We start from the raw sequence: 60,948 nt of genomic DNA, 5'->3' as shown, positions 1-60,948 counted from the left end.
ATTATTTACAAAATCGATGTGATTTGACTTTGTGTTTAGACATGTATTGTCGCTGTCATTTCTGAATAAAATGTAACGCACTGTTCAAACTCTTGTTAGTTGAGAGGATGAATGCCCAGGAATGCAATTTAACTAGTATTCAATTTGTCTGATGTGAGGTGTATAACAGAACCTTCTCAATCGTCTCTCTTTTAATGCAAGAAAGTGTGATTTGGTTTTTAGGGGTAATGTACAGTCCTACCAGAAATTAAATGTCCACCGTTTTTTGGAAAATATCACAGAGATGAAATAAGATATTTGAATGCGGTTTTCAGCAGAGTATGGTATATTTAGTGGGTCATATATCTGTTGTATTTGGATGCACCTAATTCCATCCCTTCATTATGTAACAAACATTTCAAAAAAGGTTCAAAAATCATTTTTTCTATTTTATGTGCCTTTTCAAAAATGCAAATGAGCCCATGAACTGTGCTTTATGACCGACCATCATTTTTTGGCACTTGCAATTCCATAGGGTGTGTTCGATGATCATGACAAATGCACATTTTTGCTTAGGATTTTTATGTTATTTTTTTATCTCTACCATAACCTTTGATAAAGACCCCCAATCCTTCATGTAAGAGCTGAGTTGGCCATAACGACCCTGACTAACTGCATTGCTGACTATGAGAGGTGTTCTCAAAGGTCACCAGCTGTCTGAAAAAAACAATCACATGTAGCGAGCTAAAACTAATCTTCAAAATGAAAAAAATTAGCAGGAATTTTCTAGTAACGAAAGCAAAAAAAACCCGTTGTTGCATCATAGTTCACCCATAGGTTGTGAAAAAGAACGAAAATAAAATGAAATAAAAAAGTGACTTTTTGGACATTTTTTAAATTACCAGGACAGGATTACCTGGGTCCAAATACAACAGATACATGACCAACTAGATATACCATTCTCTACTGAAAACCGCATTTAATTATCTCATTCTATCGCTGTGATATTTAAAAAAAACCTGGGGACATTTACTTTCTGGAAGGACCGTACATCATTGATTATACCTCTGTAAATATGATCGGACCTATAACACCAGTAAGGTGAATCTCACTCATTTAGTAGTACCGGCAATGACAAGAGATGGCCGATTCGCAAAGGAGACCATCGGCGATTACTGTTACAACATACAATAAGAAAACCACACGAGTGGCCGATCCGGGTATCCAGATTGCACGAGATGATTTCCTACGGCCGGAAAGCGCCAGACTGCAGGAGTTATGAGTCCGGCATGCACAAACTTAACTTAACACATTGGATTCATCTTCATATCTTCTTCTTTCGTCTTCTAGGCGTTCGATTTTCTAAATATGGCTATACTACACAACCAGGCCTATGTCTCTTATAAACCTGGCTGTAGTCTCTTGTTCCTCCCCTGATCCCCAGAGCTTAGTCTCCAATGATGCAGCGTATGGCCATGTGGCCAATCTCTCGGTGTCCCAGATGAGAGCGGGAAGTTCTTGAGTACATGCTTGGGTGTCTGATCAGATGTGTCGCACTGGCACTTTCCGGACTCCGCCATGTTCATCCTTTTGAGGTGGGCTTTTAGTCTGCAATGGCCAGTCCTAAGACGAAAGATAGTGGCCGCCTCTTTTCTGTCCATGTCTTGGAGAGTGTTGCATCAAAGGTCCCCTCTTGGATTCAATAACAGCACTTTACCGCTAAATCGTGCAATGGTGAAAAGATAAAATCTAAATACAATAGATGCGACTGAAATGGATATATATTTGCAGGTCATGACTCTATCGTGGGTTCGTCAGAAACTGATCTGAATTCAATCTCAGGATTCAGTTGCTTATAGCGTAGAACTGACCCGGTTGTGGATGACAATTTCAGACATCAATCGTACCACAGCAGGGCAGATTACCTTTGAAAAGTCGAGATCAAAGTATTTGCTGAATCATCAAGTCATGCGCAAGTTTCTGAATTGTCATCATGATCAACTAGGCGCTGTTGAAGCTTTGAGTATTAGAATAATGTTGAGGTGTAGTCAACGATCCTTGGCGACATTCAGCTTGATAAGCTTATCACAATATAATGCGTCTTAGTGTGAAGAATGTTCAGGGACAATATTTTCTTTTGTCGGGACAGACGCAAGCTAATCCTGGTTTTCTGGTTTTCAGCATACTGAACTTCCAGTGGTATTGCCTCCGTCTGTAAAGCTTAGCAGTGTTAATACATTGAGGGTCAATATAGGTTTGCAGTGCATGTACATGCGCCCCTTTTCGTCGTAATCGTTGATTGCCTTAGTATAGGAAGCTGCAACTGTTGAATTACACTACTCGCCACCAAACATAATGTCCAAAAGGCGCCCATGTTACTCATCTCTGGCCCTACAGTCCTGTTTAACATTTAGCATCACTCAAACTCGTTGTTTGGAATTTTGAATACTTCTCTGAAAAATTGAAAGAGACATTGTAATGACACGTCGGTACATCTGAACAGTTCGAAGGCCATGTTGGTTCTCATCTACTCCGATAGGTGTAGTAATATTAACCTCGGCATTCACAGTGATTGTCGTAAAATGTGTCACTCTCCGTTTCTTATCAAGCCTCATTTCACTTTATCATACTGTCGGCAGGCGATGTCGTCAATTCATGGCATGTAATACATTAAAAACACTATCAAAGACTACTATCAACTAGCATATGATCTCATTCATTTTCTGGCAATCATTCCTCGCGTATCTGCTGCCAACGTGTTACAATAGATAAGGGTTCTTTCACATGCCTTCCAATCAGGTGCCGCCATTAAGATCAGTCAGTTACACACAATCCATTACTCCCTGATACAATGTATACCCTGACCTCCTGATTTGGGTTGATTTGAATTTTGATAAGCATATTTTAATACAGTAGAACCCCCCTGTAAGGACACTGCTGTGACTGTTGATCATATGCTGTCCTCAACAGAGAGGTGTCCTTAATAGAGAAGGGTGAGGTGTCCTCGATAGGGAGGTGTCCGCGAACCAAGGTGCCACTGTAATTCCAATTGTTTGACGTTGATTCCGATTATTCAGATAAAACCTGAACTGATTTCGACGTATCATTACAAAAATGACAGACTTTCTTACCTTCGCTATTGCTTGAGGTGCGCGTGCTCCGATCTGAGGATTTGCGTCCACATTTCTTCGCCCATGCGGCCGTCGCCTTCTTCTTCAGCAGGCAAAAGAACACGAATACGAACACCCCTTGCAGTGTGTTGAACACAATGAACAGATAGCTGAACACAATGGCCACCTCATTTACATTTAACAAACCAAATGTCCATGTTAGACCCAACAGACTGACCAAGCTGGCTGCACCACACAACTGTGTGCGTATTGACTTGTTTTCCTTGGCCTTGTTGGATCGAATGATGAATTCTCTCTGTCTATATGCTTTATAAATGACTATCCCGAAAACAATGAAATTAAATACAAGCATGAGACAGATCGGTGCAACGAAAGCCGCAAATAGAGGTATATGCCGTAACCAACACCTGAAAAAGACTAATTGAAATCAACCATTGTTGTAAATTAAAGATGGTTTGAATGGCAATGTCGGTGATTTGAACGACAGAAGCAATAATGTTTGACATCTCACATGAAATTTGTTCATCAAATCCAGATATTCTGTGACATGTTGAAGAGAAAGTGAATGTAAAGACCGAGCAAACAATTACTGTCACAGAATGTTCTATAATCTGTAAAGATTGACCACGTACACATCATTCTAAAAGTAGTTTTTCTATATATGGTTAAAAACTTTACATTATTCTATTTGATAGAACCTTACGAATCTTAAATCTTAAAAAGACATCGTTATGCGATTTCTGTATACAGGATTTTTAAACGTAGATTCGATATTTCACTTCAAACGAGAACCGCCTTTATACGATTAAATGATGGGTCCTAGACCGATGATTGCCAGAGTTATATAAGTAGTTAGGTAGTCGTTACTGGCTAATTAGTCTCCGCCACGCCCGATAGGGGCACGGCGGAGAGTTTTGTGATAGTAGGCAAATTCTCCCCCAACCGGAGCCTAGGTAAAACATTGTATATCTCTGTACACTGTGTATGCATTACGGCCGGTCTGGAGTCGCGGTTCCGGTCAGTGATCTAGACGAAGTTTTAGCGATTGTAGGCATGAAATAAAAAAAATAATTCCGCAGACTTTATTTGTATATTTTGTAGATGTGCAGTACGGGGTTTAGTAATTTTTCTTGCGCGATTTTTTTGGGTTTTTCCACAAAGCACAAGCAGTTTTACGACTTCTAACGTATTTTGGTCGACGCCATTTTGTGTGCATCGTGTATCGGTTTATTCTTCGTTTTTCTGAAATGTAGCCACCACCCCATCACCTCCCTCACATAAGAGCCCTGAAATCATCCAACATTCCCCTCTAGCCACTCCCAAACCCCCATCCATGGCGGAGACTACAGAGTCTGCACACATACTCAGCGCCATTTCTAGTTAATGAATCATCATGCAAGACCAGGTCAAATCGGAATTCGACATTGGTCTTATGCAATTTTATTGCAGACCGAATATTAATAACTTACATTCCTTCATGTCCTTGGATACCATAATTGTCTAGACTGATCCCAAGAGTAATGACAACTGGAATGACTGGAAAACCTGTAACAAAAAAGTTTAAAAACTGACTACACTATTGGTGGAGAGAACGGTTTTCCACAAACTACCTGGATTCTACAAATTTACTTTAAACACGATTTCACCGTACAACCATCAACCATCAGTGCGCTCAGTTTAGGAGCGCACAGTTGCCAACGTATTGTATATGAACTGTACGTGCATTTGTGCACATGACATGTAGAGTGTGCAACAAATTCAGCTACTACTTCGGCTAAACCGTCACAATTTTATTCCGAAAATCTCCGAAAATGATAATGATATTAGATAAGATTTTTTTGCGGCGGGAGGGAGGGGGCAGATTATTTGTTGTTGCATATTGAAGACTCGTTATTTCGCTTTTCATTTTTACCGATTTCGTAAATAACCCCATTAAGTTGCAAATTACGCGAAGAAATCCTGAAAAGATAAAGTGGCACTGGTAGCATTCGACGTAGGTTGACGACAGAAGTCAGTGTGTTATTAGGTCTTAATCCAAATGATTTAGCAAACACGCCCTGATTCATCATTAAAAACATGCTGTGCCGTATTAATCTTTCATAATTCTGATCTTAACATGAAATTGAATTTGGAAACTTACCCCATCCAAAAACGGCAAACTTTTGGATCAGTTTTGTCCAATGTCGCCTGTAATCCACGGTAACCACCATGCACATGAAGAACGCCTCCACGGTCATCCAACAAAAGCTCGCCAGTATGAAATAATGTAGGAACATGGCAAAAACCTGCAAGATGGATCAATGTCGCCATAAGCATGTCACGTAACTTATCCGGATCATGACCTTTGTTGATCTACACAACGTTGCCATACACCTATCAATTGCCAATGCATGATACACCCTGTGAAATGCATCTGTGGCGTATAACGGCGTATTCCCCGCCCCAGACCCTCTATTGATCATCATCACATTGTACAATAATAATCACTCGTCGTGACCATACCCCATATGCTTAAAGCCTAGTTCATACTCCGACGCACGACCGCCGGCGACCGACGCACGATCAAATTCTCGACGCCGACGTCGTGGTGTTGATTCATACTTTCGCGTGCGACGGCGATGGCCATCGGCGTCCGGACGCGCGTTCGGTCGGCGTGCGATATTAAAGAGTTCAACAAATTTGAACTCTCTGCGTCCGATCGAGGCGTCGTACCTTTCTGGTCATGGGACCAAGGACTCATGTTTATGCATATTTTCAAAGGCGCCTAGTTCAAACTGGAAAGACAGGGAATGGGAATTGATTACGTCGTTTTACGCTTGAGCTTCCTCACATAACGAAGTTAAAATGTCGGACGCAGAAGAGCTACTAATATGTGAAGTAAAACGTTACAAATGTCTTTATGACATTTCCAGATCCGACAACAAGGACAGCCTGAAGAAGGAAAATGCGTGGCAGGCAATTGGAGCAGCTCTTGGCAAAGACAGTGAATATCTCCCTCACATACATATCTCGTCGGTGGCGTTTCCTTCGCATCCTGTAGAGGACAGCCATTGCCTGGACATTTAAAATAAGCAGTGCGTCCTCCTCCTCCATTTTGACGTGGCAGAATGGTATAATCGCGTGAGCATTCATAGTCACGCGATACGACGCCTACAAAATCGTGCGATGGCATAGGCGACCGACGCAGGACGCTGCGTTCGACGCCGGCGATGGTCGTGCGTCGGAGTATGAATCCACCTTCAGGCTAGTTGACTGGGCAACATATAAATCGACAGTTACAGCCGTAAAATAGCTCATACAACTCTAGAGGTAAACGTCAAGTTTAAAACCTCCACATGTGTTGCAGAATCGGTTTGAATCAAAATGTTTCATGATCGCGGGATGAATGCTCTCCCTCCCGAAAAAGGCATGTTTCACAGGCTCCCGATGTTTCTTTTTCTGGAGAATGAGCTATGTTGGATGTCATTTCGACAAAGCCGTGCTGTAGTTTTTTGTTTGTAGCTCCGGCGAAACACGAGCTAAATTGATAATGCACATCAAACCAGCACCAATATACATGTATATGCTTTTTGTATTTATCATGATGCTATTATCAACTGCGAGCCCGAATGGATTGGCTAAATGTATGGTTGGTATTGAATTCGGGTCGAATGCACTGCCTTAAACAGGGAGTACAGACATACATTGTATGGCAGACAACCACTGACTCGTTTCTATCCACCGGAAGGGTCGGGAACCGTCATGTTATGCTGATAGAATTGAAAGAGTCACAAGGAGAGTTCTTACCTTACAGAGGACGCCATCACTCGCATAGTGTGAACTACAGATGAACAATAGATTCACGGCAATCATTGAAAAACATAGATTCATCAGAATCTTGGGTGGGTATTTTTGAAGCAGCTCTCTGAAAAAAAGCGATATCTCCATGACAATAATTGGTTGAAACGCACGTTATTTTTGTATCGAGCCTTACTATTTTTTTAAAAGAGAAAACTGTATATGGGATCGAAGGACCATCTCTGCATCCCACAAATAGACGTTAAACCATTTTCTATTACAGGTTAACTGTTTAAACCTTCTCCCCAACCCCACTCGAGCCAAATTTTTTGAGGGCAGGATAGAAGTCCTCACAGAGGGCATAAACCAATTTACTATTTGACAGGTCATATGACCATGATAATTTGAGGGTGTGGGGGTCTGGAATTTTGTATGGTCATTTTTGTATGAATTCCACCAGCCCGCTTCGTGTCACGGCTTCGCAGGTAAATTGGATCCTAAAACTTCCGCCAGTGAGCACGTATGTATATATTCAATCCAGCCCAAGGTTTATGAGAATTCGTGGAAAAAACTCCTGTAATACGATAACAAAACAACGACATTGTAATTACACAGACAGCAGTCCCACATGACAGTGAGACTACACACTGATTTCCTGTAGTACTTATTGTGTGCGATCAGGCGCGGTTCAAAGGGGTTGGGGGCGCTCCTGACGCAACCCCCCCCCCCCACACACACACACACCCCTTAATTATTCATGAAAAATATTTGAATCGGCCATGAAAATTGAAATTTTGGAAAACACCAAGGAAGTTTGGATGGGAAATGCAGTGCAAGTCCCTTCTCCTCCGGCTCGTGAGTCCGCCCCTGGTGATCGTTGTCGAATAGTCGAATCATCATGCAAAAACTATGAACTGTGTAGACGCTATTTAGCCGGTTGAAGGGCGCCTGTACAAAAGGCCTATTTTACGTGTAGTTGGCCTATGTGAAAGAGACGAACCGAAACCGGCTAAATAGCGTCTACACAGTATGTTAAATCATGTCTAATCATGTCTGTAGAAAAACTGAACAACTTACTTTTTGAAAAGGAAGTGAGTCAATACTGTGAACAGAAGGGCCAACAAAGACAATGCACATCCTACGTATGTCAGTATACTCTGTATCAACTTGTGTGTTGGGTCAAGCCTACCCACATTGCCAGTAAGATCCTGAAACCAAATCGTGTGTGAATTAAATTACTTTAACATATATTACTAATGACTAGTCCATATGATCCTTATCAATTCTTGCTGTAGCTGCATTCTAAATAGTACCATTTGACTTTAGGAGGTGCATTTTACAAATTAAGCCAGTCACACCTCAGGTCTAAGATCCAGATTTTTCCGACGCCTTTTAATTAGTGACTGACCATTAATTAGGAGTCAGTAATATTCTTTATCCGAATAATATTGTAATGTTTGCAATAACATTGTTGTAATTTGCAATTTAGATCATTTCCACACAAAGGAAAGTAAAGAAAATACTAATTTAAGTTTAAAAAATCATTAAAGCGCATGCCTATTTGAAAGCAGTTCCTACCACGAGCAAGGCGAAACTCGTCAGGTGATCACATTTGCACGAGACTCCCTTACTGCGGACTGTGACTACACGGCAGCCTGCACCAGACCATTCCGCACTGGCGAAGTCCCAAAACACGCACTGGGGATTCGAATGATCCTGTTCATGAAAGAAAGGCCAAACTCGTACCGACATGGTTGGACTGTACGCATTGGTATACGATACAATCTGATTAGTAAATTTAAGTCATACCGATCCATAAAAATGACAAATTATCGTGGCGAAAATGACATTCAATTTAACTTGACATGATATAAAACACTTGCCTTTGACTACGTTGAGAGTTTAAAAGCGCAAAGCCATTGATTGTGTTTGTTATTGAACAATTTTACGGGGTCGGAAATTCTCTCACAGGCAGTAAACACGGCCCCGCATCCTGTCATATTCTGACATGTCTCACGAAAACGCTAATAAAACAATTTAGAATCATTGGAACTTATTCAAATTCAAATTCACTTCAATTCATTCATATTTTTTAACAAATCACAGGTGCATGTGGATCATAATTCTCCTGTTTTAGAAGCAGTATAACGGCACTTCTTCCTGATAACCTGAGATTTACTTTAATTAGTGGAAGTCAGATGAAAACGTTCGATATCGACAACCTACGTATATATCGAAGTCACATGAAAGCGTTCGAAATCGGCAACGTATAAAGTGTTTTCATAGTCATATAGTTGCTAGTGAATCGGGGCTGAGGCTAAAACTGAAGTCATGGTTTTGCCGTCAACTCATCATTTTTTACATCTTTGTTACAGTTCTAGCTCCTACCTTTCCACTGATGTAATCGAGGTTAAAAACGATCGGCGAGGTGAGATTCTTAATCACCCGATCCCCGATATTTGCAACGATAACACGGCTGTTTGTTGAGGTCTCCTGTTGTGCAGCGCGATCTATGATCTGGGGTGTGAGAATAGTCAATTTAAATAGAATGAAATATAGAGGCAATTGATAAACGCCACCCGTCATAGTAAACTCACAAAGGCACATACCTTTTGTGAAATCTGAGTATTATTTCCTGGTGTCAGAAATTATGGCTTCTCTTCTCTGTCTTCTCGAAATGCGCCTGGTTTTGCTTTGATGGGACATAAATTATCAATGAAGCGATACGTTTGTTCGTGTAATTAACAAGAGCAAACTGAGTACAATTCGTTGAAATTTGTTTTTACGACCCTATCCGCCATTTCTATTTCATCAGTTCTGATTGTTTTAGCACTTTTCGTAAAACGAGATTAGTTGCAAAATGGCTCTCACATGATCTACACAATTTACTGTAATTGAAGATTTTGACATATGTTTGACAGCTTCATGAAACGGTCAAACAGTACTGGTATAAACTTATTACCAATGGGCTGAACATAAGTTAGCGGCGGACACAGGCGTCATGTTCACCGACCAGCTGATGTTCGAGCTGTCGTTCATTCTAAGTGCTTTTAAATTGACTTCACACACGCGAATGATGGACATGGCAGTCGACTAGCAATTTCACACAGTACTGCGACAGTTTTACAAATCGAAAATAACTTTGGAGTTGATTAGATCCAAAAGCTACTGAAAGCTAAATCAGGAATGAGTGTGTCTTTTGGCCGATGTTTGAAAACAACGGAACAAATCTCTACAAAGTGCTTTATTTTGAAATAAATTATTTTCAATTTTGGATCCAAAAAGATCATTTGAATTTCCGTGACCACCATGGTTACAAAACACAGGCTTTGAATATATATCAATGTACATTGATATGTAGTGCATAGATTGTTTAATGAAATCTTCAGGTGATTCTCTTCTCGGGTATATCTTCAAATGTGCAAAGCGTTATCTTAAAATATCCATTCAAAACAAAATCGGCCACTGCGCCCAGGTATGGCACGCCAAAGCGGAATAAATGCAAGACTTGAAAATATAATGAAACATTTTGAAGTATATTGCAACCCTTGAAAAAACATGACAACATTTCAAAAATTATATCTTCAAATGTGCAAAGCTTTTTCTTAAAATATTCATTCAAAACAAAATCAAGCCACTGCGCCGAGGTATGGCTCGCATCAAGACATTTGAAAATATAATGGAGCATTTTCTAAAAATGTAGGTCAACTTGTTTTCAAAAATATGTGGCAACCCTTGAAAAATACATGGCAACATTGAAAAAAATCTCGCAAAATTTATTTCCTTTTTTCTCGATTAGACAGAGGCGCCGCTATCGGGAAAACTGGGCAAGTGAGTGTTCAAAAGTCATATCAGTGTGGGTTAGTTCAATACCAGGCAATGGGAAATGTTCCAAATGTATATCCAATGCTATAGAACAGGGTTTATTGATGGTGATAATTAGATGTTTTACATATGACAAAATCAAAAACAGTTGGATCTTGGATTTTTTTTAAATTCACAGGATCTAGGACATACATTTTGGCCAAATTTTTGGCTGCAGCCGACCGCATCCAAATGACGTTACTCCCTGGAAAGAAACAACAGGCTTCAATTCCAACTATGGAAATCGCCTAGAAATAAAATGTCTAAGTCTTTTGGGCCGCTGTGAAAAACACTGCTGTGTCAATTCCTTCGAAGATTTTTTGTTTGTTTTTGTTTAGGGACTCGACACAAAATCAGGGCTAGAGGTTTGCCTACTAACGATAAAACATCTTTATTGGAGCAACAACTTTGACATTTCGGAACATTATAAAATTACTAATCAGGAGAGGGCATGTTATCATTCTAATGCTGACCATTTGCCAAAATACCTCTTACCCAGACCGATCAACTTACCCGGAAAAGAGTGGCCCCTTGGTAAAGAGCGAAAGTCATCTTTTCGTTTTGGAACTGCAGGGCTAGCTCCTGCGGAATGGTCAGAAAGGTGTTCACCTCCGTTCTGTTGATGACACCTCCAACCTGAATGGACACCTATCGAAAGAACCTTGTTTTTATTATTTACATCATTAACCAATTACGTACAGTCGCGTGTTTTTTTGGCACAAACACAACAAAGAAAATAATGTACTGGATCCACTCGCCAATAAGATCCCAAGCCCGACAATACCCGATTTCTACTACCGCCTCGATGGGTCGAGCCTAAACAACCGGGCATAAAAGTAAGCCTTTCGCTCCCATAAAAGGGGTGGGACATCTTTTCTTCGTTTCTTCCAATTGGTCTTTAATTGTAATATGAAAAGTTCCGCTGCAGAGTCATGACTATTCATGACGATTACGTTGTTAACTCATGAATAGATATCCCACCCCTTTTATGGCTGCGAAAGGCCTACTATTGTGTTCGGTTGTTTAAACTCTACCCATCGAGGCGGTGGTACAAATCGGGAAATGCTGGGCTTGGGATCTTATTGGTGAGTGGATCCAGTATGTTGGTTTGCGGTGATATTGAACACGATCACAGCGTACACACACAGAAGATTTCTTGATAGACCACCGAGTATTGTCAGTAAATGTAGCTTACCAATTAGTTGTAATTTTAATTGTACGAATAAGGTTCTATAAAAGGTTTAGCAAGAACGAAGTGGTATAGTATTCATCAGGAATATTTTGCTCCAATAAAATTAATCTGTCATCGTTCGTCGATAAACGATAAGCACTGTGTGGGCTAGTGTACATAGGCTGCTAAGTACCCATTATCATGACTTTTTTCTCAGCATTGAGACATTTTGTGGGTTTAATGTTTAGGTGATATGGCTACATAGCATTCCGCCGGCCCTGCTTAATATGAGGTTTTTGTATGTTCGTTTTTTTTATTCTAGGTAATCCACAAAATCAAACCTGGCTGCTGTTTCATTAATTTTTTTATGTATCTCACCAGAAGAAATTCTGTTAAAGGGACAACTTGGGCAAGAGATATGTTGGTTTTTCATACAAAAAATGTCTTCCAGCATGCCCGTGACTTCTCTAAACAGGATAGTGAAAAAATCAATGAACTGCAATAAACAATGCACTAGGATGGGGTGTAACCTTAGGTCTGCCTGAGATTTACAAGTCATGTCCAAAACGGCCTCACAACAACACCAGTTAAAATCATTATCAGTTATCAGCATCAGATATACAGCAAGTGACAGTGCATGATGTCAAGCAGGGGTATTATCCTCCTGGCCAGGTAAATCCATCGGCCTTAAACCTCGGCGAACAACTCATCCCATAGCACGAGTGAATAAAAAAAATTCTTGGACATTGTACTCATTGCAGCTGCGGCAATATGAGAAACATTTGTTTTTTATAAAGAAGACGGGTTTTTAAAATATCATACTTTGTCGGTTGTGAGGTGGTCATCCATTTCCGATTGGTGAAGAACCATGGAGATATCTCCACGGGTCGCTTGGCTGGAATTAACCACTGCAAAGGCAAGCTTGGGGTTGACGAATGTCTTTATCCCGGACCCGAATAACTCCAGCGATTTCGATATGGTTTCAACTTGCCTAACCAATCTGAAGAGAGAAAAACAACGCACTGATCGTGTTGTTGCACTCGAAAAGAAGTTCGAGGTCGCCTGACTTGGTGGGAAAATTTAACCAGCGAAACAAAAACGCAATACGTTACCAAAAGTTACAAGCAAATGGACAATGGTGAACGTTTTCGATAGGTGACTAGTATCGATCATTATCAGTGATAGTGAATACATTGTACTATATGACGTTAAACCATCATTGTTTACTGGTTGGTGGGGTGGTATCAATTCATCTGGCAAATCAATTTCCCCTTTTGTTATCCGCTGGTGGCTGCACAAGTCGAAAATCTCGATTGAAGATCTAAAATCTTACTCAATTCCTGAGACGGTAAAATGTACAATATACTCTATAAACGAATTTTGTAAGATTCCGAATTAAAGATCGTTAACCAGAAATGTTAAGTAATCGTAAAACTGTCGGAAATCATACGGAACTGAGATTTTAAGAATCCTATGACAATTCCATCGGGATTTCCGATATGGGTAGATACCCACGTTGGCGAGATAATCAGCATCCATATCCCTTTCATGATAATGCAGTTTCGAAAATTTAATCATCAAAATTCAGAAGAAATCCTTGTTTTTCAAGTTAATATTTATTCCCTACGCGGTGCATTACCTTGTAACTGCGCTTCCAACTTCTTCAGATTTTGCCAAGGTGGCAGCACTGGTATTCATTATGTTGCCGATTGTTTCTGCAAGGTTAACGACTGTTTTGTTCTGGGTGATGTCGCTCCCGAATGCCATTTTGGAGGAAAGTACGTTGTCTATGATGTCAGCGTTCAATGAAACGTCCTCAAACGATGATGTTTTGTTTGAATTCTCGGCTAACCTTTCTGTCACTGTGATGACGTTATCTGAACACAGGAAAATGTGTGGAATTCTAACGCTAATGGCGTCACAAGCGACAACAATGAATTTGGAAGGTACTTTTGAGATCAAAAGAAGTCTGGACCGCATGAGATTGCACGAGATCAGTTTTTGTGTCGAAATGTTTCTATCGCATTTTGGCAGATCACCTTCCCAAAGCCCTGCGATATTTGATGCATGCACTGTTGCATTTCTTCTTCATAACACAAACCTGAACGCTATGAAGGGCTCTTATCAGTAATTTGTCAACGATTATCATTGACTGATTCACTTTCCCGTAATTTTTGGAAGGATTAATATTGCATTGGAAGGTCCACATGGTCCAGTCGGGTTTGAAAATTGCGTAGCATGATTAGTGAGGGTGACTGGGGCAGCCAACATTTTGGTTACATAATGATCTTTAGTGATGATATTGGTCCTTTAAAAGAAAGGAAGGCGATGATAATAGAAGATGCATTTGGTAGTTTAAAAAATGGTTCAAGATCGGAAGGCTTTCTTACCTTGGCTTATCATTGTCACGTTGGCCAAATCTTCTAATTTAAGTGGTGTGCCCGTGGATTGACATGCATCAAGATTCGGCGTTCCCCAGACTACACGCGAAGTGACCGGATCGATTAAACTAAAATGAAATGAGTTTCATTGGGTACAATAAAATGGAGTTTGTCGCATGGATAGCGCGCTTTAGGCTTCTCTATGGTCACCGCCAGAGAATAAACCTTCTCATACATTTCCTGTCTATACCTCAAACGCTGTAGGCCAAACCCAACATTTAGGTCAAATCCGTACGGACGAGGGACCATCTCGAAGGTTTACCGTGGTTATGCATTTGAAGAATCTTAATACCAATAATAACTAGGCCTATATGGGGTTACTGTGTCAGGCACGGACGACACCGGTGGATGCTATTGGCCTCAACAGAGCTCCATCCCATGCGACTGCATGTAGGCCTACTATTTATGCGGGCGAAGCGTCCAGACCACAGCCCGACCTGCGCCCCTGCCGCGCTGACGGTTAGTGCTAAATCGTCAATGAAGACCATAAAGACTGTTTGGATCAGGTTTCTCTTCGTCTCTTCGACGTTACCGTCCAACGGACAATGTAGGATCTGGTACCAAAGAAGTAACTTTTCTCCAAACGCATCTAATGGACACAAAATCAAGAACTTTAGCTCACTGCCTATCCGGTGCAGACCAGAACCCGTGAGATCAAGGCAGGTGGAGATTGAGGCGGGGGGGTGGAGGAGCGTCTCCTAGAGGGTTGTGCGTCGTAACATCCCCCTCCCCCATCCGCCCCTGAAAACCCAAACAAGACCATGAAAGCGAAACGTCAAACTCAATGCCGTATAAACTGTTACATTTACGAAGGGACTTTACCGGCCAATACTCTGTTCTGTTCTACTGGTCGGATTTCTTCGAACTTAGATTTTTATTAATCCTTGCCACAAAACCCAACAGGATTTTAGGGATTTCAGCATCCTAAAGTCAGAATTACCAAAATATTCATCTGCGGAATCCAATGGTCATTTGGAGGGTATCCTGGATAGGCAGTATTTTATTTCTGGATATCCGTAGGCGTTTGAAACATGGCTGGCCGATCGTTCAAAACATGGCGGACGGGCGTTAGTGTATTCTAACTTGGCCGTTAGGGGTTTTATACATGCATGTCAGCTTTAATGCCGACATTGGGAAATGAAAAGGCTGGTAGTCGCAGCAAGCTCACAGTTTATCCTTTCCTGTATTACCATTGCTCTATGATAGGAGCCTGGCCTACAATAGGCATACATAGCCCGTATGACCCCCCCCCCCCCCCCCCGATTGTTTTATAGGCCTACCACTGACATACATGCAAGACTGGATGTAGAAAATTTTTGTGTGCCAGACGAAAATGTTTTCCGACACTGAGCTCAAAGTTTGTATACGTACTACAGGAACACATGATAATCGGTAGGTGTTGATAACTTGAGATTGGTTTCTAAATACCTTCATGATCAAGAGTAAATTCAAACTAATTAAACGTTTTGTAGTCTTATTTGTCTTCAGCAAATTCAGCAATGCCAGGCAATATTCTTATTTATTCATATTTGTTGATGTGTGATTCTACCACCGTTTCCTGAGACGACAATTAAATGTGCTTTATTGTAATGATTATCACCTACCATTCTCTTGACCCCACCCCGACGAAGGGGGTCATCGGTTTGCACGCCACATTTGCGGTTTGCCACAAATGCCTCTCGGGCCAAGTGAAGTTTCCCTTCAGAGTACTCATAAATGTCTCGGGACATTTTTCTGGAAAAAAATCACGACGCAGTGTATAAGTTGCCTAAAAATATAATTGGTGGTGATCAGCCGTAGTTGTTAAGGTCGATCTATACCCATGCTTGGCGCAAAACTGCCCAACTTCAACTCGTGATAATTTATTGATAACAATGATTCCCAAAAAATTTTGGTACGGTACGTTACGTATGAAGCATCTAAGTGAACTTTCACCATAGATAACTAGATCGTATTTCTGGATTACCCAGACAAATGACTTTTTTGGGAAGGTAAAAAAATCGCTTTGATCAATTTTATGTCAACATGCTATGTCGCATCGAAGCATACTCTGTTGGAAAGGACGCAGCCATTCATAGCGCATGTCCGTATAACCGCCGATTATTTGAAAACATTCTTATTATGCATATAATTAACTAAGTATAGCCTTCACTCCAAATACATTGTAATTTCTCTATTTCTGAAATTTCGCGGAAATCTACTTGTAAAACCCAAAATCCGCGGTTATACGAACAAGCTCCAGTTGGTTAACAGCACATTTCCATTATCAAAATTGAAAAATATTTCATAAAAGTGGAGAAAAACTGCTTGACAATTTGAAACTTCATCATTCACGTCGGTTTGTTTACTATTTACAATACAAGCCCACTCGAGTGCGTTTCGAAATGTTATGCGCAAATCAGCGGACCATTGAAAACCAAGGCCTATAATTGCTGTTACATTTCAGGGCTGTGGATAGGCATCAATAAAGGTTCCTCGAGCGCTGATCATGACTCTGCCCTAAATCGGCGAACAGAGTCTAGGCAATTATGATTCATTATGTTGCACTCCAATGGGAAGCTTGGAATGTGCTTGCCTTGGGGAAAACCCCTCAACTACAGATCGACCTTAAAGAAATTGACACTACTACCGAGGTATTTGTTGTGTGTCACCAAAACCGCGAGGGTTGAGCTAAAATTTAGACCAAAACCGAGGTGGATCATGCACACACTTAAAATATGGCTGACCGTCACAGATCAACGCGATGTTCTAAAAATTTCTGAAACATTCCCGATTTTCGGCGAACTGGTGGGAAGATTACTGCCGTGTATCATGTTAAATTATAGTATTCTCATTATGCACAACAGTTGAAGTTTAAATAAAATCTTTTGAGATGACTTTGTAATCTTGCAAATGTGGTAACCGTGATAGCATCAGCTGGTACGCCTTCTTGCATTTTACGTGTGTTGCGAGGATGGGAATGTGTTAGTAAGTCGATAGGGTGGCTATAGAGGTTCTTCACTGACGTCACATGATGACGTTGCTAATTGTTTTGCACTGCCATATTTGCCGTCACACGTGGTCACGACGTATTAGAAATGCATTGGCAGGTGGCCGTCAAAACGTCACGCCGTGACGTCACGTGAAGAACCTCTATTAAGCTCTTATTTCCAAGTGCCAGTGGCTCATCTGGATTTTGGAACTTGGCTGCCCGATGTTATAAATGCAACGCTACCTGGTATCTCGCAGGTGTAATTCACATACAAGTACTTGTAGGTGCTGAAGCAAGGCTCTCCAAATATCGAATTCGATGCAGAAATGCTGCACTCAGGCTTCCCATGACACTTCTTCTTCACAATAGTCAGGCTGATCGCCTCGGAAGAGCAGTTTGTATTGCTTATCCGTTCGAAAGGTCTTCCTCTGGAGCATATCGTGGAATTAGTTCGCCCGTAGTTAGCGTAGTTTATGTTGATGGGTCTGTCAGCTCGACACGTCAAGGTGCCGGAGGTTCCCTCGCATGCTAGCATACGCCTCGCCCCTTGAAAAATAAAGCAATATGGGAGTGTGTCAGATAACTCATACAGTAATATCATCATAATGTTCCGCAGCCATGCGACCATGAAGTGACACTGAACTATTGACGACGCGGCACAATATAATTATATGGTCCTATCGTCAAAAAGGCGGAAGCGTTTTGACCATTCCTGTCCAGTCATTTCGATAATCCATCAACATTCCCTTTGGTCGGCCGTTACAGTCTCCAGATACCCATCATTTCAAACATCATCGAAAAAATTACCAGAACTGAAATGAAACGGCCAGGGGCCATTGTGCTCACCGTATACATCTTTTAGTAGGCAGGATCATGCTTAATTTAGAGGTGAATATGGTGAACACAATCAGGCATGAAGACTTTTTTTAGATGTGTATTGATGTCAAGTAATAAGACAGGGCAGTATATATAAGTTTATGAGCCAACCAATAATTGTCTATGACATCAACAAGATCAATATCGTGTGATTGCTAAGAGTCCCTGCAATAAAAAATTCATCGAAAAAAAGTCATTAATAAGCGAGATATTGCATGTCCTCCTTTTTCAGTTTTGACTCCCTGGTGGCCAAATCAAGAATCAGATCAGGCCAAAATTCGGTGTCAGAGATTATCTGATGTAGGGGGTTACATGTACCAAATTTCAAGTTCATAGCTTCAGCAGTTAAGAAACGTGCCATAGTTACACTCTAATGGCCAATTTACGCCATTTGACCTCTGTGACCTAGAAAAGGAGGTCAAATCCAAAAATCGTAGGACATGTGGTGTATCCTTGCTAGAAGTCCCTGCCATAAAAATTTTATCGAAAACAATTCACTCAAATAAGCAAGATATTGCACTTCTTCCTTTTTCCATTATGGCCCCCTGGTGGCCGAATAAAGAATCAGATCAGGCCAAAATTCGGCATCAAAGGTTATCTGATGTAGGGGGTTATATGCACCAAGTTTCAAGTTCATAGCTTTACTGGTTAAGAAACGTGCCATAGTTTACACTCTAACGGCCAATTTACGCCATATGACCTCTGTGACCTTGAAAAGTAGGTCAAATTGAAAACCCGTAAGACATGTGATGTATTCTTCCTAAGAGTACCTACCATAAAAATTTTATCGAAAACAAGTCACTTATAAGCGAGATATCACACTTTTTAGATATCCACTTTTGGCCCCCTGGTGGCAAAGTTGAGAATCAGATCAAACTGAAATTCAGCACCAGAGGCTATGTGATATAGGGGGTTATATGTACCAAGTTTCAAGTTCATAGCTTTAGTGGTTAAGAAACGTGCCATAGTTTACACTCTAACGGCCAATTTACGCCATATGACCTCTGTGACCTTGAAAAGTATGTCAAATTGAAAACCCGTAAGACATGTGATGTATTCTTCCTAAGAGTACCTACCATAAAAATTTTATCGAAAACAAGTCATTTATAAGCGAGATATCACACTTTTTAGATATCCACTTTTGGCCCCCTGGTGGCAAAGTGGAGAATCAGATCAAACCAAAATTCAGCACCAGAGGCTATGTGATATAGGGGGTTATATGTACCAAGTTTCAAGTTCATAGCTTTAGTGGTTAAGAAACGTGCAATAGTTTACACTCTAATGGCCAATTTACGCCATATGACCTCTGTGACCTTGAAAACAAGGTCAAATTAAAAACCCGTATAATATAAAATGTATATTTGCTATGAGTACCTACAACAAAAGTTTTATCGAAAACAAGTCACTAATAAGCGAGATATCACACTTTTTAGATATCGACATTTGGCCCCCTGGTGGCCAAACAGAGAATCAGATCGGACCGAAAATCAGTGTCAGAGGTCAGCTGACCTAGGGCATTCTGTGTACAAAGTTTCAAGTTCATAGCCCTAGCAGTTAAGAAACGTGCCACTGTTAGGATACGACGACGACGACGACGACGACGACGACGACGACGACGGACACAGCGCTATCGTATAGACTCCCCTTACGGTGAGCCAAAAACGAATGTTGGTTGGTTCAGAAGACCTAAAACCAATGTCACCCTCTGTCAGCGCCGGTGTAAAAGTAAAAAGTGTCCCCCCTGGAAAAAGTGTCCGGCCCTATTGTATTCTGCAATATGGTCCCATAGAGACCCTGACAGTCAATAGCTCAGAGATTGAAGCGCATAATAGAAGCCTTTGTTCCCGGACATTTTATCCTAGGACATTTTAAACTTCTACACCGGTCGTATCATCAATAACGACCCTAATAGCATTCATTGGCGATGATACAAAACAATGTTGAGACATGCCTTTGATTTGTTACATCACTCCGTTTAACCTTACGGAACCGGCTGTTATAAAACGCGGATTCCGCGGAAATCCGCGGAAAAATCTAACTTGGCTACAGGGTGGCTACCTGAACCGCAGGTGAGAGTTTTTCATATTAGTAGTGTGCATTGTTGTGCGCATGAAGTACTCCTGGTGACAAGGTCTTTGGGAATCCCCGTTATATGGTGCGCTGTAAGCGCCGTAAATCACAAGCACCTTGTAGTTTGAAATAAACTTATACTCTAGACGGGCCGCGAAGTAAGTTTTTTTGTGATTGCTTAAAATAGACTCCAATGTGCAGTCGCATATGGTTGGTTAGGTTCGGTTGGTTAGGTTGATTGTCCTAAAAAAATTTCGTAGACCAGAATTCAGTTCATCATCGACTTATATTTGAAGGAGGCATATACCGTAACGTACATCAATCCGGGCAACAGTCACACTTGAAAGCAGCCTCGTAATGTGTTCCGTTATAGGGAAGGAACCACGGTGGTGTCGAAGATAACATGCAAAGTTTATCAACACCAAGAAAAAAAGCAAGAGGAAAGAGTCGGGCAGAGACCTGTATTCATCCACGACCGGAAGTGTGGCACAGTCACATAGAGCTTATCAAAATGTCAAGTTGTGGTAAATACATGGCTGGGATGGACCAAAGTGGAATTAAATCTCAATCTGTGGTTGATTCTTAATCTACAGAGTCAGGCCATCACAGAAATATGCTTTTTGATAATATATTTAAGAAAATGTGGTCTCACTGGTCAGTTTAGAACTTGTACTTTGACAGGGCCATATCAATGCGCCAGTGACGTTTTGATGGATATGGTGTACGGAAATCTTTTTTTCTCAGGCAATCGGTATTGGAATTTTTTTAAACTTTATTATGCTATTGGCAAATGGTTCTTCTTGACACGTATAAAATTTTGTGCAGATTGATTGGTCCAATGAGTACTTTTTTCACCAAAACCTATGCACAACAATGTACACGTAATGTACACATGTTTTAATAGAGGACTCTGGCCTACTAGGGCAGAGACCTGTATTCATCCACGACCGGAAGTGTGGCACAGTCACATAGAGCTTATCAAAATGTCAAGTTGTGGTAAATACATGGCTGGGATGGACCAAAGTGGAATTAATTCTCAATCTGTGGTTGATTCTTAATCTACAGAGTCAGGCCATCACAGAAATATGCTTTTTGATAATATATTTAAGAAAATGTGGTCTCACTGGTCAGTTTAGAACTTGTACTTTGACAGGGCCATATCAATGCGCCAGTGACGTTTTGATGGATATGGTGTACGGAAATCTTTTTTTCTCAGGCAATCGGTATTGGAATTTTTTTAAACTTTATTATGCTATTGGCAAATGGTTCTTCTTGACACGTATAAAATTTTGTGCAGATTGATTGGTCCAATGAGTACTTTTTTCACCAAAACCTATGCACAACAATGTACACGTAATGTACACATGTTTTAATAGAGGACTCTGGCCAGTCGATCGGAATGGCATGAATGGCGCTCCAGAGGATTAAAATCTGACCGATGAAATGTGCAGATAACTGGTAGTTCTTGCCTCCGATTTATGATTTATGTTGTTATTTGTATAATATAATTATCATTAAATATTATGCGCGTATTTACTGGCGGCTTTGTGATTTTTCCGCGGATTTCCGCGGAATCCGCGTTTTATAACAGCCGTAATATCCATTACGGATGCTTAGATGTTCTATTGTACATATTAGATGCTTAGGAGTTCTTTCTATCGTTCCAGCAGAACCACAATCCGCTGTCTACATCATCATCATCATATGTCTTCATCGTTCGTTGTCTTCAACAAGCTTCATCGTCGAGATGTGTTTGTCAATAAAGAGACTTTGTTACTGTCAGACATGAAGCGTCTAAATTCGCTACTTACTTCCTGCATGCTTACGAGGGATGAGATCCCGTCGTGCTAGGACACGACACTGTGAAAAAGCCTTTTCAAAATGGCCGATTTGTGCAGGTTGTCTATGCTTGCAGTTACAATCGGGTCAGACAGGATGTCAACAATCGAAGAAAAACACCAATTATAATTAATTGAACATTTTACGGGAAATTTTGGAGCAGGAAAAAGTACAGACTATAGTGCCTATAGATGACCTTCCCTTGCAATGAGTTCCAATGCTATTAAGTACACATGATAGCCTCCTCAACTGAAATTGGATATTATTAGGCCACGCATAACAAGACTATAAATTTAGAAGTATGACATGCCTTGTCGCCAGAAGTTGACCTCCACATTGCATTGAACGCATACCAACACAAAATCTATGTTAGAAACTCCTGCCAATCACGCCTGTTTGACGCCGAGATGCTTTAAAATCACATCTGCAGTCTTCGAAACTTTCAAAATTCTTTTAATAGGACCACCCCGCCCGCCACCCCCCCCCCCCTTGAAGACAAAGTTATCCTGTAATTAAGGAGTTGATTTTATTAGAAAAACAATTTCGACATGAGTTTCGACATGAGCAAGAAATGCGAAGTGAGCTTTTAACTTAGCAAAATGCCACAAGACTTATGAGAGAGAAAAAGGCCCGGAATTGATATGGTTTTCACTTACCTTCCTTGTCTGCTAAAATTCGGTAAACAACACATGCGAGAATGATTGCCTTCAACATTATGCATGTAGCAAGACTGTTGGCTGAATGCAGGTAAAACGGATAGTTGTTATATGTGTTTTTCTTGATATGTCCTACATTCGATAAACATGATAAACGACAGTTCCTTCCTGATGATAAATCTGGACTTAATGTGGATGATTATAATTAGTCTTATCTCTACCGTTTACTTAATTCGCTGATTGATACGAACGCTTCCAGGAAATACTTCTACAAACACTTGTAACAATTATCTTCCGAGTTCACATTGCGCTACCAAATCTCACATCCCGGTGAAATTTCACCAGGAATGAGAAATATAATTTCTCGCCAAAATTTTAGTGAGAAATGGTGTCATATTGGTGATTTCAAAACTTATAGCAGACGACATAAGATTATTTAGACTGTGCTGCCGTTGAGAAGTATTAAAGTAGCAGGAGGGGGTGGGCGTTCGTGGTTTCTGAGTGTGAGGGGGTATAGTGGTTTCAGTCTCTCTTAAAGCACAGTCAACAGACATGTGGTTTCAGTATTAGGTCTTTCATTGTGGCAATGCGAAAATATAAGCAATTTTGGTTAGGTCTGTCATAACAAAGAGCGACTCAACCACTCTCTTGATTACAGAGGCCGTCTCAGCGCCACTACGCGGGGCCCAATGGTAATAGGCTAAGTGGCTTCGCGCGATATGCACCATTCTGGGAAAACTCGTGGAAGTATGCTCATTAGCATTATCTATTCTTAGCTCCAGCTCGAGGTAATCTTGCGCAGTGTTTCTTCGGCCCAGATACATTGTGGTGGAAAATGTCTAGGTCTAGTACAATGAACGCCTGGCTTCCGCCAGACTAATAAGTGAAGAAGGTCTGGATGCGCGAGACTACTGTGATACAAATTACCATTGTAGAGATTCTGTGTCGTAGGTATGGCTTTTTACAATTAAAAATGCTCTCAAAAGACGATAAGGAATGATCATTTATTAACATTTCCTGAGCTATATATACCTTCTGATTATCACTTTACATCAATAGGTCGGCGTTAGGTCGCGTGCTTTTCTTTCCTCGTGTCAATATACAGCAAAATAGTTAAAACCCCATAATTGCGCTATAAGTCCATAATGAGATCTAGGTGACTGTTATAAATGTTTCTCCAGCTTCGCTTTTTTGCCGCTAGGGTCCTTGCTTCTAGGAGATAGGTGAAAAACGAGGTTTAGGAGTGAGTTATACGGTGGCTGGGAAAGGACATCGAAAAAAAAATTCTCGGCGGGACGACTTATTATCTCGGGGGACGACTTATTATGTCGGGGGGACGACTTATTATCTCGGGGGGGACGATTTATTAAGTAGGGGGGACGACTTATTATCTCGGGGGGGGGGGGACGACTTATTAAGTCGGGGGGACGGTTCATTAAGTCGGGGGACGACTTATTATCTCGGGGGGGACGACTTATTAAGTTGGGGGACGACTTATCTAATTAAGTCAGGGGGACGACTTATTAAGTCGGGGGGACGACTTCTCAAAAGGAGGCGAGAGCCGAGTGACACACATGCGCATGCACATTTCCTTTCGGATCGGTGCTTCATATGACGATTTGTTGTTGCTGCTTGTCCGGACGAGAACAGTTGAAGATGGTGAGCATATCTTTCTATGATGCTCTTCTGTATCCACCATAGCTAAGCCTGTCACGATGTGCCGCGGATTTCCGGTCCGCCCTTTAGTTATTCCGTTGTTTGTGTCGCGTGCACGAGTTTCTGTTTTATACGCACCCGGAATGATGTGGGATTCAAGCACAATTGAAAAATAATTAAATTGCTCATTAATCGAAATTTACACGTTGTCTTCGATTTCTATGAAGTAAGGATTTGTCAATGTGCACCCGCAACAGTTTTTTCAATTAACCAAGTCAGTAACCCCACGTCAATCGATGAAATAACGCCAAAATACTGACGGAAAGCGAACGTAAACAACAAGCCCCGGGTCGTCAGCACTGCAATGCATGCCGCTCACATCGCTCGAAAACACATGAACACGTAGGCCTTCGTCCCGACATGAACTTTCTAGGAACTGCACCTGCTATTATGTGATTTCAAACGATAGGACAGTCCTCTATACGTAATCTACAATACTCCTGTGAGCCCCATTTACGTTTATTTATTTATTTATTTATTTATTTAATCGTACATAATAGTACATTCAACAGAGTGCAGTGCTGTATTGTGCAGTGAGAAAAATAAATAGATGGAAGAACATTTTAAAAACAAGTTAGAAACAGGCAGCAAATGCCACAACTAATTACCAGTGATACTCAATTGAACTTGTTTATACAGATATTATATTGGCCATCAACAAATTATTCAGTCTCAGGTGTCTGTAAAATTTAGTTTACACATAAATCATTTAATATAGTATTAATCTCATCAAGATTAAAGAAATTGCGGTCTCTATTGTCTCTCGAACTTATCATATCTCTGATGACATTTGCCTTGTCTCTTAGAATGACTGTTGCATCATTTAAAAAACAGTTCATATATCATATATTTGTCGAAGGAAGCTACAGGAATCCACGCTCGAATATTCCAACGTTAGTTCGTTCATCTGTTCACAGAGGGCGCCTCCGTACGGATCAGCTGTTAAGTGACAAGAAATAGGACTTTACTGCATTTCAACGTTGATTTTCGATAATTAAGACCTGATTTGATTATGAACTCTAACTCAGACCTGTGAAACGTCACTCCGAGGATGTCTGCCGTACCTGAAACCGCCAAGGAGGCGAAGTCTTTGAGGGCAATCAAGAAAAGGAAAGTTAACAGCCTGCTGAAGCAAGCTAAACCACTCTTAGATTCCAGTGATGGGATTCCTCATCATGAGTTTTCGAAATTAGCCGATGAACTACGTCATCAGTTAGACCTGGTCCAAATAGATAATGATTATGTCATTAGATTCAAGTGTAAAGCGCTTGATTCTAGTAGAATGGATGACGCGGCAATCGAAGCTGCCGAGGAGAAGATCGCTGAAACAGAAGAGAACTATGTCAGTCAGATGATCGATCTTATGAATCCAACCGTACACCAATTGATCAAGAAAGCCGAGGAATGTCGTCCGCTAGAGCCAAAACCTGCTGGACCAGATCCGACTGTCAGTAAAGCCGCAGCAACAGCCCGTAGTTGCATGGAGAAGCTTAAGTTCCCAACATTTTATGGCGACATGCGAGACTACAACCGCTTTAAAGAAATATTCGAACACTTTTCGCGTCACCTTACTAAAACTGAGATTTTGTATCAGTTGGTACAGTCAATGGAGAGACCAGATGAAAAGAAGACAAGCCTATCGGCGTCTGATTCACAATGTGGTTTGTGAGGAGTGTCATAGTCGTCAACAGTGTAGCTTACGTATTTCGAAGAATAGTGGAATTGGCGGCGTCAAATTATTAGTGAAATTTATAATTTACAAATTACAAATTACAAATCGTTTATTGAAACCGTGTAAAAAGTTACATTTTACATAAGATGAAAGTACAATGACCATAAGTGCAGTGTGGACACATTCGGTAAGAAGAAAGAGTGGGAGAAGATTGGTGATCATAACTAGGTATGTAGTATTCAGCAGTGTTGACCTACAAGGTTCTAATATATATAGTAATCAGCTATACAGTCTTTCTTATCTGGTAAGCAAAAGGAAGTAAAATTGTCGTGGGGGGCTGGCGATTGTATTGGCTATGGCAGTTTACGGCACACGATCTATGATGTTTGTGAATTTATGATCATAACAATTTATTGCAATCAATGACTAAAATCCTTGTGGATGATGTTTAGGATGACCCATTTTCAACTAGCAGAGAATGAAGCAGCCAGCAAAAGAATGAATACCCTAATGGCTGCAGATGACTGGAGACCAGGACCATTTATTCAGCCATACGGTTGTTTCCTGTCAAGAATTGACAAGTTGTCAAGAATTGACAAGTTGAGAATGTGTCAACCATTCAAAACACCAAGACGAAATTTACTAGCAAACTCTACCATGAGGCTTGGCAAACCTATTCCAAAGATATGAATGAACAGCCTGAGGACAACGTCACAACCTGGGTTTGAGACCAAATGCAGGGACACTTATCTTCTATATTCACCAACATACCTGACAGTTGGTGCCATCTAGCGCAAAGCATGATGAACTAAATAACTGGTGTGACATTGTTGTGGATTTGGTGGTGCGCTGCTGGAGGATGGACAATGTCACAACCAGGGTTCCTACATTATATACAGTGGAACCTCCGTTAGTAGACACCTCTCTATTAAAGACAACCTTTCCAATAAGGACACTAGTTTTGGTCCCAAATTGGTTGTTTCCATTCAATTTTGACTTCTCTAATCAGTCTTTGGGTGTTCCGAATGCTTGACACATTTCGAACATGTTTTGGTTGGAAACAACCCTACAGTCTTACACTTATGGCTGAATGAATGACAGTGCATTTTCGTGTAAGCTCGGTGACGAAATGCTGCGACACTATTCGTCACCAACATGCTTGATGGGTGGTGCCATCTGCACAAAGGACGATGAATTAAATAACTGATGTGACATTGTCGCTGCATTTGCAGGTGTCCACATCGAGGAGTAGATGTCACTACATGTACCAGGGTTTGTACTTTCATATACAGTGGACCTACTTTTTGTGGACACCTTTCTATTGAGGACAACCTCTTTAATAAGGACAGTAGTTTTTGGTTCCAAATTGGTTGTTTCCATTCAACTCGACTTCTCAGTTTAGGACACCTCTCTGTAAAAACAGCACTTTTCAATCCCTGGGGCATTTCTGGAAATTTCATGCTATAGAGCAATTGGTTCAGCTAAGTGACAAGAACAGTACTATAAGACGGTTTTAAAAAGTTGAAAATAATTTATTTAAATGACATATGAATGGTTCAGCAGTAATTGGCAGTGTGCATTATGTAATGAAATATGATTTACATAATATAACATTTTTGTGACAAATAGTACAGATGATGGATAAATCGATACAGTGGATAGCTGTTAGAATATGCAATACATGAGCATTTGTTTTTATTGAGATTTTGCGAGAACCAAGAGGTATTTTGACGATAAGATAATAGAAAGCCAATAACACTACAAGAACATGACTTCAATACATTGACATTGTAGTACTTGTACTTTAACTCAAGATACCCATCTTTGAATATTTTTAGTATACCAAGATGTATGAATGAAGGAGGCACTCGGGTAAGAAATGGTGTCGCTAATGAAAGATTAGAATTAAGACATATCTCTGTATTTCATGTGGTGTACTGACAAATGGTGCAGTTTGTTAGCAATTTTATACATAGTTGGTGTGTCATGTTTATTCATACATCTTGCTATATAAAAGCGAGTGAGAGAGGCATTGATTGTGACATTAGAGTGTTGTATATCTATAGAATATGTGACCCGTCACAGCAAAACCAGGTACATGTCGCACAGAAGATGAGCCTAAATGACACCAGGAGATAATGGAAGAAATTGATGTGCTCATATTTTACAAAAGGCAGACAATAGATAAATGAACAAACAGTCCGTCTCAACCTGCCAAGCTCAGAACGACATGCGCCTGGTTTTGCTGTGACGGGTCACATATACAAAGTTTACATAAAACAAGATTTGTATGTTTATTTTGGAGGAGTACAAAAGTTGTATATAAAATGCCGACTTCATAATGATTTATAGGACACAAAATTTGACATGACAGCATTTTATAAAATATGAATAATCTATAATGAGAATAGTTTTGTAGCACCAATGATTTGAAAATACTGAATTTATTTATTGCATGAATAGAACACAAAAAACAGGATGATTACATGATTGTCACATGCGTGAAATATATTGTCATGGATGGGCATTGGGAACAAAAAGAATTGCTGTTATCAGCTGCATTGGTAGCGATTGCTTTAGCTGATTTTCAGAAACTGACAGGAATGAGAATGTTGATATAGTGTTGAAAAAATATTTTTATAACATACATTGCATTCAAATAACAGTAAGAATTAGACGAGTACTAATTTCGCACACTTGAAAATATATGGACATTGACTGTCACTGGTAGTGGTAGTAGAGTAATTACATGCCATCAGCAGCACTAATTCAGACAGTTTTCGCTGTGCTTCAGTAACTGACTGGAATGACTAAGTTTGATTGTGCTGAAATGATACATAATAACGTACATTGCATAAACAAAATGATTACAAGATTTGTACTGTCTTGAAATATATGGACAGGGACAGTCACTGGAAGTTTGACATGCCATAAGTTGCACTGCTCCCGACAGTTTTCACTGTGCTTTAGTAACTGACTGGAATGACTAAGTTTGATTGTTCTGTATTTGCCTCCATTTGGATTTTGTGAACAAAAGTTACTAACCTTGTGTAATTGAAGTGTCGAATTCGCCTTGGTCGAAATGATAATACAGTTAATAAATCTATTGAATGTTGCTGAAAAGAAAACATTTACTACGTTAGAAGCCATGTACATGATAACACCACCACCACCATTATCAATATCATCACAAGTCAACTGGGGAATATGTGTGATATTTGTTCAAAACTTGCGTATATGGTATTTGCAGGTCTATTGTATTGTAACATATTTTTCACTTTCAAAATTAACTTTTTTACTAGAAATTATGAATCAATACTAACCGTAAGAAGCGTATGAAATTACAGAAGGCCTTCGTCGAAAAATGTAATGTACTTGTACTCATTCATGTCATTAAACCTGAAAGCAGCACAGCATAACAGTGAAATTACTGTGACATCAATGGATGTCAAACTAACGTAGTGACGTAAATTTGAATTCGAAGTGCACAATTTCACAATTAAGGTTTTGAACACATTGAGAACTGAAAAACTTCATACAAATGCTTTCACACCAATGATATGATTGTGGCGCTCCTGATGAAGTATCGCCCTCTGCTAAGCAGCTTTGGTCGTAACTAGGGTAAATGTTTTTTTCAAGTGATATGAGCGATGCAATACCTTAGTTACCACCAGCGCCACGTAGCAGTCAATGAAGTTGTGCTGGTACCCCATTTACGTCATGCTTCAAATTTGAAGAAATTAATATTACCTTCATCAAGTACGTAATATTACACCAGGCCTTTGTCGAAAATGTAGATCTCGAGGTCTAACTGTAATGAAAGAAAACATCAATGTGACAATATGGTCTACTATGTATGAGGGGGAGAACGGGTATTTTCGGGACACTGGGATGGGCCGAAAATAACTGTCGGGATTCGGGATAGACACCCTTATTTTAGCGGGATTCGAGACAAGCCGTGTTTTGCGTCACGATTCGGCTAAAATTGCGTATTGGGAAACGGGATAAGCCTTTTTTCCTAACGGGACGTCGAGACAGTTACCCCCCCTTCCCTGTTCCCACCCTCATGACATGTAGCATTGATTGTAGGCCTATTGTTACTCACAATCTATTTTTTTGTAATTGATACTGGTAGTATCAATGTGAAATATGCCACACGTTGGGAGCATGCAAGGCCTAGTACAATACACCATCATCACAATCAAATATTTCAATAATACACTGTCAACGAGAGTGAATGTTCAACCATCAATCACGTGCATTGTAGTGTACATCCCCCATGACGGCTTGCGCCCCGCTGACACGACGAGCACATGGCTGAGCCAATCCATCGCCTACACACTACTTTACAAAAATCGACACCTACTGAAACTTTCACTAATTATTCTCGGAAATGTACTTTATCGTTACATCAATAAATGCACATTCGAATTTCAAAACTACCACTTATTTTTGCCGTGAAACTGACCTGAGTTATCGAAACACCGTCACTACGAAAAGAGGAAGAAGCAGGTCCGCATTTATCGAAATATTGCTAAATATAATTGTCAAAATGTCGACCAAATTACCAATTAAATCACAATAAACTTATCAAATGTTCACTCATGCCTTTGGGTGAAAAAATACTGATTTTTCAATCATTCTCAATTTTACAAATCACCAATCACAAAAAGAAATAATGATGCAATTACCCAAAATAGATGAGATTTGACCACTGGTATAATTCCGCCATCTTGGATATCGGCATCGTCACCACCACTTCAAATTCTAAAGTCTTATTCAGGCCTAATATGTGTCACCTGCTGTGGTAAAATGGCTTGTTTTATCAATAAATAACAAAATATGATCTTTGTAAATAAAATCGGAGATCTTCTGGTGTGTTTTTATGTGAATTTATTACGAACTATCAATGCAGCGCAGGGCAGCCATCGTGTTCTCATGCGTAGTGGCGATGCGATAGCCATCCGCGGCACTGCTTTTCAAGATGGTGGCAATTGCCCAGTGCTAGAGGCGTTGTGCTGGAATTACGAAAATATATCGATATCGTTGAGAGTTCATTCATTAGGGGCCTGCTCTCAATTTTCCTTACAACTGTTTAACAATGAACGTCCACCGACAATCCCACTTAACGAATATTAATATCAATTCATATCATGTATCTTAAAACGCTTTTATTTCATTTTAAAAAGAGTTATCGAGTGAACGATGACCTCCTACCGTACCCTCGAAATAAACAGCCAAAATGACCACAAAAACACCTTTTTAGAGAAAAAACAGCGATTTTTACGAAATAAATGTCATCAGAGACGAAACTAGACACTAATTTAGCTAGGTATGCACAGTAATAGTACCTGAAGTGATCGATTTCAAGGAGAAAATACACTGAAAACAACTTTTCAGGAACAGAAATAAGATCACATTGTGAATAAAAATCAAGGCCTGCACGAAGTTATCCGATGCCTGGAGAATCATGGATGAAGCCTATGGGGACAAAGATAGACTCTTGGAGCTGTTGATCAATGACCTTGAATGCATGAACCCGTACGAATTGTCTGGAAAATCGGGAAAAGCCGACCTCAAGGCCATGGAAAGATTTGTCGAAGGTCTCCAGAACTTCACTACCCAAGTCGAAGGGTTAGGGATGAAGCACGATCTCAATGGTAGGATGTTACTAACCTTAGTCAGACGTAAACTACCAGAAGAACACCGCATCCAATTCCTACAATGCGTTGAAGATGAGAAAGCCACCGACTCCATGCCTGGTCTCATAAAATGGTTACATTCGCTATTAGTGCTGCTCCAAAAAGCCAAAGCAAGTCCGGTCACCCCTGATCAACAGTCACACCAGTCCAAAGCACATGGTCTTGCAAGTCATTCTGCGATGTCCCCTGGGACTGGCCATCCGAGTCACCATGCTAACCAGACAGCCTTATGTGAGGAATGCTGTGAACCCGCAGAGTACTAGTAGTACACCTAAAGAAAACAACAATACGACAACTCCACCGAAGTGTCCACTCCACCCACAGAACTCAAGCCACTTCATTAAAGGGTGTCATAAGTTTCGTTTACTGCCACAGTCCGAGCGTTATGAATGCCAATGGGATATGCCACCGCTGCGGTCACAACAACTGTATCGCTGGGAGATATCCATTTGATAATCAGAGATGCCAATTCTACGCACCATGCCAAGTCTCTACCTGTGGTGTGGATACCCACTTCGCCTCAATCTGCCCTAGAGTCTATGGTCACGATTGTTACAGGCACTTTGAGACAAAACTCGGTCAGAAAGACATAAATCCAGCCGCCAATTAGTTTAAGCCTCAAACCTTCGGTTCGAATTCAGCCACTTCCAGTGAGAATAGTACAACAATTTCAAGCGTCCTCCCAACCATCATGGGTTATCTACGCCATGGATCCAAGAAGACATCGGTCCGTATTCTACTCGACAGTGGGAGCCAAGTGTCGCTTGTCCGGGAAGGAATCATCACCAAGTCCACTGATTGTCGCATGCAAGATTATCGTCTGACCAGAGTTGGGGGAGACACCATCCGTCGCAATCTCCGAGTGGTAGACTGCAGCCTTGAAAACCTAGATGGTACCTTCGTCCGTGAGGTACTTCTAACCGAGATGGAAAGGCCATGTGGTGATGCACCAGTTATCACTAACCAGCAGATTCAGAAGTACCCTCATCTTCAGAATGTCTCCATAGTAGAAGCTCCTAATGCAACGATAGACATTTTTCTTGGTGTTGAGAACTCAGACATACTTGCCGCAGAAGACGTGTGTCAAGCAATGATGCCAACGATCCGATTGCAGCCAGATGGCTTTGGGGTGGTACGTCCAAGGTGGCCGAATTTCAAACGAGTCCTTAGCAAGTGCTGTCGTCAATTTCTCTCTGGTGTCAGCCGTAGGCGAACTTGAAGATTTCCTGGGTATTGACTGCTCCGGTCTCGAGCCTAGAAGATGTAAATGCCGTGCCGAGGACCAAGATAAGTTAGCCACTGAATCCATGGAGAAAAGCGTCACCAGGTTAGAAGATGGAAAATATCAGATTGGTCTACCATGGGTGAAGTTACCTGAGAATCTTCCAAACAACTATGCGTATGCCGTCAAACGCCTGTTGAACTTAGAAGCGCAATTCAAGAAAAAGGCATGAGAATGGGAAGTCTACTGTCGTCAGATGAGAGATCAAGTTGAACGAGGGGTCGCACGTCTAGTCCCAGCCACTGAAATGGAGAACGACTTCCTCAACGAGAAGAAGATGTGGTTCTTGCCGCACTTTGGTGTCATGAAAGATTCCAAGACAACGCCAGTTCGAGTCGTCTACGATGGGAAAGCGAGATATCAGGGTCATGCCTTAAACGATTACCTTGCAAAGGGAGAGAATCTCAACACAAACCTCTTTGAAGTTGCCCTGCGCTTCTGAGAGTATGAAGTTGGCATCATCGCCGATGTGTCCAAGATGTTCCAAGCCGTGAAAGTAGCCCCAGAGGATGCCAGATTCCATAGATATGTCTTCGCAGAGAGTCCAGAAGATCCAATCAAAGTCTACGAGTTGACAACAGTGACCTTCGGGGACAAGCCGTCACCGACGGCAGCCACCATAGCCCTACGTCATGTCGCCACAGAAAACGCCCCCGATGATCCCGAGATTCGACGTGTAGTCGAAGAGCAGTTCTATGTCGATGATTTGACAGAGTCACAGAGAGATGTCGAAGAAGTCAGTAAGATGAAACATAAGCTTACCACCACGTTGAACACGGGACAATTTGTTATCAGAGATTTGTTGTCTAACAAGAAGGAGATATGCGATAAACAGTGCTATCCTCCTGATGAAGCAACGACTGTACTAGGGACCAAATGGAACCTGTCAGAAGATACGCTACAAGTGAAGAAGGTCAACGATGCTGATACCATTGCTACGAAACGCAACCTCTTGAAGAAAACAGCCTCCTACTACGATGTCTTTGGTATCCTGTCCGGAGTCCTGGTTCGACCGAAGATAATCCTGCAGAAGCTGTGGACATTCGACGTTGGTTGGGACACGCCTATCAGCCCGTTTGACGGCTTCAATCATGCGGTAGATGTCAAACGTGATCTTCGAGAACTTGACACCATCAAGGTCAACCGTTGCCTTATTCCCCAGCGGTACCAGGGTAAATCACCATTGCCGAGAGTCTCACTCCATGGTTTCAGCGACGCCTCCGATGATGCCATGGGAATGGGTATCTGGTTGCGATGGTCCGAAAAAGAAGATGATGAAGCTGAATTGACGTTCGTTTGCGCAAGAGCCCGTTTAGCATCTCTGAAGCAAGTCAGTATACCACACAAAGAACTATAAGCCGTCCTGCTCCTGTCTCGCCTGATGTTGGTAGTGATGAATGGTTGAGGGGGCAGTCCAAGTCATTCCGCTCCTACGTAGCTGTTCTGACGAAGCTGCAAGTATTGAAAAACCCGACCCGAAAGGGTGAACAGAGACGCGGGAAATAAATTAGGCCACTTTTAATTAGGACAGCTTGCGCGAGCGAGGACGTCACACACACAGTTCTGAGAGGAATACGATAGAGTGTTTCGCGTGTGTGTCATTTTCCATCGAGAAAATTCTGAATTTCTAACAAACATCGGAAATCAACGTTTAGGCAGATGGAAAGATAAGATCTTCGTCATTTTGGAGAAATCATTCGTTTTTTGTGTCGTATTGTGTCAATTCGTATTTTGTGATTATATTTGTCGGATGGCGTGAATACGTCCAAATTAGATCGCGATTTCGTTCCCTCGATGGTTTTCGCGTGAGAAAAACATTTCATTCGCCGTATTAACTTTATGCATGTATATACGTTCGTGCAGTTCCGTTTTATTGTGATCGCGTTCAGCACTGTATAAAGCTACGCGTGAGAACTGAATAAAATGTAAAATAAACTTCGCGGTTTCTCGGAAACCGCGAAAACTAGGTCGCGTATGCGCGCGCACGTTGTGTATCAAAACAGCTGATTCCGGCCCGTGGTTCTGACATGCTGCGAGGATTCAAGTATTGCATGTATTGAGACTAATCAGGAGCAAAAACGCCCGTAACTGGATAGTATAAGCTTGTCCGGGACCTACGATGCTAGTGATTGGATAGTTATTGCCAGTCCTAGCCACTGCTGATTCTGTGAAACTCGGGGATAGGAGCTGTATATGACATGACAAACGGAATAGGAAAAACGTGAGTACAGTCTTGATTTTAGATTAGATTTTTTGATTTAGTTTTGTGCTCTGCGGACATCGCCGCAACAGTAGCTTGAAGGGTAGGAGAGGTAACCGCATAGTTTGATCCACATGATGAGATTTCCTACGTACCGTCTCAGCAGAACACCATTGATCTCGTCTCCCGAGGAGTCAACGCCACTGGTATGAAAGAAGTCATCGATGGACCACCTTTCCTGAAGAAAACCCCGTCGTCCTGGCCTGAGACACCGAAAAATGTTCAAGTCAATGAGATGATACTGAGCTGAAGAAGTTCCATGTTCGAAATGCCAAAGTCCTTGCTGTGAAGTTAGACAAGGATGAACCTGTCATCGATCCTACAGAATTCTCCAGCTGGCCGCGCCTGTTGGTGGTCACTGCACGTGTGATGTCACTGAGAGAACTTCCAAAAGACCAACGGTTGAAGCAGCTACTCACTAAGGTTGCTGAACGGCCGTCACTCCATTGGTTGAAGCAAGCCGAGTTGTATTTGATCCGCCAAGCACAGAAAGATGTCAACTTTGAAGATACCCACACGGGAAAGCTCAGCCCCTTCCTTGATGAAAAGGAGCAAGTCTACAGAGTCGGAAGGAGAATTGACAAGGCCCCATTGTCGTATGATATCCGTCATCCGTACCTTCTGCCTAAGCCACAGATATGCTCTGCATGGGGGGCATCTGAAGACTGCCGTAGAAATCCGAAGGAAGTACTGGATCATCGGAGATGTCAAACTAGCCAGACGTGTTGTCTACGAGTGTGTTATCTGCAGACGTCACCGAGGAAAGCCGCTAAAGCAACGAATGGCAGACCTACCAGCCTTTCGAGTCATGCCATTCAGCCCACCGTTCAAGACCACCGTAGTAGACTACCTGGGACCTGTCCTCGTGAAGCTGAACAGGAATACGACCACCAAGGGTTACTGTGCAGTGTTCGTCTGCACTGTACTCCGAGCTGTGCATCTGACCTGCGTCCAAGACTTGTCTACGTCAGCCTTCCTTCAAGCATTCGAAAGATTTGTCAGCATACGTGGAGCACCGGGACTCGTCGTCAGTGACAACGCCACCTGCTTTCGAGGGGCCGACAACGAGATCCGTGAACTGCAGTTACGCCTAGACCAGAGACAACTCCAAGCTGAAACGCAGAAGTACGAAGTAGAATGGAAGTTCGGACCGCCTGCGGGACCGCACCACCGAGGCCTGGTTGAACGTATGGTCCAAGAGGTCAAACGATCTATGAAGCACATGGTAAAGGCCGACAAGCTGACTTCTCGATGATTGCAGGTCTACTCAACAGTCGTCCTATCGCTGCTGTATCTTCGTCACCCCTGGATGAGCCGCCGATCACACCGAATCATTTCCTTATTGGTAGAGGCTCCCTTCCGGCTGCTCAAGTGCCGTGTGAAGAATATATCGGAAATGCACGCAAACAGAGGGAGTTTTGTAACAAGATGGTGGATGGATTCTGGCGCCGGTGGATGGCTAGCATTCACAAGTTCATTAGGAGAAATGGAGCAAGTCCGCTATCCGTAAGGTGGCAGCACCGTTCACATCGCCAGCCAATCAGAGGCCCGCAATCGCTACCATGGATCCCGCAACAACAAGTTTTGAATTGTCACGCACTCACGGCGTTAATCCCGATTATTGTCAATTATCTGACCCTTGGCGTTATGAAAGTCATATTTTCAAGAAATCTAAGTGTGCAGAAAAGCCTGCGAACTTGTCGGAAGAGTTTTGGTCGGTGGAAAGATTGATTTGGAGGAGGAAAAGTGGAAACGTAAGTTGAATGCATTTTGCTCGATTTTCCAGTACATTATTCTATGTACATCTACAGTGCATTGCATGTTGTTGCAATGTAAAGAAAAAAGCAGACGAACTTTTTCGACGGTCTCGCAGAAGCGAGACTAGTTCGTGAAGTAGACGTAATCGGGTCGTGTGACTTTTGTTCGTCGCCATTCGTATTCTTGCTGTCGTGTTAGCAGGTTCGTGTTTGTTTCGTGGCCGTTTTTTGTTCGTCTTCGTTCAGCTTTCCTGTCATGTTTTGGGATTTCGTGTAGATAGACTTCTCAGCTCCAAGGTAGGCCTAGACATGTTTTAGGTGGTTTTTCCGACTTTGTTCGCTACACCTGGCGCGAGTTGTTGACAAAGTATTTTCCCGCCATTCTCGGCCACCATTTTTAATAGATTTGTATGCCCGAGTGTGACTTGGCGGACGGATGTTTCTGCCACGTAGTTCGTTGTAAATCGTGGTTTTGTTATTGATAGCACAGGTCAGTTGGACGGAATGCATGCATGTACATGATGTACGTTTGTATAGATGTTTTGTCGAGCCTTGCACTTCGTTGATGTTCGTTTTTAGTTCCGTCACTTGGGTGACCTTGACCTTTTGAGTTTTGGGTTTACCGAGTTGGTCACGTGTCTGCGTGACGTCTCTTCCTGGCTTCCTGGATTTAAAAATTAGGTCAGCTCTTCTACGCTCCGCTGTGAGCGCTTGTTTTGGGACAGTTTTCTAGGTCTGTAGGAGGGTTGGGGATTCACTGCAGTTTATCAGCTCTTAGTTGGCCTGTATGCCAATGGCCTCTAAAGACCCATGCTTGTTTCTCCGCGGCTCAGAGTTTATTCAATGCCTGTGGATTTGAAACAAGAGTGCCCTTGCAGTTGACTCAGATTTTGGGTTGATTGCTAAGTTCCAGGTCAAGTCAGTCATCTTTGTTAATATAATCTAAGTCAAATCGCACCAAGCAAAAAAAAAATGTTTCATGTTTACTTGTTCTTGTGTAATTGTGGACAATTTATAGTGTTCGTATAAGTGTTATAGCCTAAAGGCTCAAAATTTAAACAAGCCCTCAGTTTTTGAAAGAACCCTCCGCAAAGGGTATATTTGCGGCCGATTCCGCTTCGGCCTTCACGTGATTGGACTTTCAAATGAACTTAATTGTAAAGACTTTGAGTGTTGATATACGGATAGGAGTCAGTTGTGAATGGACCTTAGTACATTCGGATAGAAGCCTAGTTGAAGTCGCGTGGAGACGGGTGGATCGGATCGAGGATAACTGTAGAAGTTCCGAAGTTTGTCGAAGCGAAGCTGGTGAGTGCTCCTTTGTAATGTTTTAGAACTCGCCAGTTCATTGCATGGTGGTGTGTGCTCCTTGATTTGGGTCGAAAGTTATCCTACAAAATCACAATTAAAATATCTATGATATGTATTTCAGAGATTCTTTGTGGTTTATTTGGGTATTAGGTGAATTGAATCGTTATTTTGATGTTCAAAAATATTTGATTCATACACGTTTTGTGTAAAATCTCGCCAGACTTTCCAATTCTCCCCGCCTATATTTCTCCGTCAAAATCATGATTTAAATATACCATCCGATTTTGGATGATAGATAACTTTTGTCTAAAGGATATCTTTCAGAAAGTTTTGGTATCATTTTTGAATCACGCAGTGATTTTGATAGGCATTTTGATGTTCATAAAATTGTTTTTTTGTACATTCCTGATTCATACACGTGAATGTACAGATCAGGGTTTCCGATTCTCAGCTAAAATACTCTAGTTTCGCCTTTTTATGGTGGGTTCCATATATTCAGGCCATACCCCTTCCTGTACTAACTAGATCATGGTAATTTATAGCTATTGTGTGCATATAGCATGTATGGCCAGTCAGAGGTCCGGAGCGCCGTGCGGACATGGGCATTAAACATTACATGACTACTTGTAGATTTCCAACTAGGATGTACACTTGCTTCAAATGATTTCTGGGAAAACTGACGCCAATTACTGGATTTCAACGGGTGTTTCTGAAACAAGAGGCCCAAGGGCCTGGCGCTCAGCTGAGTTGTTGCTGCGTTGTTCGTATATATTACATTACTCGTCAAACTCTACTAAACTAAGGACTCAAAGCCTAAGGATATTAGCTTCTGGATGTGTAACAGTGAATTACGGTAGACTGGCGCAATCTACTTCAAGCAAGCTCCACCCTTGCAATGTGTGCGCAAACAGATAACCTAACCTATATTGGACCATCAATTCTACACACAGCAACATGATTCATCCTCAGCTGTTACGATGATGATGATGATGATGATCCTTTTCGCAAATTGGTCGTCTTCTGTCTTTCTTCCATACTTCAGTGCCACCGGATGTAGTCTGCCCTTGTGAAGGGATCCTTTCAGCACCGGGGCACAAGAATCCATGCGAATTGAATCACATGGAGAGACTAGCCCAATCACCCGCTTTTGGCTGGGTAGAAATGGGTAAATCTCGCAGACTGGACCTTAAACTCTACTGCCGACGTGTGAGGCCGGTCTGACAGATGAGTAAGTGGGGTCCACCTAATGCAGAAGGCACCAGTTTCCCTAACTAAAAGGGTGACATTAACAAAATGCTCTACCCAACTCTATTATTGCCTAAAGGCCTGTGTACACTAGTAAAATATTAGCAACATTTTTACATTTCCAGTTGCAACAAATGTTGCAAAAATGTTGCGTAGTGTGTACAGAGCAAAACGCGTCTTACAACCTGTTGTAAAATTGTTGCAAATTAAATGCAATGCAATTCTTTGTTGCATGTTGTAAAAATGTTGCAAACTCTTCAGCCAATCAGAAATAGGATTTGCGTCATGTGATCTACCGGAGTTCATGTGACTTGAACAAGAAGCAGGTATAGCAACTCTCAAGTGAGTGTCTTGCTTCGTAGGGTGATGAAACCTTTTCTAGAAGTTTTTGTATGACGGCTTGTCAGTCAGCCGCAACTCCTTTAGGCTGCGTATCCATAGGCTGTTCCGTGCCCTGCACAACATTCCCTTTTTACCGCCTGGCGCGCCACACGGACAATGAACCTTCGTTGGTGTTATTGATCGTTCCCATAGGTTATGCCGTGTCACATTGCGGGCATATATGCACTGTGGATTGGGAATATAGGCCCATATTGGGATTGAACATGTCCATTCTTTTGCGAGTGAACAACACGGAAGCAATGTCTGAGGCGAAATTAATTCAAGAGGTTCATCAACGGGAACTACTCTGGGACCCCGAAACTGATGATTATCATAACAAGCACGAACCTGTAATTTGTTGCTTAAAAGTCAAGTTTTATATACATGTACATGTCAATTTGATGTTGCAAGTGAAAATACAAGTTACTTGTATTTTCATTTTCAATATTCATGAGAAATTGTCTTCTGAAATAATGACAGCGTGCGGATAAACGCGATTGACCGCTGCGAAATGAGGACTACAAAGGCCTACATGACCAAAAAGTTATATCCAATGGAGACGCAGGGCATAGTGCCAGGTCACAAGGCTGTTACGCCATAACGCCACACCACACAAGGGCATACCCTATGGATACGCGGCCTTAACAGGCAGTGGTATGCCCCATCATCCACCCTCATTTTGATCCAGGCCTGGTCCATATTCTCTTTGGTTATTTCGCCGCCTCTTCCGTCTCTCAACAATGACAGCTAAAATTGCTGCAGAAGCACTCAAAACACATCTTCTCTCCTTGGAATCATCCATTTTCCCTCCAAAATACCTATTTCCCTTTGTTCCCACTAAAAAGTTTGCAACAATTTACCAACATGTTGTAAAAATGTTGCTAATTTGTTGCAATTTTGTTGCTAGTGAACACAGGGCCTTGAAGGGCTTGTTGCAAAATTGTTGTAAAAATGTTGGTAAAATGTTGGTAAAATGTTGGTAAATGTTGGTAAAATGTTGGTAAAATGTTGGTAAAATGTTGCTGATATTTTACTAGTGTACACCTAAGTCAAGTGAAACTCTTAACAAACCTTAGCAGAATGCCACCATTGAAATGTTGATAATAATGATAGCAAGTAAAAACTTTAAACAGATAGACTTGATTTTTTTAACCAACTGCCACATGCGGTTTTCTTTATTTAGTAAATTTTGAGGTAAGTATTACAGAATGAAATACTTGAATACTAGAATTGCCTGGCTCTTCTGATGATTGCACTGGTGAACACCGAAGTCGATGGGATGTGCAAAGTCATAGCTCGATCCTCTCTCTTGGTCATCTTTGAGATGTGGTCACCAAATATGTTCAAATGCAGCTGCAGATCATTCCTGTCCTGCAAAACATGATGAGGAGATAACATTTTAATTTTGATAGAATAGGTAAGCTAGCCAAGTTTTATATCAAATACAAGGCCAACAACAACTGATAAGGCGCTAGGCCTAGGGCCGAATGATCAAGGAAGTTCATTGATATGATTGGGAATACATTGTGATAAGAGTGATGAATCGGCCCCGTTTGAAGCATTGTGCTATGTACAGTGTGCAAGTGTCAGTGTGTATCAGCTATCGCATTTATTGTTTGTTGACATTTCAAATCGCTGGAGTCGATCCTCAATTACACTGTTTATGTACATTGGCAACCTTACCCGATGATATCAGAACGATGTTTATTATTGTCTTGTTTATTCACATTAGTTCTGCTATGTGACAAGAGTTATTTGTTGAGAAATCCATGATTTAAAGCCGGACTTTGACATCGTTTCTCAGACCAACCAAGCTGCATTTCGCAGATCGTTTTTCAACGATCTTCAACGAACTATTTCAAATTAATCACATCCAATTAAACAATCCAAGCCTTCCCTAATGTCATCAACATGCAATAACACAAGAAGCCAAATATTATCGCCTATGAAATTGTGAATTTAATGAGAACTTACCTCTGAATTGACAGAACGCGATCTATTCCATAGCATGGTCTCCTTACGTCTGAACTGCGCAGACTCGAGACGTGACGTTCGCTGCACGTGTGATTGGACGTGGGATAACTCGCGCGAAATTTAAAATGCTCTTCTTGGGGGATGCTCACTAAATTGCGCCAGTAACACCACCTGGTGAGAAATTCATGAACCACGCCTATTGATAATGAAAGAGAAAGCTTTGCTCTATAAAATTAGATTTGATTCATGATCCCCAACTGAGAAATCAGCTGCTGGAAAAGTTTTTGGAAAATTTCGCTCGGTGCCACCTAGTGGCCAAACCGCTCATCCTGCCGGACCCACATTTGGTCTATTCAGGAGTCCTGAAGGGTCTCAACGCCTCAGAGGGAAAATCTATCGCCTATCTGCCATAGTTTTGAAACGTGCCTGTTTAACGGACAGACAGACAGACAGACAGACAGACAGACAGACAGACAGACAGACAGACAGACAGACAGACAGACAGACAGACAGACAGACAGACAGACAGACAGACAGACAGACGGACGGACACTCATTCTACCATTTACTCATATGAATAGCTCAGCTTTTCAGCTGAGCTAAAAAATGAATGAAAGGAAATTTGGAAAGTGTGAATGAGGTTTTATTTTCAGAGGGCAATTCAATCAATCTAATGAATTTATAACCTTGTTTGTACTTGTCTGACTCCAAAAAGGCAACATAAAATTATGCATGGAATAGAAGTGTCAGATACATCGATTTCATCTTTTGAATTAAGTAGGCCTATGTTTCATAACCCAGTGAGTTTATAAACCAGTCTTGGCCTCTTTTTCTGCTATATACCGACATCATGGACAATGCAGATGAACCTCTTCCAAAGCGAAGGAGTTTATATTCCGTCACGGAGAAAATTCGGTACCTAGAGGACTTTCAGACAGCCCTTTTGAATGGGACGGTGGCCAGCATGACGGAATATGCGAACCACTACAAAATATCGATCCACACGTTCAGTAAATGGGACTTACCAAGCTTGGAACGAGGACAACAAGGGAATGAAGGAAGAAGTAGAAGGGTGAAACCGAAAGATATCGGTTGCTGGCCTCAAGTTGAAAATGAGCTTCATGAATGGTTTCTCCAGCAACGTGAAATACGCCTACCCGTCGCCGTACAGGACTTGCAAGAAAAGGCTTTGGAATTCTTCCATGCCTGGTGGGGTGGTCTGACAGATGCCAGGCGAAATGAAATGGTTGAAACAAGACCAATCTTACATGATTTTCAAGCCTCGGCTGGATGGGTTGAACTTTTAAGAGAAAACAGATTACCCTGCGTAAAGTGAACAAAAACACTACAACCCTGCCAGCTGATGCTGCAATACGAATTGAGGTATTCCGCAATGAAGTCACTGGGACTATTGATCAATTCAACATCGCAATGCGATTTATTTTTAACATGGACGAAACTTTCATTCTTTTTGACTTTAGACCCATGCACTCGTGTAACCGAAAAGGTGCTGCTTCCATTGACGTACGTACGTCACGATCGAATGTTAAACTAGGGTGCACTGTGACACTCTGCGTTGCGGCCAGTGGTGATAAGATGCTAGCCATCATAACGTTTCGGCGTCGTGGGTTTGTACGACAGCTAGCAGCCCTTCAAGCACAAGATTTGCCAGCTAATGTGGTTGTTACATCATCTGCCACAGGATGGGTAAGACAAGAGACAGCCGAGCACTGGATCGAGGAAGTCTATCAACCATACCTACAGAGGCAGCCAGCAGAGCAGGTTATCTTGATACTGGATCGTTATAGTGTCCATCGGTCTGAAGACTTCGGTATGCAAGTAACGGAGCTAGGTGGAATCATGCACTTTGTACCAGCTGGGTGTACATCATTGGTCCAGCCCCTAGACGTTGCAGTTATGAAATCGTTTAAGTCCAACGCACGTAAGGAGTGGAAGTCGTGGAAAACGCAGCATACCAACGCAGCAGGACAATGCAACCGTGTTGAACTAAATGATGTTGTCACCATTGTCAGTAACGCCTGGGACGCTGTAACCCCCCAAGTGATCGAAAGCGGGTTTGAAGCATCCCTCCGCATGGGCGAAATTGAAGGAGGACCACTTCCTCAACTGGACGAAGAAGAGGAAGATGGCATGGCATTCATCGATTTGCTTGACTATGAAGATGTGGGCCTACAGGAATAAGAAACTGTACTTAGAAGTTACTAAAGATTGGATTAAATTTGCCAGTGACAACTCGCAAAAGAATGAAAAGGTTCGCTCAGTCCAAAGTTGGTGTCCTTTTCACTTGTTCTAAAGTGTGAGTTAAAATACGTATTGAATTTCAAACAGACCTGCATCCTCTAACTGAACGCCATTTTCACTTTTTGAGTGGTCTCTGGCAGACCGAGAGTGTAGCGGGGAATCCACGGTCACTTCGCTTGTGACGGCGTTGTGACGCGCTTGCGGTAGTTAAAATAAGCTGGCGTCAGCAGCGTTGAGCCGTTCATTTCGATCATTTTGTTCCATCGCAAGCAAGCGCGACGCCGACGCTAGTCAAAATCGCGACAGTGGATCCCGCTTAAATTGCACTCTTCACTTTTTTGGAAACACCCTGTAGAAAGTCAGAATAAATTGCCTTCAGCCATGCACGGGCATGACTGGGTTCAATTCACCTCTCCTTAAAAGTCGAATCTATTTCACAATACCCGAAACCCCAAGCAATGGGTTCATGGCAGACCGACAATTCATCCAATCATGTGAAGAGGGCGGACTAAAATTTAGTATGGGCCGTTTGTCGTAATCCATGTAGGTAGTCCCTGAAGTTAATGAACCCACCATAAAAAGGCGAAACTAGAGTATATCCACCAAAATCACGATAATAATATACCATCCGGTTTTGGATGATAGATAAATTTGATCTAGAGTATACCTTTTAGAAATTGTAGTTATGATTTTTGATTGATGCAAAGATTTTGATGGTCATTTTGATGCTCATAAAATTGTTATTTATGACAATGTGCATTCCTGATCTCAAACTACCAACAAACTTTGTCCCTCAAAATCATTTTGAAATGGACCATCTTTTTTTCTTTGATTGATAGATTATTTTCACTTGTCTGCCTGTGTGTAATGTGTGCAGTATTCATGATTGGTAGCCTTTTCTGAGCCTGTTGTTGGCTCAGTTTGCAATTCTCTTTTAAATAAAATGTGTTATTTTTATATTTTCAGGGTGATGAGTACTTGGTAGAATGGGCTGACTATCCTCTGTCCTCATGTTCGTGGGAGCCTGCAGCCAATCTCACTGATGACATCAGAGAAAATTACGCCTCCCCCGTCAGTTTCGTCGGCACGTCTGAATGAAGCAAGATCACAGTTGTCGTTAGGCCTGCAGTCCATTCTTCGCGGACAAGGATCAAAGTTGTCGCCAACAACCATTCCGTTTTCGTTGGATATTTACCGTTTCATGACAAAAGACTGTGCCGTTGTACCCGCTGCAATAAAAGGATATTTTGCATTCAGTGAAGAGGACTTATCGAAATGTTTGCTACCGGAAGGCTGGTCCCACTTGGTGAAGAAGTTCGGTGTTGGTCGTGCAATATCGTTTCCTGTGTTCTTGAAGCCTGTGATCTCTTGGTCAGCCCAAAACTTTGTTCTCAAAGATGGTGACATTGTTGAGGTTCCCCGTGTTCCGTTGGAAAAGATATCAATCTGTGCTGTTGTCAAGGCATTTAAATTACGTGCTTAAAATGAAGTGAACAAGTGAACTGACTTTCGTGTTGTGTGTATACTATATATACACATGTATTTGTGTGGCCACTTGTATTGTTTTTTCATGCAGTGCTTTGTACATTTTGTAAATTGTCATTTTGCTTCTTTTTCTTGAATCGAACTCTGGTCATTGTTATTTTAACCATGCCTGCTTTAAGTCATTCAACTTCATTCCAGTCCCGTGTATACATGTAAATTGAAGGGACAACGCCCACGTTCACAGGGAGATTCTGAGGTTCTTTTTTCTTTAAAAATCTCGTATGAAACTTGTTTGGCATTGAGTGATGAGGCTGGAGGTGATATTAGCAAGTACACCCACCTCCTAGATTTGCACGTCAGTACAAATTTTAAACTTTGTCTGAATCTGTCGTCCTGCAGACTCGGTGAACGTCTGAGAAGGGAATGTCCCAGGGTATCTAAGAAGGTTATGAAGAGCAGAGGCAATAGTAGAGCAGCTTAGCTGAAAAAGTTCATTACGTGCAGCATCACAAAATCAGATCTTCTGGGTGGCTCAGAACTGCGTCAAAAAATTGCGATTTGTTATCTGAACTTCAGGTCAAAAATGAACAGATCCGGATATAAGAGGCAGAGTTTGAATGTAGGAGAGCTGCCCTTGAGCTCGAAGTACGAGAGAAAAACCAACGCATTGTTGATTTAGAGGAACAAATAGGTAGCCTCTTGGCATAAATAGCCCAGGTTAGACTGGAGAGGGACATAGAGGTTGATGATTTAAAGCATAGTGCACAAAACCAGTCGGCAAAGATTGAGAACCTGCTGGAAACAAATGAACATTTGCATATGTACATTGACAATTTGTGTGGCGTTTCCGTGTCTAGTGGTGACAAGGTTAAAAACAGGAAGGACTTTGCTGATGTGTCCAGGACACACCAACTTACTCTTTTGAAACAAGTTAAGTCCAGGGCAGAGTGTGCTGTTTCTTTTCTAGAGTCTATGGGTTTAAAACTAGACAGCTTAACTGTTTCTGATAAGTCGGGAAGTTGGCATCCTGTTGTGTACAAAGACATAAATGATGCTGACAAGGATATTTTGAAGCGTGTACTCCAGATCTTAGATCGGTATTATATTTCAGATGCCTGCTATCATGAGCTCTCTGTTATGTGTGACGGGTTACCGAAGAGTTACTTAATAAAGCAGTTGCGCAAAGACACCAATGCCCTGTCCCATGTGCAGCACACTCCTGGTTCACTTGAAGGGGCGGAACTCGATGTTGAGGGTGAACTGATTTTTGCTATCAAGCATTATATTACTCAGTGCCAGACACCCAATGGTGAACCTGGCATTTCCCCAACGTTCAAAGTAAAGTTTTGTGGGGACGGCACCAGTGTGTCACGGAATTCAGGGATGTGTGTCATGAGTTTTAGCTTGTTTTCTCCACAGTTCCCAGATGTACCTCCGAGTAAACACCATGCTATTGCGATAGTGAAAGCGTCCGAAAGTTACAATGTGTATAAAATATCATTTGCCAATGTGTGGAACGTGATGGAAAAATTAAATGCATCACAATCGGTCAGTATTAACCCTTAAACCGCCAGAGGCGACGATCGTCGACATAAGGGGGAAAGCGCCAGAGGCGACGATCGTCGACAGCAGACGTTTAGTTCCACCTGTCTGCTAAGAGATGGCAGTGAGTGTGCATGTACGCTATTTGGTACTTCGACAGTGATGCTTAGCACAAAATGGCATCGAACAAATTTCAAGTTTCTATACAAGCTTTTGAGTATTTTATCAAAAACTTGAAGCCCCATTTTCGCGGGAATGACGTCATCAGGAGTAATTAGCGCTGCTACGACTAATTAGACGGATGCTTCGACCAGGAATCGGATGGAAACGATGTATTTAGACCCAGACTTCATATTAAAATACCAAGGGAGGTATAAAAAGCTGATGGAGGTATGTTCTGGCCATATTTTTGTTGATTATGGGTATTTGCACTAATTAACCCCTAATTAGTAAATTTTGGCGGGAAATGTCACAAAAATCGACGGGAATTACCATTTGTATAAAATCATCAGTACATTCCATAGTGTTTGTAACAAAAATAACGTTGTTATTAATCATTTTCAAAAATGCTCGGTTAATTCGGCGCTCAGGGGTAATATGATTTTGTTAATTCGGCGCTTTAAGGGTTAATGGGCGTGAGCATGCAGTAGATGTTGTCTTGTCTGCTGACTACAAGTCTTGGTATGTCTAATGCTACTTCTAATTATTCATGTATTTATTGTCGTTGCCATAAAGAAGATCGTGGTGATATGTCGAAAGACGAGTGTTTTTATGAAGGTCTTACATTGAGGCGTACCATAGATGACATCAAATCGAGTGCAATGAGTGGCACAATGAGTTGCAAGCACGAACCACTTGTAAACCTTAATTTAGATAATGTTGTGATCGACGAGTTGCATTTGATGTTGAGGGTTACAGATAGACTTCTTGATAACTTGATCCAAGATGTGACAGATTTTGATCAAGAAGAGAAGATGGGCCGGTTTCCAAAGTCTCCGACTACTCACTTGAGTCGATTGGTAAATTCTATTAGGGCCTGTGGTGTGTCGTTCAAGGTGTGGGATGTGCGGGACAAAAATGGGAAAGCAAACAGGTGGTATTGAATTCTCTAGTTTAGTGGGGGAGGAGAAGAAAAAACTTCTGAAGTTGCTCCCAGACCAGTTGCAGGGCAAAGGCATTTTGTATGATTACTCCGAGGAAGTGGTCCTCAATGTTTGGAGAAAGTTTGCTGAATTGTACAAGGCATTGTCCCAATACTATCTCTCTGAACAGGATGTCCTTGAGGCCAAGTTGTTTGAAAAAGCTCATGGTTGGGTGACAATGTTCCTTTCACTTGAGGGGGTCAGAAAGGGTTACGAGCGGGGCAGGGTGACACCATATATCGACATAATGGTGTACCATCTACCAAGGATTGTCAGAATTCATTGTGGTATTCACAAGCTGAGTGGTCAAGGGATGGAAAAACTTAATAGTATTGTCAAATCCAACTATCTACAGCACTCGAACAAAATAGACGCTTGTGCTGGTGTCATACAAACAACTTTCCGCCAAAACCATCTCAGTGAACACAAAAGGACCCCAAGGCCTTATGCCAAATCAAACCTGGAGTATTGGGGTGAAGAGACCAGAACTAAGCGAAAAAGGATGCGTATTCCAAATGAGGAGGATTCTGAAAACATGCCACCCCCGAGTCTTGATGTAAATAAGTTGACTGTTGGTGAAATCAAACAGCAGTTGGCTGCCCATGGTGTAGTTACGAAGGCATGCAGAAAAGATAAACTTGTTGAAATTTTGAAAGATTAACTAATGAAAATGTAAAGAACTACCCGGTACATGTAGGATAGCAGAGCAGAGATGTTTGTATTGTATTCATTGTATTTTCAAATCGGACAAACCTGATCGCAAGTGTCCGACATAACTCAAGTTGTGGAGGTGGAGTTATATTATCAATATTGGTGCCAAGTATAAATAGAAAAATTGTGCTCTATTCTGTACTGATCAATTTGAGATTCTGGTGTCTCACAGTGACTCTTGCAGTGCTATGGTATGAAGAGAACTTTTACAATATTTTTTTTACAAACGCATAGACTGGTTGTGCCAGGTCAATTTTGTTTTACTTTTGACACTTTTATCAAAAGTAAAAACTTCTAGAATGTACATGTAGCAAATTCCTAGTCTTCTTTAAAATTTTGATAGATAGCCATTTGTTTTACCCTGTACTGCTGATGCTGTACGTTGGTGCACATCCATGCACCACCGAATCATCTTCACGAAATTACAACATTCTGAAAATGGTCTTCCAAGGAATAACGACCCCCCCCCGGCCAGGCCACATCCGGCCCACACCCTGCTAACAGGACCACACATTGGAGTAATCAGGCCAGGTCCACACCACACCCATACACAACCGAAACATCCTCAAGGTAATGTAAAGTGTGCTCCTGTTGCATTTTAAGGAAGAAGAATCAATGGGTTTTTCTTGATTTGGACTCTCACGAAATTACAACATTCTGAAAATGGTCGATTTTGAGGACCCCAATGTTCAACAGTGAAGTTTCTTCAAATAAGCTCAAACTTGGTGGAGGTGCTCTATACGGTATCGCCATCTGCACTTGTTATCGGCAACTAAAATCCATGCAACGCGCGCGAAGTTACAAGCCTTCAAAGTCACTACATTCTCTAATTTTGCCATTTTTCAAAGCAATTCTAATACATTTAGGCTTGGAAATCGGGCAAATTTCACCGTCGATGTGTTCAACTTAAAATTTTCTTCAAATTACTTGAAATTTGGCCAGGGGATAGATATATATTATATCCTTAATGTCTGCTATCGGCAACTTACCCCCAGTTCCCCTGGAAGCCGTGAGATGGCAATACCTACGTGCTCAATGTTCTCTCAGAGTTCTTTCATGGCCCGAAAATACAGTGCATGCTGTGCCAATTTGGCTCGTAAATTTTGACGAAAAAACGTTCAAAATGGGAAGAAGTAACAATAACAATAAGAATGACCATTAGAGAGGTATAGGTAGCAGCTTTCTATTTAGTACGCCCAAGCGACAGGACAAAGGTAAAGCTGAAAAAGAACTGATCTTTGATCGCCCCGCCCCTGTCCCTGATGACAAAATGGACATAGGCCTGACAGTGCATGGTGATGCATTGGGTGGTGTGCTCAGTGCATCGGGCAGCAGAGGTGATGAAGTAAACGGGACACGGTTGATCGCCAATCAAGTGGTGGCAGAGTTGAAGCCAGCCTTGAGTCAAATGATTTCCGAATCACTTGACAAAATGCTCGAGGAGAAGCTGAAGCCGGTCATTTGGGAATCAGTAGCGGAGGCTGTTGACAGGAAATGTGATAAACTCTTGGCAGCAATTCGTGTTGGAAAGTACGAAAACGACAAACTAGAACAATATACACGCAATGAAAGCATTCGGGTATTTCATCTTCAGGAAACTGAGGGCGAAAAGGAAGAAGACCTACGGAAGAAGATCGTGGAGATTGGCCAGGCCATGGATGTTCTGGTGGTGGAAAGCGACATCTCAGTCACCCATCGCCTTGGTAAGAAAGGGAGAAACCCTCGTCCAGTCATATGCAAATTCGTGCGAAGGAGTGTGAAGCAGGCATTTATGTTCAACAAGAAAAATCTCAAAGCAAAGGAAAACTACAAGAACGTGTTTATTGTTGAGGACCTGACACCACTGAGGACATCCCTCATGCGGTTCGTGAAAGAAAAGAAACTAGCCAAACATGTTTACTCCATGGACGGTAAAATTGTGTGTATTCGAGAGGAGACAAAAAATGGGCAGAAAGTTGAGTCCAAGGTTTTCATTTAAAACTGTGACGACCTCTTCAAACTAGGGGTCTCAAATGTCAAGTACGAGGATTTCGGAATGAACATTACAAACCGGGAATAGGGAAACGTAGGAGGCCAAACTTCTACAGAGGGAAATGTAGGAAATGAGAGTTTACCAGTTGCCAAAACTGATGTACTTGAACATTGCTATGCAAGTGACAACAATAAAGGTTTACGGCTGTCTTGCTTAAATGTGTGTGGGTTAAATGCAAAAGCCCAATTCTATGATATAAGTCGTAGTTCCACCTATCATAAAACCCCGTGTTTTTTCAAGACCCGTGTCTTCGCCGTGTGTCAAAAAACCCGGGGCGCACTTACACCTATCAGTAATGGTTAATAGCCCCGGCGACAGGTGCGCTGTAGGTAGGGAGCTCTCTTGTGTTTCTTTCCCGTTGGAGGGGAATTTCGCGTGCGCAATACCGAGGCAACTACACCGCGCCATCTGTCGCCGGGTCTTAGAACTTGCAATTGCCGGGGCTATTCAGATTCCACCTATCAAAAAACCCGTGTTGAACACGGGTCTAAATTAGCCCCCGATTAGCCCCATCGAGCTCGATGGGGCTAATAGACACGGGGATTTGACACACGGGTCTATTTAGACACGGCAATTCATAGGTGTAAGCGCAAAAGACACGGGGATTTGATAGGTGGAAGTACGACTTATATAAATAAATTCGATATCTGCGTTATACAAGAATCCAAACTGAGCAGATGTGACATTATTATTAGCGATTTCCCACGTTTCAAAACTTTTCATAAGATCAGGAAAACTGGTCAGGGTGGTGGACTCTCTGCTTTGATAAAAGACAATCTGTGGAACAATAAATCTGCTGTGGTGTTAGAAACGGAAAACCAGCATGTTATGTGGATCAAAATTGACAAAGATGTTTAATCTGGTTATGAAGTATTCGCTGATCCCAGAAGTATGGTCTAAGGGTTTGATTTTACCTATATTTAAAAACAAGGGAGATAAAAAAGATCCAAATAATTATAGAGGAATCACTCTGCTGAGATGTGTAGGGAAACCTTTTACCACCTTAATAAATGAGCGATTAACTGTTTTTTTCGATAAAATGAATACAATTTCAGTGGCGCAAGCAGGTTTTAGAAAAGATTTTACAACGATTGACCACATCTTCACCCTGAAAAACCTGGTGGATATTTATCTCGCTTACCATAGGAAATTGTATGTGGCCTTCATAGACTATCAGAAAGCATTTGACACTGTTTGGAGAGTTGGTTTGTGGCAAAAGCTTTTCAAGAGTGGTGTAAAGGGCAAAATTTTTGAGGTCATCAAAGCAATGTACCAAGATATCAAATCCTGTATAAGCTGTAATGGTAAAGTTTCAGACTTTTTTGTTAGTAACATTGGTGTTAGACAGGGAGAAAATTTGTCTCCTATCTTATTTTCCATATTTTTAAGTGATATTGAAACCTTCTTTGAAGAAAGGGATTTCTCAGCATTGCATCATATTGAAAATTTGTGTAACAGATATAATGTAACAGATGAGCTTGGAAATCTCATCAAAATTATGCTACTACTGCATGCAGACGACACTATCATGGTGTCAGACACCCCTGAAGGCTTGCAAAAAGGTTTTAATTGTATGTTTGAATACTGTAGAGTTTGGAAACTAAAGCGGCCCATCCACGTGCAATATTATTGTGCAATATTCCGGGTTGTGCAATATTATTGACCGTCTACCTGTCATATTGAAGCATTGTACAATATATTGAGCAAAATCAAAATTATTTGATTTATATTGACGGTTGTGCAATATAATTGGCCTGTGGGTGGTTCCTGCCAATAATAATTGACAAATTATTGTTCACTCTTCATCGGGAAACCACGGAGACACCATGTCCAAACTGGAGGAGCGGCAATTCATGCTTACATGCATTGAGTTGTATCGTGAGCTTCCAGCTCTGTGGAAGGTAAAAAGTAAAGAATATAGTGACAGAAACAAGAAGGATGCGGCATATCAAACTTTGTTGGAAAAGTACAGGGAAAGGTACCCTAAAGCGTCGAGGGACGACTTGACGAAGAAGCTAAATTCTCTGCGAACCAATTACCGCAAAGAACTTAATAAGGTACAGCAGTCAAGAAAGTCTTGGGCTGGCATTGATGAGGTCTATGAATCCACCCTGTGGTATTTTGATGCAATGGACTTTTTGCAAGACCAGGAGACACCGTCAAAATCTTTAAGTTCCATACGAATTGGTGCAGAAGCTGAACTGAGTGAAGAAGATGAGGATGACTTAGTGAGTATGAAATATTTATTTCCAATTATACGTCAACACTATGCGAAACGATAGCTTACAACACTTTGTGGTTAACAATGCTCAACTGATAAATTTGTGAAGTCCCATAAGGTACAATTAGTCGCGATTAGTCGTGGTACCAAGTCTGAAATAAGCGACATAATACTGGGTCATGCAATACGTCTGAGGAAAATATTGGGAGTCCAAAAGCAGATGTGAATTCTTTCTGATAAGCGATGGTATGATTAAGAACACTTGTTCCATTGCCAAGGAACAACCCCATAACTGCAGAAGAAGTCTCGGTATTTATCTCGCGTCGTCTTTGCTCTGTTGGTGGTGTTTCGGCTACTGTTTTTCTGCAGGTCATGTATGGGTAACTTTTTTTGCGCCATGAGCCTTCTTGAACATCTCCTTCTTTGTTTTCCCAATCGACAGACTCACGTGTAATATATGAACTAACTTTCCGTCTCAGAAAGTTATGTAGATAACAGCATGCTAATGTGACCGTTGAGGCTTTTTCGGGCGAAATTGGTTTGTTCCTTTGGAGAACGCCAAATCGAAAGACAAGAATCCCGAAGGCGTTTTCTACGCGCTGCTGCAAATTCAGACCGCCTGCTGCTGATGGGCTGTATGGCTTCAGCAAGTTTTCAGTCATAGCGAAAGCATCGTCCCCAAATAATACAAAAGATTGTAGGGAGCCAGGGCCGACAGGGAGGGGGCGGGTTGTGGAATGTTCAAATCATTGTTGCTCAACATATGTCCGAAATCTGTATGACTGATGACTCCACCATCAGACACGCGGCCGTTTACTCCCGCGTCTACCATCAGGAATTCATAGTTAGCATTAACTACGGCCATTAGCACAATGCTGAAGAACTTCTTGTAGTTATAGTAAAAAGAACCCGAATGAGCATGTTTTCTTATGGCGACGTGCTTGCCATCAATCGCTCCCAGACAGTGAGGGAAATTCCATCGCCTCTCGAAGTCATCTGCCACTTCAATCCATTCCTCCTCTGTGGCCGGTAGCTAGAAATGAAATGTATTAGAAATATAGGTAAAACGTCAAATCTATTATTTGTTCCTATATTTAAATATCATTTCAGGTGGAAGTTGTAACGAAAGCTCCAACTACTTCCGTCAGTAAGCCGAACAAGAGAAGGAAGACCACGAAAACTGACAATGGTGATCAAAGGGAGGAACTACTTTCGTTAGCATGCAAACGCCTTAATCAACCCAATGATGAAAATATGCCAATAGCAAAGGCATGGGCATCAGAACTCTCCAAAATGAACCCGAGTCAACAGTTGCTTGCAAAGAAGGCTATAAATGAAATTCTGTTTGAGGGACAAATGGGAACACTTAATCGATATTCTGTACAAATAAATGCATCCCTTGATAGACAAACTCCATATCACTCTGTACCAGCAGGCATAAACACCCCCAATAGTATACCAAGCTCTTCTTACGGTTTGGCTAACAGTCGACCCAGTACCCCATACAGTTCCTCCAGCAGCAGACCCGGAACTCCATACAATATTGTAGGCGGTAATTCTGTTGCACCGCAAGGACTGGATAAATCGGGAAGTTTCCGGTGCCAGGTCATTGATGAGCCAGATGGAGTGAATATTTCTCAGTCGCCTCTTGGCCATTATTTTGCAAATTTCCAACTGGTCTTCATGGATCCAGGGCTCTCGACGACCTGAGGTCTCGGGTCCGATACACACAAAATCCACATTTGATGCACAATAGAAAACTGGCCGAGTCAATGTGATGCACAAATATTTAGTAGGTTCTGTGATCTTGACTGTTCCTACAGGCACACACTGGTTTGTAGGCAACAAAACCCAGAGATCCACATCTCAATTCTTGAGTAGCAATTTTATTGACAATTAGTTTGAGTACTCTACTTCTTTTGCTTTCGATTGTATGTCATTATCAATTAAAATGTGGATTTCGGCTCTATATTGATTAATAATTATTGGGGACCTTGTCCTGTGAGCCTCCCGTGTGCGTACTTACCTGGAAATGATCAGTCAGGCCTCCGGAGAGTCGTCAGTCTGGGGCAGAACAAGTAAGTGCCAACGAAACACAACAACAAATAATATCAACTGATGGTTAGATGCAAGGGTTAAAATTTAAATCTTGAACTGAAGCAAAATAGCACAAAACCAGTATTCACATTCAAAATATAACTTTTTGAAGCTACTAGCTGGTTAATGGAAGAAAACAAGCAATGTCTAACACAAAACCAGAATTCACATTCAAAATATAACTTTTTGAAGCAACTTGCTTGTTAATGGAAGAAAACAAGCAAAGCCTAACACAATTATTAGCAATGCAATAATTCATTAAGAGATGGCAGGGGTGGTTTTGACCCTTGAAAAGTTGTGAATAAGTGTGTCCATGCAATACTGTCCCTCTCATAATATGTGAAGTAAGAGATAGTCTGCTGAATGGACGCGATAACATCAGAACAATTTTAAAATTGATACTACTGTCTGTCAGAAATGACTGTAGAACAACTTTGTTTCTACTGTCATTGTTTAATTTACGTCATAAATGACAGTAGAAACATGTATAAATGTGCTGCCCTCCTAAATTCAGCGAACATTTGATATTCTAAAAGGGTTATTATTCTTTAATTATTCTTAATATTACTTTTATGTCTTTTCCTCCTACAGTCCATCTTCAGGTGTCTAATATTTGTCAACTTGTCTGTCAGATTGTATACATACAGTCGGTCAGAATGACAGTAGTAACACATACAGTATGTCAGAATGACAGTAGTAACATCCCCCAAATTTAAACGCATCCCACTGCTTATGCACGGGTGATAATGATTTTTTTTTGGGGCTGAAGGTTCCTGCACCTATTCTCTTCCAGAAAAATGTTGTAAAGTTTTGAAAAGTCACTCTTCAGGTTATTTGCAATGTGGGAGTTGACTGGCACCAGTTACGGGAGAGTCTGCCAAAGGCGAAATTGGCACCAATAAAAACGACAACTATTCCCAGATTAGAGTTAGCTGCTGCAGTCGAATCAGTAAGACTGGACAAAATCATCAGACGGGAAATTGAAATACCTATCCATGACTCAGTATTTTGGACAGACAGTACGATAGTATTACACTACATCAACAACGAATCAAAGAGGTTCCGGACATTTGTCGCCAACAGAGTTGCCAAAATTCATAAAGGTTCATCACCTGCACAGTGGCGCCACGTAGACACAGCAAACAACCCAGCTGATAATGTTTCCCAGGGACTGACAGCTGACGCGTTGATTGACAGCACCAGGTGGACTAATGGGCCAAGCTTTCTTTGGAAACCGGAGTGTGACTGGCCTCAGGCCCCAAGTGTGATGTTACCTGAGGATGACAGCATCCACTTAGAAGAGAAACCACAGCTGCAGGTTTATGTAGCAGAAAACCCAGGGAAGACCGCTGCTAGCGAAGATATCTTGATGTAGCTTATTGAGCGACATTCCAACTGGTACAAACTGAAGAAATCGGTTGCTTGGATATTGCGAGCACGAAAGGTATTACGTAACAAGGCCCTGATTCATCATCACGACAGCATAGGAATAGAACCAATAAAAGATGGCGGATTGTCTGTGGATGAGCTAAAGAGAGCAGAAGTTGAACTGGTGAAGTTTGCTCAGCGGGATATCAACCAGGATACCAGGAGCCAGTAGCGTGCCATCAACAAGCTTTCCCCACAGTCAGATGTAAATGGAGTATTGCGTGTAGGCGGTCGCCTCAACAATGCTGTGTTGCCTCATGATGTAAAACACCAGATGATACTTCCAAAGAAACATCACATTGTCGATCTAATTGTTCACGATTACCACAACCTGACAGGACACTCTGGGACAGAGCATGCACTCACAGAGATAAGACAAAGATTTTGGATTGTCAAAAGACGGGTCGCCGTCAGAAGGGTAATCTCGAGATGCGTACACTGTCGTAAGACGCAGGAAAACCTATGACACAACAATTCAGATCGTGTTAACCCTCCAATGGCACCATTTACACATATTGGTTTGGACTACTTTGGACCCTTTGAAGTGAAAATGGACAGAGGTCAGAAACGAGCCAAAAGATATGGATGCATTTTCACATGCATGACGTCACGCGCAATTCACATAGAAGTTGCCGAATCACTTACCACATATGCTGTCATCAATGCATTGCAGCGTTTCATTAGTAGGAGAGGTCGACCAGAAAGGATTCGGTCAGATAATGGCACAAACTTTATTGGAGGCCGCAAGGAGTTGAAGAAGGCATTGGCTGAGTGGAACTTGCAGAAGATTGAAGATCACATGCGTCAGAGAAATATCCATTGGACATTCAACCCCCCAGCAGCCTCACACATGGGCGGAGTCTGGAAAAGACTGATCAGATCAGTTGGGAAGGTAATGGCTAGTATTCTCAAAGAACAAGTGCTATCAGAAGATGGACTTTCAACCCGGATGTGTGAAGTCGAAGCCATCGTTAATGGACGCCCCATCACCAAGCTCTCGGAGGACCCAGAAGATTTGGAACCTCTAATGCCGAATCATCTCTTGCTGCTTCGAAAGGGACCAGAATTACCGCCAGGTCTATTTGCGAATGAAGATATGTACAATAAACAAGAGGCCCAAGGGCCTGGCGCTCAGCTGAAGTGGATAGGTGAAGGCAAGGGCCAAGTGTGTGTTGGTACCGTTATTATGAGGCAACGTGAAGCTGTAACGTCTAGCACGCAGAAGTGCTGGTGCGAAAACCTTCTTGCTATATCAGTGCATGCTGAAGTACTGAGTTGATGTCACCCTGCTATTATGACGTAAAGTCATTTCTATTGCCGTTGCAGTAGTGGGGTGTGTGATGACGTCACTTATCAGAAAGTCGGTATGCATTTAGGCTATGTAAACATCCCTGCTCGATCACTGTACAAGCAGGTAATGCATTTCCTTCATGAAAATCCCCCTTTTTCATCTTTACCCAGTCATCAGATCTAAAGGGTTAATCTGGTCGTATTCTACCGTGTTGAATCGGAAGCAGCACATTCTTCCCTTCATGTTGAGTGAAAACAGATTTTAAATACCAGGACTTTACCCAAGTCAATCTCAAGTTGAAATAAGGCAAACCACCCCAGAAATGTACAGGCAGTGATAAAATGACCACTATTTCTATCGGTCAAGCTATCTTCCAAGATTGATTTGGTTCACACCAAGTGTTAGGAAGTAATCCTACATAACACCATATGTTTCTAGGCAATATATGATATCCCATACCAAAATAGCTTAAACTTCGGAAGAATTTTTAGTCGGTCATTTTCGAGTTGAAATCCACGTGTCTTGGCCGCAAATTGTAGCAGAGCGTCACCATAGTCTGTTCCACTACAGCACGTGCGAAGAAATGTTACAGTGAGTACAATCATCTAATTCCAATTTAAAGCAAATTTCAGCTGTTTCTTTTTGTTTTGTTCAATTATTTGCATTTCAACAAGGTGTTTATAAGGGGTGGTATATGGGGTGTTTGGCCAGACGGGGAGGGGTGGCGTAGGGGAGAGGAGTAGGATGCCCAAATTGTATATATGTGCGCTTTCCATAATAATGCTATAATGGAATGGGATATTAGTTTGCTTATTAGGCTCAACAAATCCTTTTGGTTTCAGTTTAGGGGCCTACCCTTTGTAAAGCAAGATCAATTGTAGGCCTAGGCCTAGAGTTTAGAGGGTTGGGCGTGGCAGCCCTGTGCTAGACGCGAATATCTTGAATGTAACAAATGTTAAAAAAATAAGTCAATAACATCTTTTACATTGATTCCTTCAAATAAGTTACTAGGCCCTTCTTTTCCCTTCAGGTATGCCTCCTGTTCTGCGTAAACGTAAACCTGTGACGTATAATTTCGATCATATTCCCCTCGTCGGTTTCAAGAGCAAGAATATCGAGAAGTGGTCAACACGATCCTATTTTGACATAAGTATTGTAGAGGAACGGTTTTCTGGAAACGAAAAAGAAGTCCTTGTACACTATATCGGCTGGTTGAATAAATACAACGAGTGGAAACCTGAAAGGGAGGTAGTGGTCAGGCCTACATCTTCGACCCATTCAGATGCTAAAACTTTGTTTTTTAGTCAGCTTGCAGTACAGATCAAGGAGAACCTTCGTCAGATTCTCCAGGGGTTATTTCCACGACTGAACCTTACGCGAAAATCGAGTTATATCCACGACTTCACGAAAATCGAGTTGACCGTCGTGTACGTTACCGAACGGCGAAAATGATCACTGAGCAAATCATCTCTCTCCTCAATGAATGATATTGTCAGTTATTTCCGAAATTGCCTTTTTATGGTATAAAGCATATAGATACAGAATATTTCAGTAATTACTGAGTCAAAACAGCTATGAGGACGAAAGAAAAGTTGCGCAAAAAATATTTAAAAGTGCCTGTTGACTGTTGTGACAAACTTCTATTCATTGAACTGCAAAGAAGGACATGTACACAGGGAAAATTTCCTTATATCCAATGGATATTAGGCAAATTTTATATCCAATGGATATCCATTGGATATAAAATTTCCTTATATCCAGTGGATATCCAATGGATATCCAAAATATATCGGATGCGTTATATCTAATGGATATCCAGTCGATATCCATTGGATATAAAAGTTGTCTTATTTCCATTGGATAATCCAAACGGACCCGGTCACGACGTGATGCGACGTGACATCGCCCGGTCGCGTTACGTCTTGCATTGAATATCCAATGGACATCCGGTCCGCGGATATAATCTGGATGTTTTACCAAATTTATATCCAATATGGATATCCTGATCTGGATATAAAATTTATATAAGATGGATGTCCATTGGATAATAAGGAAATTTTGCCTGTGTATACCTCTCGCCCGTTATGTGTAAAAATCGCTGCTGTGGCTCTTGTAATAATTGTAGTACAGTGTTTATTTTACCCTATGGCCTACTATCAGCCTTCCATTTTATTTTTGGGTCTTGTGTTTTAAGTCTTAGTCTATGATATTGATATAGCCTTTGTTGTCCGTCCTCGTCGCGACTTTGTGTTCGTTTCCTTACAGATGAACTCTAAACTTCTTACACTTGTACCACCTGGTGACCACTTCTCGTAGACCAAATCGTGGCCTCGTACGAATCAGGGTGTACTTTCTAGTAAGGGTACATGTGTATCACATATCCCACAGGTTTCTGATTTGACCTACTTTTCAAGGTCACAAAGGTCAAAGTGTCCATACTGCTTAATTTCGTCTCTGTAAATATTTTCTTAGCTTCTTCAAAACGGCTGACCAGTTGTTCTGTTAATAGTGAACTGTTTGACAATGTGCATACGCCTGTGGTTCTTTAGTTTCTGTTTGTGCATAAGCCTGTGGTTCTTTAGTTTAGTTTACGGCCGCTAGGAGTGTGGTGTTTAGAGCGGAGTATACTAGGAGAATTTCGTTTGAGGCGTCATCGTATTTT

At 41.6% G+C, this 60,948-nt stretch overlaps 3 protein-coding genes and 1 long non-coding RNA gene across 5 annotated transcripts; 2 read left to right on the top strand and 2 right to left on the bottom strand.

Moving 5' to 3' along the window:
* Positions 1-1,672: 1,672 nt before the first annotated feature.
* Positions 1,673-22,846, bottom strand: LOC135502884 (adhesion G-protein coupled receptor G6-like). The gene is made up of 15 exons (XM_064796058.1): positions 22,776-22,846; positions 17,578-17,880; positions 15,968-16,097; positions 14,313-14,431; positions 13,562-13,799; positions 12,745-12,922; positions 11,265-11,399; positions 9,276-9,404; positions 8,466-8,603; positions 7,965-8,095; positions 6,897-7,014; positions 5,251-5,395; positions 4,580-4,655; positions 3,111-3,517; positions 1,673-2,432 (listed from the first exon to the last, which is right to left on the bottom strand). The coding sequence occupies exons 1-15, from the start codon at positions 22,831-22,833 to the stop codon at positions 2,383-2,385; spliced, it is 2,355 nt and encodes a 784-aa protein (XP_064652128.1). The 5' UTR covers positions 22,834-22,846; the 3' UTR covers positions 1,673-2,382.
* Positions 22,847-28,014: 5,168 nt separating this feature from the next.
* Positions 28,015-29,968, bottom strand: LOC135503130 (uncharacterized). 2 transcript variants are annotated; one of them, XR_010449859.1, is made up of 4 exons: positions 29,914-29,968; positions 29,487-29,562; positions 29,209-29,279; positions 28,015-28,988 (listed from the first exon to the last, which is right to left on the bottom strand). It is a non-coding gene; the product is annotated as an uncharacterized LOC135503130 (long non-coding RNA). The 2 variants fall into 2 exon arrangements; XR_010449858.1 differs by having other exon boundaries at positions 28,015-29,279.
* A 3,657-nt stretch (positions 29,969-33,625) lies between these two features.
* LOC135502804 (uncharacterized) lies at positions 33,626-34,504 on the top strand. Its single transcript, XM_064795909.1, has one exon. It carries the CDS (start codon positions 33,626-33,628, stop codon positions 34,502-34,504), a length of 879 nt encoding a protein of 292 aa, XP_064651979.1.
* A 15,983-nt stretch (positions 34,505-50,487) lies between these two features.
* Positions 50,488-51,195, top strand: LOC135502803 (uncharacterized). The gene has a single exon (XM_064795908.1). It carries the CDS (start codon positions 50,488-50,490, stop codon positions 51,193-51,195), a length of 708 nt encoding a protein of 235 aa, XP_064651978.1.
* Positions 51,196-60,948: the final 9,753 nt, after the last annotated feature.

This window comes from Lineus longissimus, chromosome 19 (genome assembly GCF_910592395.1).
Source record: "Lineus longissimus chromosome 19, tnLinLong1.2, whole genome shotgun sequence".
NCBI lineage: Eukaryota > Metazoa > Nemertea > Pilidiophora > Heteronemertea > Lineidae > Lineus > Lineus longissimus.
Note: the sequence above shows the minus strand (reverse complement) of the source record. Positions and strands in the feature narration are given on the sequence as shown.

Coding starts and splice junctions, on each gene's coding strand:
- LOC135502804 (XM_064795909.1), top strand. CDS start 33,626: ATGTTCCAAGCCGTGAAAGTAGCCCCAGAGGATGCCAGATTCCATAGA.
- LOC135502884 (XM_064796058.1), bottom strand. CDS start 22,833: ATGTTGAAGGCAATCATTCTCGCATGTGTTGTTTACCGAATTTTAGCA. Junction 16,098..17,577: donor TTACACCTGCGAGATACCAG/GTAGCGTTGCAT, acceptor ATTTTTTTCCAG/AAAAATGTCCCGAGACATTT. Junction 14,432..15,967: donor GGGGTGGGGTCAAGAGAATG/GTAGGTGATAAT, acceptor ATTTCATTTTAG/TTTAATCGATCCGGTCACTT.
- LOC135502803 (XM_064795908.1), top strand. CDS start 50,488: ATGGACATAGGCCTGACAGTGCATGGTGATGCATTGGGTGGTGTGCTC.